Source organism: Epinephelus moara, chromosome 22 (genome assembly GCF_006386435.1).
Source record: "Epinephelus moara isolate mb chromosome 22, YSFRI_EMoa_1.0, whole genome shotgun sequence".
Taxonomy (NCBI): Eukaryota; Metazoa; Chordata; class Actinopteri; order Perciformes; family Serranidae; genus Epinephelus; species Epinephelus moara.
In genome coordinates this window covers 42,602,648-42,661,430 of record NC_065527.1, presented here as the reverse complement: position 1 = coordinate 42,661,430, position 58,783 = coordinate 42,602,648, and the positions used below count along the sequence as shown (strand labels likewise).

The following is a 58,783-nucleotide window of genomic DNA, read 5'->3' as shown; positions in this document are numbered from 1 at the left end:
AATGGCACCACCCCTTACATTAAAAAAAAAAAAAAGTCACTGTGGACACATACTATTAGTGTGTCCACCAGAGTGTTGTATTTCTGTCACGGCCTTTTGTACCTGATGGGAGCTGATAAATACTCGTGACTACTGCAGAGTCATTTGCACTACCTTTTTTTTTTTTTTTTTACCTGAGTAAAAGATCCAAATACGTCTTCCACTACTGAGCATCTGTCTGCTCCTTACAAAACTGAGGTAGCACTATATTCAAATTGCTAATATATAAAAAGTGTTTAACCTCTTAACCCCTAGTCAACCCCAAAAAGTTTATTTTAAATTCTACTTTTTCTAAAAAATATATATACATATTTCAACTCGACTGAATGGTGCAACCAAGTCAAGATTATTTTGTCTCAAGGTCAAGAGTGAATTTCCACCATGGAGTGTCTTGGAGTTTTAATATTTCACCCAGTTTAAACATCATTAAAAAGCTGGAGCAACATAATAAACAGTTTATACTTCATGATCCTGTTGGACGGTGTGGAATTCGATTTTTTTTTTTTTCCAGATCTTAAAGGGAAATAAAAAATGGAAACTAGATGTTAAGGGCTTGAATGCACCTCAAATGTGTTTAATTAAAAGAACATTAGTTGACCTTGTTTTCACTTTGTCTGCATGTGCCATCTCTGTTACATGTGATTGAAATGCCTGTGGAGTCAAACCAAACTCATAAACCTTTATGTACTTCCTGTTCTTCTTTGCAGGTTTTTCCAAATAACTGAACCATAATTTGTTTGTTTGTTTGTCAGAGTCAGAATTTCAGGGTTTCCCGTTGGAAGTTCCGACCTCTTGAAGTCAGATTTTCAACTGGGAAAGTTGGAGGAATCTCACCAACCCCACCTCAAAATCCAAGATGGCCACACGGTGCATCAACAGTAGTGAAAACTGCAGTAATATGCTGCTTATTAGCACTTCCATCTTATTAGTGTCTCATTAAAATAGTCACGCGCACAGTTCTGTCCAACTTGTATCAGTGGACATGTTGCTACAGTGTTTGTATGCACAATATGCAGCATAATGCCTTGTTATCAACTGGTATTACTAACAATGGCCAACCTGGCTAAACCTGGTATTGGTAGCAACATCTTGGTTTTCTGACTTGTACTGAAATGCGGTCACCTCGAGTGTGACATAATTCCCAGCTCTGACCTCTTACTTCCGAGGTAAATGGAACTTAGAATGACTTGTAATTGTAGCTGTCAGATAAATGGATGCCATATTCCTCGGAATGGCGTGGAGTATAAACTGTTATAAACAGGAAATACTCAAGCAGAGCGCAAGTATCTTAAAAATGTGGTGCGGTACTTGAGTAATAATTACTGTCCACCACCAGAACTCAATAGGAAAAGTAAAATAGATTATATGAGTGAATCACACACTTGTTTGAACTCAATTGGGACTGAATTTTCTCTTCCTCCGACACTGTTAAAGTGCCCAGGATGTCAATTTGGAACCGTTTAAAATGACATTTTCCATGTTTTAGGTGCCTGTTTTGGTTGTGACATGACTTGGCCTCGCTTTGTGAGTCAGAGTCGGTCGCTGGGATGCCGGGGAGCCGACGAGGACTCGAGCTAGACAGTGCAGACAGGCCCAATGTGGCTCCTGAAGAGTTCAAGCGCCAAGAAAATAAACAAGCCTTTTGATCACAAAGGGCCCATTCACTCTCTGCCTCACTCTCTTTCTTTCTTTCTCTCCCTCTCTCCCCCTCCCCCTCCACTGATCCTCGGTAGTTTCTCCTCAGCTCTCCTCTCCTGACCTCTGTTTTTTTTCTTATTCTAAAACCTCTCCACGTGTCTCTTCCCTCCATTTTTCCATCTTATCTTCACATCCAAGGCTGTCTTTCTCCCTTTGACTGAAAGACAAGAGCAGCAGAGAGACAGACAGACATCATCTGACCAGCCAGCGGGCAGAAAGACAGACAGAAACACAGACAAGGGCCTCCTTATTCCACTAACATACGGTCATGGTGCAGAGCAGAGGAACACAACATGGAAAATGTCTTCATCACTCCATCTTTAGCACAAAACACCAACAGGCAGAAACTTTCCCCTCCGGCCACTTAAACGTTTTCTGCTGTCACGAACACACGAGCTGACACTACTGTGTGTGTGTGTGTGTGTGTGTGTGTGTGTGTGTGTGTGTTTTCTTATGCATACAGATGGGCTGGTGTGAAAAGGCCTCTCCCATTACAGTCACTGTTGTCGAGGGTGAGTGCTGTGCTTATTGCTCTGGGTGTGGCTCAGTCACCATTTGCCCCTTATAGGCCTATTTTCCATTTAAAAACACGCTAGATTTCCTCGGATAGAAAACACTTACCTATAGAAAAAACAAAGACTTGAGTTTGCTAATGGAACCAAACCATAAAAAAACAACTCTTCAACTCTGCATTGTGAGCCATTTGTTTTAAAATTAAACAACAGGGTTTGAATTTAATGCTTTATTCACCAATAAAGGTAAATTTCAATGTTTTTCCTACACACTAAAAATCAGTGGGCTAAAAGGAACCCAACTCAGGTCACTATAGCACCAATGCAATAAGGCTGCATGATGTAATACGTAACTTGCCCACATTATATGTCTAAAATCAACAAAACCACTGTTATAAATTTTGTGTCATTACAGGATCTCAATCATTTCCAACAATGTTTAAACCCAGATAAATCTCTAACTTTCATCAAGGAGAACGTCCAGGTCATTCGGTCACCGTCAGCATCATATCCCTTTTGCAAATGTGTCAGTGTTGTTGTCTGCAAGAAGCTGTCATAATTTTTAACTATGTATTTTATATTTCAACCAAATGAAGGATTTTAAGTCAGAGAATGTCTAGATCTTAACTTATTAGAGAAACAAGCTGAGTAATGTCAAACAGAGTTAGTGTAAAACAGCTTTATTTTGTGTTTTTACCGGTTTAAATCACTGTTTTGTTTGTTTTGGATCATCGGAGACCTCTGTGGATATTTCAGCTCATGGTAAAAACCTCCTGAACAATGTACACTGAAGGAATCCTTTCTGAGAGAAACTGACTGCAATGACAGAACAACTCCATCTCCTATTATCGTTTAGATTGAGAGATTATTAGCGGCAAAATATTACATATTGTACATTATTCTTACATGGTACCCATTGGTAGAAAACCACTCAAAACAATGGTCAGGACTTGGTGTTATGTTTTTGGATTACTGTTGAGTCCTTAAACCAAATTAGAATATGGTAGTGAAATATTATAACCTACTCTACCTCTTACAAAACTTTTCATATCCACCCTTATTCATTTCATTGGCATGTTTATGTATTTATTTATATTAGTAGTGGCTTAAATGGCTTTCCATAGTAGTGGGGTCTAAGACTTAGTTCAATTAAAGGTCCAGTGTGTATGATTTAGGTGCATCTTTTAGTAGAATTTGAATGTAATATCCATGACTACGTTTTCAATAATTTATAATCAGCTGAAAATAAGAATTGTGTTTTTGTTACCTTCGATTGAGCCCTTTATATCTACGGATATGCTATGGCAGACTCTACGAACGAGAATCTGCTATGGAGGAGATTCTCGTTGGTAGAGTCTGCCATGCTGTACAGTAGCCCAGAACAGACAAATCAAACACTGGCTCTAGATATGGCCATTCATGTTTTTGTGTTTGCCACCATAGTTCTCCTGCATGCCACATGCTACAATAACACACACAGTAGAAAGGTACAGTATGGGAATGCACAACTATATTTCATTATTATATGCCATTACTAAATTAATTTGATGTTTTGAAAGCACATCACTGGCACTGCCAATAAATATTAGGTTACAAAATGCAACATCACTGATTTACCGTGACTTATGGCATAAACCATGCCTACTGCAGGTCTCATATCTGAATAGAGGACACATGTAGCTGCAGACACATTTTGTTTAGAGCCTACATGACACCCACCACTAGTACAAAACCAACCGACCAACATGACGGTATCTGAACCCTGCTTTAACGTGACGTTGTAGTAAAAATAAATGTGAGTCCAAACATAGCAATAATCCACCTTATAATTTATTATACCCGAAGACGTGATTCATCTCATAATTAACAAGATGTTACCCTCAAACCGTACCCTAACCTTAACCGCCACTGATATAACGTCATACTTTATAGCTAGCTAACTGCGATCTTCTGCAAGGACTTCTGCATGCTGGCCAAAGGGGTGCTGAACATGGGCTGACATGAAGGTATGTCAGGCGGGTCACGTAGCTCCAGCTACAGTTATTCCTACTCTAAATAGAGTGCTGCAGGGATGATATACGTATGTTAGTAGGCTGACCTGGAAATTAGTTGCAATATGTAGTTCCTCTGAAAACGGAGACTTTTTGCACATGGGCAATTTGGTTCCAGTCACTACGCATGTGCGAGAAAGTTGACCATCACAACCACAATGGCGGACTCCCGTGCTCTGTTTGTGCTGCTCACCCTGTTGAATTTATCAACGCTTCTCCAGCAAAGTGTAGATTTACTGTAGCAACTTCACCTCGTCGTCCGTCCAGACAAATGTTCGCGCAGTTGCCATTTTGTTTGTTTATACATCACCGCTATATAGAAGGAAGAGCATGTGCACAGGAGCGTGTTGTTTCGTTACAAAGTCACACCGCCAACTCTTGGCCTGGCATGTCCACTACAGCTTTTTTGGTCATTTTTGCGGATCCATGTGCAATGGCGATTGTTATCAAATGAGAAACAATTTCGCTTTCAGTGGATTGTTTTTGTGTAAACATGGCAAGTAAACAAGTAAAAGCTTGAGTTGGCTAATTACTGATGTATCTTATGTCGCAGAACAAAAGTGAAAGTGAAAGTCTCTTAAGCTTGTGTTACCAACAGATACTATCTCAGTCATCTAACCAAAAACCCATTGACTTGGAGACGAGGGATCTGGAAGTGCAAAAATGCTAACTCATTTCCAGGTTTTAGGACTCACTCCTGCAACACTCTATACAAATAAAGAGAGTAAATTAAAGCTTTAGGTATTTATATTACTGTTGGGTTCTTTACCCAAATGTAGAATTGTGTAATCTATCTATTTGACCTCTTTTAAAACGTAGATGTCAGTTTTTGTTATTAATTGTAAATATGTATCCTTTGCAGTTTTGAATGTCATACACACATAAGTTTAACAATAATTTTTCTTAAGTTTTGAGGTTAAACGTGAGCTATTGTGTCTAAAAATATATGTTGGGGTAAATAACCCAGCAGTGGTATAAAAAATTATACTAAAACTGGGTAAAAAACCCCAATTGATATTGGGCTGTTTTGTATCAGTGCTGTATTGACTCCATCCAATGTGCCACAGCAGAAAAACCCAATAAGAGCGTTATCACCAAATCCCCACTGATTACACCTTTTAAAATGTCCTCGTTCATTAATCCTTCATTTCTTGTATTTATTTATCATTTACCAATCAAGCAGTGATTGATTGCTCCTGTTTACTGATTAGGGTCATTACCACCTCAGTAATGAACTGACGGTGACTCTGGTGATCAATTAGTCCCAATCACCCCACCAATTCACACGTATGTCGCCATCAGATCTCCCGCTGAGCTTTTGTCACAGTTGTTTTCACATGCGACTGAGTGTCCGCATCCCCCAACCTGCAGACACTCAGCTCTGCGTCCCTCCTGTTTCATCAACAAACTATCACTTCCCGCCTCAAGCCGGCGAGGACACAGCTCGGGTTTAAAAAGTTGGGAGTGAGAAACTGGCTGGAAAATTAGGAATTAAATGGAAGTTATTTAGCACAATATTTTCAACCAGACATGTCACACTTACTGTAAAACACAAGGCTTTGTTTTTAGGGTGGCATTTTTTCCCACATCTGTGGTTTTGTTGATGTAATTTGAAATTGAATTGTCACACAGGAGTACTTTCAACTTTTTCATTGTCTTTTTAGATTAACATAATGAATACAGAGGACAAATAAACAAATGCAAAATCTAAACGAGTCAGAAAACTTCTAACAAATGCACACATAAGAAGGAAATCTGCAAATCACATTGGTTCGCGAGACACATTTTATCTTTTCGTTTGCTAAAAAGGGTGACCATGTAGCATTATAATTATCCGCAGAGCCAATATTAATGAATACTTATTATGTAAATGTCTATTTCCAGTTTAGCCTTTTTAAAACAGTCCCGAATTTGACGCAGAAAACCAACATTTAGGCAAGAATAAAAGCTAAAACCAGCCACTTAGTGTGTGGATATTAGACAGACCTCCTGTCAAACAAAGTACTGAATCATGTTTGATACAAATTTTTTAAATAACACTAATTCTCTGGAAAATATTGACCCAAAAGAGTCAGAAGTACAATGAGCATGTAAGAGAAGGATGTACATGTGATTCTAATGGAGTCAAAGTGCTCACCAGCAAATAAAAGAGCTGACACTTTTGTCTGCTTCAAAACTACAGTTTTTCAAATGCAGTTTGGTGGGAAGATGTTTTTTGATTTATATAATTCTTGCCTCACAGTGGCATCTCCCCACCTACACAGCTACATGTATCTGCGGTTTCTGGAGACTCAAATATCACTTACAAAATGAGAAATTTGCATTATGTTATTATTCACTAGAATTCAGTTTTTCAAGTTAACTGGTTGGTGTCTTGTCTCTAGTTTTGCAGTGCAGAGCAGATTGTACAGTATGTTCTTAAGTAAGTTTTAATCTTGCAGTATTTCTTCCTCTTATGGTATGTCTGACATAGAAATGTTTGAGAAAACCTGGGGGATGCAAGACTCTTGGTCCATTCTTGGTTTCTGATGTTGTCATGCTGAGCAAACAGGAACATTCACACTCTCTAAAGGTGTTTGTCCTGACATGTCCTCAGGTGGAGCAAAAGGTCAGCAGCGGATCCCAGAGGAGAAAAATGACCACCCCATATACGTCGAGCTGAAACAATTAATCAGTATGTTTTTTTTCAGAGAGGACATGAACCCTGAAACTGAAGCAGCTAAATGAGTTCAGCCATCAATAATTGATTATTTACATGGACTTTTCCTACTGTAATATGTAGACAAGTCCTCTGTGGAAAAAAGCCTAATAATCTATTAGGTGGTTTTCATTTTTTAAGTTAAAATTCAGCTTCTCAAATGTGAATATGTGCTAGTAGCCCTCACCTGATATGACAGTAAACTGAATATCTTTGGGCTTTGGACTGTTGGTCGGTAATGACTACAGGATTAAACTATTCAAACAATAGTTAGACATTTTAGGACATTGGCCCAAAGACTGGAGAAAGAGGGAAACAGCTAGCCTGGCTCTTTCCAGGTGAAAAAAATGGACAAGACATAGCATAAGATGTGATGTAACATGTTACATCATGGGCTACTGCAACATATCCTCATACAGTTTCCTATGATAACGGATTAGTGCCGCACAAATGGAGTGATCATGTTACATACTCAATGTAAGGTTTGTGCTTAATGTTAAGTTATGTAGGTTAGGTTTCAGCAGAATTCTAAACATGGGAACATGGTTGGGCATTGTCACATTATGTGGGCCTACTTAATGTAAAGTTACCTACATAACGTAACGTACGTAATTGTACATTACGTACTTACATAAAGATATGTTGGTTAGGTTTAGGAAAACAAACATGGCTGGGTGTCATTATGTTACATAGGCCTACTTGATGTTAGGTTACAGACTTAATGTAACATACTAAATGTTAAGTTACATAGGTTAGATTTACGAAAGTATACTACATAGGTAAGATTTAGTTAAATAAAGATGGTTGGGCGTTGTCACATTACGTAGGCCTACTTAATGTAAAGTTACAAACTTAACGTAATGTGCTTAATGTAAATTTACATAGGTTAGGTATAAGAAAGTAAAGTAATGTAGCTAAGGGTTACAAAAGTATAGTTACTTAGGTTAGGTTGAGGAAAAGAAACACTGCTGGGATTCACTGAGTTAAATAGGCCTACTTAATGTTAAGTTATGTGCTTAATATAACTTACTAAATGTAAAGTTACGTATAGGTTAAGCTTAGAAAAGTAAAGTTACGTATAGGTACTTAGGTTAGTTTAAGGAAAAGAAACACTGTTGAGATTCATTAAGTTAAATAGGCCTACCTAACGTTAAGTTATGTACTTAATGTAACTTACTAAATGTAAAGTTACGTAGGTTAGGTTTAGGAAAGTTACGTAGGTTAGGTTTAGGAAAACAAACATGGTGTTGATGTAACTTAAAGTGCACTTGCTCGCACAGAGTCCCAAACACCAGTCTCCTGGGTCAAAGTCCTGTGTTTGTTTGACCCATCCACCAACCCAAACTGCCTCCATATGTGGACTTGCACTCTTTTTACTATTTCCTTCTTTACTCCCGTCAACACATTGGTCACGTGATCGCAGCTTTCACGGTTAGATGGGTAATATAGGAATTCTGCTGCATTAGTTTTAGTAGGTATATGTACGCACAGTGTATGAGAACAGCCTGATTGGTGTGCTTATTGGTGTATTTTCTAACATGTTAACAGAGCCAGGTTAGCTGTCTTTGTGCCAAGCTAGGCTAAATAGCTGCAGCAGCTGTGGCCTTGAAACGAACAGACAGGAGTGGCATCAATCTTCACATGTGACTCTTGGCCAGAAGGCAAATAGGCATAAATATATAATAAATCTACAAAATAGAAAAATATAAAATATACCAGTTTTGTGATGAAAGTGTAACAAAGCATAATATGGAGGTGAGCGTGAGGTAAAGAGAGGAGGAAGTGAGGTAGGCGAGAACGTGAGGAGGTAGAGAGCACTAGAAGGAGAGGAAGAGGAGGAGAGGTGTAGGCGAAAAGAAAGTAGGAGATGAAATTACAAAACTGAGGGGGATGGAGGATCCACACAGAGGAGTAGGACAGGAGTAGGAGTGTAACGTATGGGGGCAAGGAGGAGAGGAAGGAGAGGAGGAGGAGGAGGTGAAGGAGAGATGTGACAGCAGAAAGAAGAGATGTTTTCTGTTGTATTGTTATTGTGCCTCTGTGTGTGTGTGTGCGCGTGTGATTGTGACAATGTGACAATCGCATGAAATACTTCACCCACCGGCTGGCCTTCACCTCCCACACACTGCCACTCAAAGTAAATGAGCAGAGCAGAGGAGGGACAGGGAGGGAGGGAGGGATGGATAGATGGATGGATGGATGGATGGAGGGGAGAAAACAGTAGCATGAGTGATTGGGTAAGAAAGATGGAGAGAGAGAGAGAGAGAGAGAGAGAGAGAGAAAAGCTCTACCTACAATCCACACACTTTTATTCTTCTCCACTTCATTTCCTTTCCATCCGCTCTTCAGCTCAGCGCTCCTCGCTCTCCAGTTCACGCTCTTGAGTAATTACTGCTACTTTCTTTCAACTCCCTCTCTCTGCTGCCTCCTCAGAGCTGATGTAAGTGCTGAAGGGCCCTTCATTAGAGAGGAAGAAAGGAGTGTGGGAGAAAATGTGTGTGTGTGTTTTTGTCTGTGTGTGTGTGTGTGTGTGTGTGTGTGTGTGTGTGTGTGTGTGTGCCCACGATGTTAATAAGCGCCTGATAGCCTACAGGCGATGTCCTCTAATGATTATAGTCTATGTAAATTTACAGTCTCAGCCGGCCACCGTCCGTTCCTGCGGGACAACACACCTGTTGATTGGCCTTTCCTTCCTTCCCCGTGTATGAATGACGGATGGCGGCTTCCTGGCTGCCTCGCTGTCGCAGTTTACAGGTAAACACGGTCGCCTCTCATCACCCGCGGCGATAACGGGTCTCCACAGCAACGCCGTGACGCGCCAAACGGGAGCGAGCGGGGCGACAAACTGGAAGCGGCGGCGGCGGCGACGGCGGCAGCTCCGGGCAACAGCCAGCGACCGGTCCTCATCAAAGATCGTCTATTAAGACGAGGAATCCCTCAGAATAAAAAAAATTAATATGATCTTTAATTTAAATATAACCACGAATCAACTGCAACAGATAGGCCTATGTCCCCCTTTTCACATACAGTCTGTTTTATTTAATCACCAAATCAGTATTTACTGAACTGATTGAGTCATTATTGCCAGAATCAATGTTTACCATTTGTTCACACACATTGAAATAGCTGATACAATTAGTTGATTACAGAATTAGTAGTCAATACATTTGTCATTTGTTTCATTATATAAAGCAAAATCTAGTTCCAGCTTTTCAAAATTGAATATTCACTGGGTTTTTAATAATCTTCTTTTACATTTCACTGAGTATCTTTGAACTCTGTGATATTTTATAGCCCATTTGATACATTGATTAGCCTACTCAAGAAAATAATCTGAAGGCTACCTGATGTAGGGAAATGATCATTAGTTGCAGCCCTACTTCAAAATATGTTACATATGATGCAGAGTGAGAGATACCAGGGGCTTCAAAAAAACAGATAAATTTATCATGAACATGGCATGGGACGAAATGAAACTTTCTAACAAAAGAAACATCCCAGTGATGGCAGTGTCAGGTGCTAGTACCGGGCCAGCTCATTTGGCCCGGTCATTTTCGATCACAGCCCAGTGATGGCAATGTTGTAATCAGGCCAGTTTATTTGGCCCAATTCTGGGGTGCCTTTCATCCCAAGTCTCAGCCGAGTTGTGCAACCCGACACAGCCCAACTTATGTCTTCCAGCATGCAGCATTTGGGCGGATGCTAGGGCAGGTCATTTTTGGCTACCTGGAGTTTCTTAATCTTGTATTACATTACATTAGATTGGGGCTGATCTTTGACCCTTTATGATAAGTTGATTGATAGGATAAAATAATCTGCTGACTAATTGATTTAAGAAAATGTTCATTAGTTTCAGCGCTACTTGAAAATATGAAAAAAAAAATAACACAGAGTGAGAGATACCAACCTATAAGACATATGTAAAATGGGCCAAAATGAAACAATATACTCATCACAAATGGAAATGTACAGGTGTGATCACTGGCTATGATATAATGTGTTTTGTTTCATGTGTAATTGAATCCAAATCTAAATCTGATGTTTTAAGTGTGTATTTGGTGTTTTTATCTTGATGCTGTTCATTTCGTGCCTAGATATTGAAAGAACAATATTGCCATCTGTGTTTTTTATGTTGAAAATAACAACTCAGTTTAACTTGCACTGCACAACTGCTTTATCTTAATTGTTTTTTCTGTCTAATTAATCCTACACTGCCTGATTTTCCTCCCAGATCACTGTTGGACTGAAAGGAAATGCAAGCTTCCAGAAACATAGACGATCTTTGGCAACAAGTGGGCGTTCAATTCCTCACCCCCTCCCTCCCTCCGTGGGTCAGCGTGGGCGGCCCCGTGTGGCAGGAGGAGAGCGAAACACGACACCCCGACAGAGGAAGGGGGGGTTGAGAGAACACGAAGTGAGTGAGTGAGTGGAAAAAGAAAAAGTCTGTGCCGGAGAAAGAGAGGGGCAGAGAAAGAACAGAGTTGGCTTTGGGCTTTTTTGTTCCCTTTCAGAAGCGCCGCTGTTTTGACTGTCGGTGAGGATGATGATGTGGAGGAGGAATCGACCATGCGACATCGTTGCAACAATCGGGATGAAAATTTAGACTCGTCGCATTCCGCTGCTCCAGCACCGACCAACGGCAGCAGGGCTCCTCCAAACTTCGACCTGCGCCATTCAGACCTGGGCGACTGGATTTCCCCCCAGAGGCTCGGGGCAACTTTTTACATCAGACGCCGCGTACTTATGAACAGATACCCCGGCACAAAACTTTTTCAGCACACGCCGATGTGTCGAGATAAAACGCAGAAGCTTATGTGACGTTAGCGGAGTTTTTTCCCAACTTAAAACCGAGTACCTAACCGGGTAGGGTCTTTTCTAACAAGCCACTTGTGAGAACAACACCGGAGGAAGGAGTGGAGTGTCACTGCTAACTTCGCTAGCTAACTTGGCTAAAGGCTAGCTAACTGAAGTCTAAAGTTACGAGTCGACGGGGAAAGTGACTGAAGCAGCACACCGAAGCCGGCAACAACGATGAAAACCCCGGCAGACACGGGTAAGTTGACGGCCACGCTTTTATTAAATAGAATAAAATGTCCAGACGCTGCTGTTGTTCACAAAATGAAAACAACAGCGCCTTAGCATCGGCGGCTAGCTGGTTAGCACGCTAACAAACTCCGCTCCAGGGAAAGTGTGACAAAATTATGGCGCTAGGGTGGATCCATCCGAGCCTCTTGTTATTGTTTCAGCCAAACTGAAAAGTGAGTCCATCTTACGACCACGTTGTTTGTCAGATACAGCTGATCGATGCAACTCCACATGCAGTTTTTTAAACTTATTCTCTCGATATTTAACTTGGACGTTGTTGTGTTGTGCGATTTACAGTGAGGGCAGCAGAGCTAGCATAATTTCCCTGGATCAGTGTAAGGAGTCAGGGTCAGGGCTAAAGTGCACTGACCCTGACTGCAATAGCATTGCATTTGTGATTTATTGGTGTCACACTACAGGACGACTCAGTGGAATAAAAGCCAACATTTAATTTCGCTGTTATCCAACACCACATGTAATAACTGCTGAGTGCAAGTTAATGGTGCACCCACAATATTTCGTCTCAAATCTCAAGAGAAAATGGCTTAAAAGAAAGAGAGCTACGAGGGACTTTCTATTATATTGCGGGGAAGGCACTGTAATGATGGCCAGCTAAAATAGTTAATGGTTAATTTGTGAGGAGAGGAGATACTTCTCTGTCTTAAGAGTGTGTAGCTGGGTAAATCTTGTTCAATGTAAAATTCACCGATTTGTCAGATATTTATTTAAAAAAAGTACAAGCATGGTCTGTTTTTACATTTTAATGATTACAAGCTTGAGATCACTTTTCTCTTTATCACTACATCCCAGGCTACAATGAAAGGTAGAAAGTGGCTGCATGATCTGATTGGGGACTTAACTGCTGGTAAGTCTGAGGTTGCAGCTGAGGTTATCTGAGATCCGGGATAACATGCTGCCTGGACGGACGGTGTGAGATTCTAAAATTAAATCAGGAAACATTGTTTGTCCCTTTGTTGACAAAGTTAAGTGTGATCTTTGCATCCTTTGAGGGCACTTTGTAGCCAAGTCAGCTGTTGGACCCTTGACTCATGCAAGAACTGAATCAAAGTAGATTGTTTTTAACAGTGTAGTTAACAGCTGTACGAGGAATTTAAACAGATTTTAATTCAGACCTGCTGCTGCGTCAAATTCTTCTCATTTTTTGAGCCGTTTTTGTTGTCATTTGAATGAATATGATTTTCCACCCATAACTCATGATTTCTCCTCCATTGTGCACTTAAACTCAGTTTAGTCAGAAGTCTTGTACGGTAATCTTGGGCAGGCAGAGATCCAACAACCATAATGGATGTTTTAAGAGGGGAATGCCACACCACAACATCATAATTAGAAACCTTTAGATCTCTGCATTGCTTCAGATAACTTTTTATATCACAAAACAATTGTGAGAAAACTCAGGCAGCCCCTTTCATAGCGGGAAATTTTGTCAGAGGTTCTGTAGCCACATGGATGTTTAAATATCTACTGGGGGGGAAATAAAGTGCTGGAATAAGCTTAATTGACCAAAGTCGGCTGTCTGATTATTTGCTGATGTATTTTTTGTTTTCAGGTTGCGTAGTAATGGTGCTATAGTTCCAAATATATGAGAGTAGAACTGCACATTATAACCCATGAAACAAGCCTTTTCTGATCTTGACCATAGTGCTCCTCATACAGAAAATACATCCCTGATGTGCATCCTGTATGAGGCAAAATCATTTTCTTGGGTCATAAATATTCAAATAAAAGTTCCTATGTGTAGTAAAAAAAAAAGTTTTATTATTTTTGTTTCGTGCAGTCCGACCATAATCTTAACTTAACATTGCACTCTCCCCTAATGACCTGCATTATCCAGAGGATCAGATTTGTAAGGTTATGCTGCACTTCCCATTGAGTTTTAAAAGTAGACTGCCTTGATTTAGCCATGTGCCATGCAGCCAGGGATAGCTCCCTTTGTAAGCCTAACAGGAAATCAAAATATAAATAAAACATAAATAGATATAACCATTATTGTTGTTGTGTCCGGTAAATGAAAGCCACCTAGGTTTGCAAGTTTCAATAGTTCCTATTTTTGTTGTGATTCAGACCAACTTCCCTTAATTTCTGGGGATTTAAAGACAATGAGTCACAACTCGGTGAAACTGTGTAACATTTGCTGTGACATCAGTATCAGTATCATCAGTTTTACTTTTGAGATGGTTTTTTGGAAGTAGGCCCATGCTAATGTCAAAGAATCCCACTGGGTTACTCTGATCTGTACCCACATTACATTATGCACAGAGCTACACAGACCCTTTGTCTGTATTTCCCTTGGTGTTAGAGCCTGTTGACTGCTTTATGTATATATGGGTCAACCTCCACTTCACTCTTCCTATCAGGAAGTCAGCAGTCTGGCCCCACCAGCTCCAATTTTCCACTTGTGTTACTCCTTATATCAACACAGCGCCACATGTGAGACGTCACAGCTGTAGACAGCCAGCGAGCCAGCACGTTTTGGCCCTATGCTTTGTTGCGGTGTGTGTATGTGTGTATAGAGTGAAAGGAGCCATACATGAGCAATTAGCTGGTGTTAAGGCTGGTGAGGGCTGGGCTGCTGTTTATGACCATGAGTGTATTTATGTGTTTGTGAGTGTAAATGTGCGTGCACGTGTACACCCATACATCTGTCAGTGTATGGCTCTACCTGACATTGATGTGGTCACAGCAAAGTGAGTGTTTGACTTTTACCAGCGAGGCCAAATTGCCCTTGAGGAAGACCATTTGGTTGTGGGCAGTTGAGTCAGCCTATTGTAATTACAGGAAGAACAACTAGACGTCTTTATGCAGATTCAAATAGCTCTAAAAACACTGGTCAGACCAAAGCTAATGAACCGCAGGCTCATTTTGTTAAAAGAATGACGCTTTTAGTTTCCTTTGGGAAGGACTCTGTTGTGTTACTGTCTCACCATTATACTGAATTATGCTGTTGGCACCAGCAGCAGAGACAGCACAATTACACGACAAGTTGAGGCCAAGTTGTTTGTCTTGGGGAAAGTTTGAGAAGAGGTGCTGGCGACATAAGTGTGGAGTGATGTGGTTGTGCAGTGAGGACACCCTGTCTCTCAATGATTTAGTGGAGATGCTGTGGTGTCATAAGCTGTTAAGTAGGGTTGGAAATTAACTTTTTTCCATCTGCCACTGTGGCTGGTGAATTTTAAAATTTACCAGCCACTTAATAGATTACCATTTGGGGTTTTTTGGCTGGTAAGTAAAGCAGATCTAGCAGCACCTTGCATATTTTACCCACATTTGGTTGGTGGCTGGTGGTAATTTCCAACCCTGCTGCTAAGTCGGCCGCAATTTGTGTAGTATTTATGCCACTAAATATTAAATTACTCGTGATTTCAAGTTGCGTTGTGCTAAAGTGCCACTGTGCCTTGTAATGTGTGAGGACCCTGACACATCAAGCTAACGGTCAGCTGTGGGTCAATGTCGGGCAGTCGGTGAGCGTCTGTAGCCCTAGTGTTTTTGCGGTGGCTGTTGGCTTTGTCGGCTGTTTTTCAGACGGTTCAGCATGTTGAATCATCAGCGCAGCCAGTCTTGAGAAAATTACTCTGATTGGCAGTTCAGCACACGAGAAGAGAAACGGAAGTGAGGAAAGAAAAGTCAATAGTGTGTTAGATTGAAACACACTTTTTATAGTAAGTATTGTTGGTGTTATTGTTTGTTAGCACACTGTAAATATATATATATATTTTTTAAATATCAGGTTGGGTTGTTAATGTGCTAACTAGCATTTTGAATTTGTCATGTTGGTCTTCCAGTCTCCTTTTTTGATACACTACTGCCACCTGCTGCTATGGAGATTTACTTTCACTCATGCAGGTGTAGAACATACATGCTAGTTGGCCATTAATTGTAGTCTTTGCATTGTGTTCAGGTGCAACTTATTGGCTGAGACTCCGTTGACCTGAGGGGATGCAACAGTCAGCCTCCATCGGCACTTGCACTTTGATGTTTGTTTAATTGTGTCTGGGCCGTTAGTCAAATCGATATTACATAAAAGAACGTTTATTTTGTAATTTGTGGGAAAGCTGTTTTGTTTTCTTAAAGCAAGTTAATATTTTTATCTTAGTAATAACTACAATCTTATCATAGGTCTCAGTTTTTTGTAGCACAATCAAGTCAGTCCATAAATATGAGGGTACAGACCAGGTTCAGGTTTCTCCAGTGGATACTAAATCATGACAGAGTCCATTTAGGAGGAAAATGCCACAACCAAAAAGCCCCTAAATGCCAGAGTTCCTCACAGGATGTACCCTTTCCCTGGTTTTCCTCCCATTATGTGTTTACTGTGAGTGATCAGGTCCAAGCAAAGGTTGACCTGATCAAATTCCTGATTACTACTGAGCCGAGCCTGGGCAAGCAGACCCTGGAAAAAGTACCACAGAGTGACGTCAGCATTTCTCTGGTGTGCCATCAAGTGGCAGCCCAGGTCAATGTTGCTACGATCATCTCTCAATGTTACAACAGGCCTCTTTTCCTGGAAGTGTGTGTACAGTGGCTCTGGTGACCCATACAAAGCTAAGAGAATAGACAACAGGTTGCACGAGCTGGGACATGCTGGCCGAACAAACACTGGGGCCTCACGCACAGGAAAGCCGGGCAGTCAGTCATGGAGGTGAGTGTTGGTAGACATCCATGCTTGCAGTTTTAGTTTTTATTAAGATATAGAACATTAATTGGGGGAAAGTTTTGTAATTATATCAAGTATTAAGTTGCATTGCCTGCTGTCCTCAAAAAGTGTATTTAGTTTGATGCCAGTCATCATTTTTGGATTGAGAGTCTTACTGATGTTGGATATCTAATTAAACCATCACACAGATAAAGGTGAAGGTGAGGGGCATACTAGCTCATGGTTAGGCTGTTTGGTCATCCCAAATTATTTTGACATTAGGGAAATTCATGTTATTCTAGTTTTTGGCTATGCTGTATATAAGAGCAACCTGTCAGGGTTGCCACAGTCACAGAAAACCTGGAAAAGTCATGGAATTTTCTAATCACAGTTCCAGGCCTGGAAAAGTCATGGCATTAGTCAAAATCATTAAATGTTTTGGAAGTGTGAAATGAAACCTTCCAAGTCATGCAACATAAAAGCAAAATTTCTGTGGCTTTCCACCTACTGTAGCACTGGTATGCGTCAATATGTGACAACACTTTGTTTACCACCACAGATGTTTATTTTCTCCCGGCATCCTGTCATGTGTAACAGCTAGCTGAAATTATGTTTGAATGGAGTTGGAATCTGCTATGTTTAAAAATGGCAAGCAAGTAGGGCAAGAAAAAAAAAAAAAAAATATATATATATATATATATATATAGTGGGTCCTTGAAAAGTCATGAAAAAATTATGAAATATATTAGAATATATATATAAGAATGTGTGGGAACCCTGACCTGTTCCAACCAGTTTTGTCGTCATTAAGCACAAACATGAGGCCTGTATATTTTAACATAAATCTCAGCAGACCTACTTGAAGCATTTAGGATTCTAAGTGCCTTGTCTTAAGGGCACAATGGTGGTCATTGTGCAGCAGCTCAGATATTAAAAGTGTAATCCATCCCGTTATACTGTGAAACATTAAGAATCATCGATTTGTAATGTTGCACCACAGTAGTTATTTTTGATCAAGTGTGGTAATTTTCTTTTTTTGTAGACACTTTACATCTACATGCCTCATCTGCTCTGACTGCAATTGGTGATCTACATTTCCCGGGATGACTTTTAACAACACCCATAGAGTGGTTTAAAAATTCAGCTGTAGGGCTGTACAGGCAGGTGGAGAAGAAATTACAGCAGAGACCTTTTTTCTGTTGGAGAAAAAAATGATTGTTGCACCTCCTTACTGTAATTGGAATAGGCGAGATCTTGAGGCTGTGCTGTATGAAAGTTTATTGAGGCCACTGTTGGAGGAGAAATGGTTCCTTTCTGTGATGAATTTATCTCTGCATGGTCCTTAGAATAGTGAGTTTAGAGGAGATTTGCTTTGAGAGACTGAGAACAGAACCTGATATTTATGTTGATATTTTAGATAGGCCTAGCTAAGACTGGGTATTGGTGCCCAACGCCATAAAGTGTCAGCTGCAATGACCCATCACCAAGTAGTATCAAAGCTTCTTCAGTAGGGTTGGGTATCGTTCACATTTGAGCCAATACCAGTACAGATGCCGGGACCTTATATTTGATACTGGTACCGAATAATACCTTTAATCTATACCATACTCTATCTGTAGGCCAATAACATGTATGTAATTTTTAAACAAGCTGCAGTCAACAAGCGATTCTGCTCCTCTGCTCTTTTCTGATCACTCAGACTGTCTCGGTCTGCGTGCTCGTGTGTCTGCGTGTGCCTTCATTGTATGGTTTTGCTTGCACAAGCATTGATTTAATGCCACTTGAGATTGGTACACTACAATAGAAGCTACAAATCATATAGTCTGTGGTGTGGTGAAGCTAAGCTGGCAGTTACATGTGCCGAGATTTCACCAAAACATTAAGTATAGGGGCATTTTACACAACTCAATGCTTCTGTTCACATGATGGGTTTCGAACAAAGAAGGAAAAAAAGTATCAAATGAAGCGCTCTGTTGGTGTCAGTATCACTTCAGGGGTATGTGAATCATTTTTTTAAACAATACTCAGCCCTAGGCCCAGCTGATATTTTATTGGGGCACCACATTGTTTACATTTGGGCAGTTATTGGCAGGAATGATAAAAAAATACCCAATCAAAAAGAAGGGCACACTGCCAGTAGATGCTCTTTGAGTGGTTGAAGCCACATTTTCGTGTGAAGTGGTAATTTCCCATTGTTCGGCAGAGGAAGAAGTTAAGAGTCTTTCTATGTATGTGCACCACTTTTTTAGTTATTTAGTCCAAAATGTCTCTGTCAGCTGCCCTGCTTGCTGTGGTATCTTTAGGTATTTATGATTGAGTGAATCTGCGTTGGCTCTGTGACAGTCGACCCCCAGCAGGGCAGATGAAAGGACAGAGCAGGCCAAGTGGAACCAAAGGCTCGCTTCACTGAGCAGATAAGGAAGGCTTCTACAGCGGGACAGATATCTCTGTAACACCTGACAGGATACGGGGTTTCTGGCTTCAGTAATGTTCAAAAGCACACTTACAAATCCAATTTGCATAGTCCTGTCCTCTGATGCCATTTGATCAATACTTTCAGCTGGAGGTTATAAAAAATCTAGACATATTTTGAATAGTTATGCTGATAAAATGTTGAATAAAGTTCCAGACTAATAGATTTGTGTGTGTGTGTGTGTGTGTGTGTGTGTGTGTGTGTGTGTGTGAGTGAGTGAGCGAGCGAGCTTCTGAGTGAGCCTTTGTTCATCAAAAAATGCAGACAGTTTGTGTAGAGCCCTTGGAGCTCTTTTGAAGGTTTTTGAATCAAACCAAGGCTGAGAGAAAGACAGACAGTGTAGAGGTAGGTTTGTGCTTTGTCTGGCTGTTTTGGCTGCAGTCATCCTAACTGAGAGAGGTGTGCTGTGTTATGGCTATCATCTGTGGTTCGTGGAGAGTAAGGGGGGTGTGCCCCAGTTGGTTTGGCATCGTTTATGGCACTGCAAAAAGGATAAGACGACAGACTAGGTGTGGTCCTGTATGGCTCTGTATAATACTGCCCACATTACCATGGTCACTGCCAATTCTGGAGTAGTTACAACCTGGTTGCTGTCAGAGCAGAATATTCACCAAATGCAGCAAGGCTTTAGGGAGTCTGTTTGAGCGTGGAGTAGTGGTAAGATGTAGTCTGCCAGGTTATGTTCTGGCAATTAGAGAAACCTACAGGAGATGGCAACATCTAGGTTATAATGTGTTTTACAATGAAATAGGAGCATTGACACACATTAAATCCAACGATGGCATTCATTGAGATTCCTGTGGAAAGTCTGCAGTAGAAAACAAATTCCAGTTGATTCAAAAAACAGTTGTAAAACGATGCAAAATAAACTGGATACATTTTTTCGAAAGGGACCACCTCAAGAGCCTCGGGGGGAAGATGCTGCCAGCAGGTTGCAGATTGAAAAAGAGGCACAGTTTGGGAATTATATGGTTGTTTGGACTGAGGTGATCCAACCCAGACTTTTCCTGCCCATACACTTGTTGGCGTTGCACCTGCATTTTTAGCCCACACTGCTTGATTGAAAATTAGAGGCGTCCAGCTTTCAGAAACACCAAGCATTTTGTTAAATTCATATTCTCACAAAGTACTCAGAATTTTCTGAACATCAACAAAAGAAAATGTGAATTAATCTGCTTTTCTATCCACTACTGTTGTGCAAATATTGGGTGAACTTTTTCACTCCCCTCAAGTGTAAAAAACTCTTTTTGCAATATTTGGGGATTTTTTAAAACTGGGTAGCAGGTGGCACCTTGTCCAGAAGCCTTGGCCACCAGTGTATGAATGTGTGTGTGAATGGTGAATGTGGCATGTAGTGTAAAAGCTCTGAGTGGTCCCAAGTCTAAAAGGGTGCTATTCAAAGTACATCAAACCATGTACTTACTAATTTCAATAATCTCCACTCTATTGGATACGTTCCTACCTAAGCTTTCATGGAAAGGCAAGGGTAAGCTAAGCTGAGAGCATCATTGAAACCAAACTGTTGGAATATACGGCCTTTACACCATGCCAGACGCTAATTACAAGTGTTTCAGTGTCTCTTAGTTCTGTATGGTGCTTTGTTGGGTTCAATAGAACGTACTGCCCAAGGCCTCAAAGCCAGTAAAAGGTTGAATTTTATTTGATGGGCCAACACTGATTCAGGTGGCAGCTGATTTCTGCTCATGTAACTTTCTTTTATTGGACATGCACATGCTCAAATGAGTTTCTAAAGGACTGTTTACAAGAAATGCATGTGACAAAAAGACATAAGTGTCAGTGTGGCAGCAGTCTGCAGGCTGTAAGGAAAGATCGTTACTTGTTAAAGCGCCCTTGTATCCAAAGTAATTAAATCCAAAGCCAAGACAGATTTGGACCAACTCTTCACAGTATGAAAGCATATTTCTTACACGTGAAACAGACTTTTCTCCCAGCTGATATTTAGTGATTTTGAAAGCACCACAGAACAAGATTGGTATTTTTAAACAGCACCAGGAGTTACCCTGAACTCACCTCTATGCCCATGATAAGAGGCAGCTGCATGTTGTCTTTTAAAATGCATACAGTATGAACTTAAATCAAATCCCATGTGTTTTTGAGATAAAGTCAACATAAATCGTTCCTTTGGGTTTCAAAGTATCATTAAATTTAATAAAAAAACACCCAACTGTCAGTCAGGGTTCATCCATGTTTAAAGTAAATACACTAATGGCAGGTTTATGCAGAAACTGACTGATGTTATCACCATAACCTATAGATTTAACCCAAAGGGATGCAGTACATTAAAAAAAAAAAAAAAAAGCTTTTTTGTCATTTTTACATTTCCCAGCCTGTGTTATACAGTAACTATAAATGACCTAATCATACTAAATTTGATTTTGCAGTTTTTACCTGCTGTGGTGACATAGTCCAGTTCAGTATACTTAAAGCAGCATTGTGGCCTGTGGATAAAAGACACTGCATTGTAACAGCGTGTTACAGACTTGATCCAATCCATTCATGCCCATTTTTAAGTTTTGTGCAGTTCGAATGCCCCAAATTAAAATAAAAGAAAGATAAATCACATAATGTTTTGACTAAAGTCAAAGAGAGCTAAAGAAGGATTTTTCTGGCAGTTGTTGTCATGTCCAGGACCTTCGGAGTGAAGAAAATCTGTCGGGGTCTGTGGAGAGAAAAGATGAGCAAGAGAAAGAGATAGATTCAGCCAAGCAAGGTCTTTCTTGTCTGTTGTGTTTGCTCCCATCATTGGTCTTTCGGTTGGGAACCCTGTGGGTTTTTTTCTGTCTTTTATAGCGGTCACAACTGGTCCTGGGACTCTGTGGCTATCTGTGTGTGGTGTGTTAATGTTAGATGTGACTGTGTGTGTGAGGGTGTTTCATACCCAAAACATATGAAGTCAGCTAAATGCTAATTGCCTGAAAACTTTCTTTCACGCCCCAAACCACGCAAATGCATACAGGCAGCACACACACACTCTCACCCTCTCTCTTTCTCACACACACCTTCACCTTTGCATGCATCCACATTCAGACGAGCTCAAAAGTTCAGTGAACCTTTTCTACCCATGTAAAATATATATATACACTTACATCTTCTGTCTATCTTCAGCTCAAACACACACACACACACACACACACACACACACACACACACAGCACACAGGCCACTCACATATCTCTCACCTCCGGGCAGATCAAAGCAGGGACAGGTCAATGAGGAGAAGATGTAAGACAAAGGACCCGAGTACACCTCTTCAGTTTGGTCTAGAATGCACCTTTCTTAGCCCAAACATCCCAAATGTGATTTATCTATACCCAGTTGTATCTCCTCGAAGCTCCGTTGTCTTTGCCACAAAGCCTGACTTCCCGTGCTCCCACCTCCTGTGTGAACCTGCTGTTCTCACACAGGTGCGCTTATTGGTACAGAAATTTGCCACCAGTTAATGGTGCGTGAACTGGTACTTGGTATTACCAACGTAATTTGGTTGGTATCCTTAAAAGATCAACACAAAACCCTAATCTCCACCACCCAAAGCCAGATATACAAACATGAAAACAAAATGGTGTCCTGATGATGTACAGCGTATTTTGTGGGTCTTGTAATTTGGCCTCTATTCATATGAATTCACAACACATACATGCTCTTATATCATTGAGAATAACTAATAGCAGCTGTGCAAGGAAACGCAGGGATTGGGCACGTCTTGTTAGCTGCTTCAAAGGTAGGCTATAAATTACACTAGTGATAAGACTGACACCATTTGATCAGCACAGTCAGTCGGCCATTAAATTGCTGTTTCTTCCTGATCTGTCCTTTCTTTATCACTCACAGCAGACAAACTTAGCTAATGTTCTTAATTATTTAAAAACCTCGACCATCTAAATGCTTTATTTATATACTTGAGTGATATGATAAATCAGCTAATTTAATCAAATGATCTCAAAGAGAAAGAATGCTGAATCATTAACCACTGAATAAGAGCATCACTTTACATGCTGAATTTATTAAGCCGAGCTGCCCCTGCTCATTTGTTAACTCCAGAAGAAGTAGATTTGTGACCCATTTGCTGTCCCTGTTGGTCGTTTCAACCCCCCCCCCCCCCGGGCCAGTGGCAGTGATGAATGAGCCGGGTCTCTGTTTTATTGAAACGTGAAAGTCAGTTAGTCCTTCAGACACTCACTCACTCATCTCACCCACTCACAGCATGCACACTTTATTAGGGGGCCCAGACCCCCCACATGCCAGGAAAACGGGTGATGTCTGTCTTGCATTAACACACACACACATACATAGACACACTCTTTTAATTTTCTCACTACAGCTAGCAAGCGTGGCTTGCTCATTTGGGCTGCCATCTCCCTGCGGTGACGCCGTCGTGCCTCTGTCTTTAATGTTTTAACACAGGGAGCGAGCCACTCAGTCTAGAGACTGAAACATCCAGCTTTAATGCAATAGACTGAGGAATTAAGACTGCGGTGGCTCTGCCAATGAGGAAAGGCTGACTAACGCACCCAGACATCACACATGTACAAAGTCCCACACTGGCTGTTTTACATTTTAAGAATTTCAGGGACAGTCATCCAGAGTGAATAACTGACACTGTGATTGTACTATAAGTTACAAGTGGTACAGCAACAACATTATGAGTCAAAGAGAGGCAGCTCAGAACCACAGTGCTGCTCTGGCAGTAATAACAAATATTCATGTTCCAGTTCAGGAGAAAATGTTGAAAAGGTTTCTGTCTATTTAGTTGTTGGTTTGAGTTTCCTCCAGTGTTTAGTCTAATTTTGAGTCTAATAAATGGCAATTCCCACGTTAACACGCTGTTCCTTGAGTATTGATCTATACTTAAAGGGACAGATCACTTCAAAATCAAAATTCATATATTTCCACTTACCTGTAGTGCTATTTATCAATCCAGATTGTTTTGATGTGATTGTTGTGTCTTGGCGATATCGGCCATAGTGATGTCTACCTACTCTACCTTGTCCATGGTTAGATGCACACTTCCTAATATCCTTTGTTAATATTAAGGGGGATGTGTATCAACCATAACATGGCTGATCACAGGTTAATACAGTTACATTGTTAGTATCATTACAAATTCAGTGTTTCCACCATGACTTGCATCAATTAATTGTCAAGTGGGCTGCTGACTCAGTGTATAGTACCGTAGCTATCTTACATTCAGATTATTCCAATGAGGTATACAGATTTGTAAATGTTATAAGGGCAAAAAAAGTTTCTAGTAGAGGACTAAATAGGGATACCCAAGATGCAACACAAATCTTGCAGGAGCGAGTGGTCAAAAAATAAACTGTGGGTCCTGGGATTTGTTTGAATACGATGAATTGAGAAGCGCTACACCTGATGAACATGTTGAAAGTCTGTCCCTTTACCAGCCCCCTCGGTGTGCCTATCATTCAGGGTGTGCATGAGAGTCTGTGAGTTCACAGGCCAGTCACAACCACTTGTGCTTTCGTCATAGGCGTCCACTGTAGCCTACACTGACACTACTGTTGCAGCTGTAAAATGGTGGATAAAAGTTAGAGTAACACAACCCTGGCAAAGTAACTTGTTTCACTATCTGTCCATTAACATTTTTAAAGGTTGAATTACAAGAGCAGCATGATTAAATTGTTTTATCCCCATTCAAGTTAGCATAGGTTAAATCGAAAGTTACCTCTGCTCAGCCAGCGTCAGTCTCTGGTGTGCATGATCTTCCCATTTTATGAAAGGTGTCTCATAAAAGAAGTAACAAGAACCTTTTCTAGAGTTGTTTAGGTTAAAACGTGAGACAAATTGTGATTAAGTGTTGCAAAAAAACAGTAGTAATTATATTACCCTCCCCAACCATAACTAACTGTCGTATGCGTGTGTCCCTCACTGAGATCCCCCTCATACCTCCCTATACAGTATAAATTAAACTGACTTGACTTCTCATATCCAAGAGTGTTTATCAGTCCACAAATATGCACATTCCTGTCTGATAATTGCTCTTGACATACTCTGGTTACTCTGCTGGGTCTGACTGAAGTTTTATGACTTCAGGAGTATTAAGATACACTTACAACTCATTTTAAATGTAAATGCAGCAACAAGTGGTTTGTCTTTACACCCGCTTTGTCACCTCTCTGACCTCTCTGAACAGTATTGTCGCACTGGTTGTCCTGCTACTTATAATCAACAGTGGAGCCTCTTTGTCTGTGTGGAAAGATGCTGAAAGGAAAGCGGCATTCTGGGAAATAAGGAGGGGGAGGCGAGAGGAGGAGATGAAATTTGATTGGCAGGAAGCACGAGAATGAGTCACTCAACCAGCTCCCGGGATTTGGAGAGACGGGCCTATTCTGGGCTGTGGTGACACGTGTGTGTGTATGTGTGTGTGTGTGTGTGTGTGAGATTGTATGTGGTTGTGCGCGTATTCATGTACACACCAGTGTTCACATGGCTCGATCCAACAGCTGAAGTCACCAAATTTTAGTTCTTGGCCTACACACCGCGGCGCGTGCATGTGTTGGAGGAAAATGAAAGTCGTCTGGCAACCAAACCACAACACAGAAGCCAGATTTAAATGCAGATATTTATCTACTCTCTCTGAAGTCCCCTTTACAACACTACCACTCTGCAAATCCTTCCATCTCCATAGTAGCCTGCATCAGTTGCATGGATTACTCTCCATCTCTCCACCATACCTGATTATGTTATTTAGTCTTCATGTAAAAACTTTTGTGGGAAAAGCCTTTGAGATTGATTTGTATCTGTTTCCCTTAGTGAAAAGAGTTTCACTTTTGTTCACAGTTCCTTTTCCCAGATGTATTTCCCTTCCACCTGACACACTTGATGACTCTTCAGGAGGCATGGCACTTCTTGCAGTGATTTTAACAGGTGGTCTTCTTGTTGAGTCCTCTGTTTGATGCTATTAACTAGCAAAACAACTGCCTGACCCCGGAGCTGGCTTATCAGTGCTTGACTTCACTCTGCAGGGTGTCAGTCTGCCTCATTTCCTGCAGGCAGACAGGGTGTCACAAACATGTACAAGTTAGGTGTGTTTTTGTGCATGCACATGGACGGCTGTGTGTGTGTGTTGCTGTGCAACAGATAAACCCAATCACTGCTGCCTCCATGCACCTCTGCATTGAGACAATAGAGTCATAGCTCACTCTCTCTCCTGTCTTTATTTCTGTCAGTCTGTCTCTATTTCCCACTCACTACCATTCTCATACACACACACACACCACACACACACACACACACACACACACACACACACACACACACACACACCGTCAGTGCCTTCCAACCAAATTCTGCCCCGACTAAAGGAAGCAAGAAATCCCCAGCGAGGCTGTCAGGTAGCCAGGAGCTCATTACAGCTGAATGTTTTACAGGGTTGTCATTTTCAGAAAGGGAAGCATGCTCAGACCAGTTTCAGAGCACGTGTACTTGCATGTATGTGTGCTTCTTCCTCAAAGGGAATATGGGCCTGAAGCAGATGAGTCTCTAACCTTGGTTCAAATCCTGCAGATTAGGAGATATATTGTGATTGCTGTGACTGTTTGCTTTTCTGCATTTAATCTGCCTTTCTGTCTTCCCTTTGGGGCCACCAGTACTTCAGTTATATGTCTTGAAGGGATAGTTTGGATCTTTTGAAGTGGAGTTGTATGAGGTACTAATGCATAGTGTAATACCCACAGTACATGTCAGTTGGCACATTCCGAGTTTGGAGAATCATCTGGAATACTGCCATGGAAGATAAGCAATGTACTGCTGTGGAGGGGGGCCACAAAATGTATTTTGGCCACCTTAGAAAAATTAATGTGAGTGTCAGTGATACTATATTCGGAATATTTTCACTGCATTGCCTTGCTTTGAGACAGCATTTTCCAGCGGGGAACTGGAGCCATCATATTGCGCTCTACAAGCTGAAATTACTGTTTTTGTTAGTGGGGTCTGTTGGTTTTGATGAGAGCATAGTGGGGAACTGAGGCTTTAAACAGCTTACCAGCCAGAAATCGCTGTTTTGTGGCAAGTTAAAATTGTGAAATATTATCAGCATACACCTAAACTGGTATTGATTTTTGTTTTATAGGCAGCTAAAATACATTTTGCTGCAGCCCCCTTCACAGCAATACATTGGCTTGGCTTCCGTGGCTGTACTCCTGCCTGCTTCTTCAAATGGTTGGCGTGCCCATTTCCTGTAGATAATACACTGACTATGGATAAGTACCTCATACAACCCCACTGAAAAAAATCCAGATTTTCCCTTTAATATGAAGGGAAGGTGCACGCAAATGATATGGGCAAGTGACCACAAAAACATGCCTTAAACATCCTTTAAATCAGCTGTATAACCACGAGGGCCCTGCTGAATGCAACAGGAGCTTCCTCTCATATCTAAGTATAATAAGTGACTCTTGAACACGCACAGACGTAGAGACACACACACACACAAACACACCAGGCCAGGGCTGGCTTAATCACAGCCTTGGCTGCCTCCGAGGTGCTGCGAAGTTCTCCAGGATGCGACAGGTTTCTGTCTGGCGAGGTTCAGGCGGCCGCCGTGTCACAGATTAGAGTGGCTTAGCTGTCTCAGTCATAGCCGAGATGGTTTATACACTTAAAGGCTTCGCTTTGCAGTCCAAGGCTTTACTGCTATGGCAAACAGTCAAACTCTGTACTTTCTTCTGTGTCTTAACTCTTTTTCTGCAGACTTATGAATACAGCAGTGCAGCTGCCTGCACTCTGAAACTGCACATCCCAAATGGTGAGGTTTTGTTTAGTTTGGATCGCTCACGGTGTATGGGAAGCATCTTTCACAGCACAAGCTATTTGGAAGATGGATTATTGAGATGGAAAGCAACCACAATATCCCCGAGAACCTGTGGGCTGATTTAAGCCAAACAATGCCACTTCATTGATGGCTACTTGAAGCTCCAGTGGTGTTATCAAATCAGACAACAGCCCTAGCGTTACTCATTATTATCTGCACGATTTAAGGCATGAATAACAAATTGTCTCTTGGCAGCTCAGCTCATAAAAAGTGGAGCTTCTAGGCTTTAGTCTCAGCTTCAGACCTCAGCCATTAAAACTTAACACACTCCCATAGAGCAAATTACGCCCAATGTGAAAATGATCATATTTAATCTTGAGCTTTTTTTTTTAACGACTTTATGTACTGTTGGTATTCAGCAGCTTTTCTTTCTGTCTCTCCTTTCTCAGTTCCTCTGTTAAAACACTCTTCACACATGCTTTTCTCTTGTTTCCCTTATTTTCTGTCTCTTTCCTGTGAAGCCTTCTCTTTTCCTTTGACCCAATAGTACTGTCGGTGTGTTTGCTCCTTGGTACACACACATCTCAACCTTCATATCTTTTATATCTCTAGCTTAACGATTCTTTTTAGCAAGACAGTTATTTCTGCCTGCATCTCTCCTACCTAACTCTGACCCTGTCTGCCCTCCTTCCTCTTCCAGTCTGTCTCTGTCAGTCTGTTCATCTGTCTGTTTCTCTGTAAGCTTTATATAATGGAGAGATCATGTGAGAAGCGAGGTGAGGGTTCACGCCATGCACCTGCAGACGGCCATCCTCCTTTTCCTTTTGATCTCTGCTGGATTGTGTTTCTTTTTCTCCTTTTGCCCTTCTCTTCCACCTTTCTTCCTCCTCCTCTTCTCTACCTTTCCACCTGATTTCCTCCTTGTCCCGTCTGTTTCTCTGACTCCTCCCTGGCTTTAAGCCACTGGCTCCACTGGCTCCTGGATAAACTCCATCCTTTAAGGGTAATTATGAGATCAGCTCAATGAGGAGCGGAGGGTTTTTAAATGGTAGTTTGAGGCTCAGGACTCCTCAATGAAGCGGTGTTAGATTGTCTGTTGTGGATGGTTGTTTAACCCAGACAGCTAGATCTGCACGATCAATAGTTAATCATCTTAAACTCAAAATTGACCATCCACTTTATACAGATAAAAGTGTATAAAGTGCAGGATTAAAACATCTAAGAGAGTTTGGAGCCCTTTCGGGTTTTTTCCATTTGTTTTTTTATTTGTGTGTTTTCCCTGACTCTGCACATGCCAGCTACGTCTACGCCCAACGGAGATTCCCCTTTTCCTGCTCTGTACCCATTTATTTCCTGCCTTTCTGTGTTGTCCTGATCTCATCCCTGATAAAACCCATCCAGATTTCAGTAGTCAGCCAGCCCCCGGCCATTTAGCCTGGCCTGTTACCTCTGTGCTATGCTCTCCGTCCCCCTGAATCATTACCCAGCAGAACGACACACACAGACCGACCTTTGCAATGGCTAAATATAGACCTACAAAAGAATAGGAGGAAGGGAGGGAAAAATAAACGGGGGGATAGATGGATAAATGGAACAGCATGCTAAAGAAAGTTGTAGGGGGGAGCACATAGAGAAAGAGGCTGTTTCTGTTTAGTCTCCTGGCCTTCTGGACAATACCTCAACGATGGCTATCGGTTATTAAGAGCACTATTACAACTGGAGTGACGTCAGCCTCCCTAAGAAAAGCAGACCTGCGTGTTAAACCCCCTCACCCACTGGCTGTGGCTGCACAGATCCTGTGTTTCTCTTGGAAAGGAGAACGCAGGTGGCTTGGGACTGCAGGCTAATAGTAAATGAGTTTTCCTACCCTGTTCTTTGCTAAATATAGAATCCAATGAGGCCTGAAATGGTGTGTTTCACCTCCGCCTGACAATCAGAAATTCTTCCTGTCTGGAGTAGAGCTTGCCAGATAGTACAAAGGGCTTCGGGTTTGTCTACTTAGGTTTTCCCTGACTTGTAGTTCTGCATCCAGATTTCTCGTCCTGCTGACCTCTGCCATCGACTAATTTAAAGTAGCTGTAAAACAAGCATTGTAATGTAGCTCATAACTGGCTGCCTATGAGGGCCAACTCAAGAATAACTCTGGACAATGTCTAGCCCTGATTCTCAGGAAATTGTCCGCAGTTCATATGAGAAACTGCTCATGTCACTTTCACACATGTAGCACAAAACAGGAGATAGTTTGTGTCAAAAGTATTCTACCTACTCGAAATACTCTGTTTGGTTTAGGTGAGAGGTGGTGCCTGGGGACAACATCCAGGAGGCAGATTACACTGCAGCCACATTTGAAATTTGGTCATACAGTCTCTTGCCATTCCTTGAATTTCTCTGGTAATTTAGGCTTCAGCCCTTCCCGACAGAAGTTGTAGAGTCTAGTCATCTCTCTAGATAGTTAATTTCAATGGCGTCCTTGTATAGATGACCCTTCTTCGTCATCCTCGGATATGTTTCCTCTTCTGGTTTCGTGCAACACCCAAGATAGATAGGTCATCTTGGCTTGCTGTGAATTATTACAACAATTACCTGCTATATTCACACATGGGCTCAATTAGACATTACACAGACTAAGTGCCAGGGAGCTGGCAGGATACAGTCCATTTAATGTCAAATCAACTGATTTTGACATTTGCGTTCTCACATACAACTCCTCTGGGTTATGTCTAGATAAATTCGGGTTTGTGGTGCGTGTGTGAAAGGGGCTATGCAGTGTAGTCTGTAAAAGCTCTGTAAGACGCTAGAAGTACTGATTAAAGATTGCCTTCATCTCATATTTCTTTTTGAAGCTGCAGATGTAACATGTAAAAACTCATTGGAAATGAGTCCAACCCAAAACTAGAGAACTCCACGCACGCTGAGGATGAGATAAGTCAACAGCCTCTTGCCTTCATACATTATATATACATTCCTGTGTTGCTTAGTCTCACATGCCAAATATCATGCAACCTTTGTGGCTGTTTTGATAAAAGGCCTGCCATGTTTAAGTTAGCAGAAAATCATTCATTAAGGAAGCTTATATATATAGAAGCCAGTAGCTGCAGATCCCCAGAAAATGTAGACATTTTATGTAAACAAAAACAGGCTCGTCTTCATTACAGGAGGAGTTCTTCCTGAAAGGGAATTAGCGCGACTTGTGTGCAAAAAAAATAGCTGTAGGCAGCGAACTGCTTGCAGTGTAAACATATCATAAAATTTAGGATGAGCTGATGTTCCTCTCTCCTTGCCTGAGGGCTGAAAAAGCCAAACATTGTAGGTTTCCTCTAGTCATGATGGTTTGGACGAGACAACAAAGTTTGTCTGTTTGCTCAGTCTTACTACTCTTTACTCTTTTTTTGACCTTGTCCCTCTCCTACTTCATTGTATCTGCTTATTTCTGATCATACTCACGTTAACCACCAGCTGTAGCAGATGTGTCTCAAACTGGACCTTCCATTTTGCATCTGTCACCATCAGCTGTGAGTCTGAATCATGAATGTGGGTAAATAGGCTCCAGAAGCAAAATGTTTTGAATGTACAGTAATTTAGGCTCAAATTGATCTGGATGGTTTTGAAAACTTGACTCTGCAGTGCTTCCAGGACAGGGCAAAGTGTCCTTTCTGATGTAAACACTGTGTGACAGCACTGTAGCTGGAGGTCTCTGCTAGTCAGGCAGCCTTAGACAGATCACACCCTCACACTGCAGCTCTCTGGATGTACGCCCAAACTCTAAACTCTTTTGGCAAGTTTCTGTAATTGAATCATATTTTGTCTTGTCCATCGTGACTCGGCCATTTATTTTTAGAGCTAAAAGCTTTTGTTGCTAGGAAACGGTGTGTCTTAGGAGAGGCTGAGCGAGGGAGGGACAGAATGAAAGAGAAAAGAAAGAAAGAAAGAGATGGCAGTGGTGTTGAGGGGGAGAAAGGCGGAATCTGTGAAAGATGAACGACAAACGAACAAGCTATGAGTCAGCAGGGACATCTGCAACACACGCACGCACATGCGGTGGGCATGGTTGCTATTCCTGTGTTCTTTGTCTGTGTGCTCTGTGCACCCACGCATGAACCCACTTACCTCTCCCCACTAACCTGTGTTGTGTGTCTGTGTGCTTTGTGTGTGTGAGGGAGATATTAGCTCGCCCACTTTGATTTAATCCAATCCTGCTGCGTGTTGGATGCGTCAGCCTGTGGCCGTGCGTGTGCGTATATGGAAGTGTGCACATGTGTATTTTTTTTCTCTTGCAATCACCAGCGCATACCCCATTATACAGCAGTGTGTTGTGTCTGTGTCACAACGCCTAACCTGTCCCCACTGACAAGAGCCTTATTGTCTGGTGTATGAATCATATGCTCGTACCCCATTAGTAATCTGCCTTCAAATGGCTATTATCAACTATCACAGCCAGCTTGTCTGTCTTTTGGCTCACTGTCCGAGCACCATAGGAGATCAGATAACAGCATGTGGTTTATTAGTCACCAGGAGCGGGTCTGTTTTTCAGGGTAATATGTTCTCCTTCTTAATATGACATTTTTAGTGTGTTAGCTGAGGCATTCAGAGAAAAAAAGAAGTATTGTGAATTTAAAGACCACCATATTCGTAGATAAATGTTAAAGGAGTACTTCACCCACAAAATGAGAATGTAAATCACTTTGTATTTCTCTCAATCCTCCATGGAAAACAGCAAACATATTGATTCATTGATTGATTGAGGACCAAAACATCCATTAACAAACTCTCACAACTCATGCAGTATAATTTAAGTCTCATTTATCCGGTCATATGCTCAGTAGTTCCCAAACACATGCATTGTTGCTAGAACTTAATTATTTAATCCTGAACTGAAAGATAAACTTATCTATGCTCACCTCAAAGCCAGACTCCACTACTAGGGTTATATATATAAAATGCTAGTCCAAAAAAATGCAAGTTATTTTCCCAACACTATTTGTTAATCACACACAAAATACATCAGAACCATATAAAATGAAATCACAATTTTAGCTACTTTGTGTTCTCGTGTAAAGAGTTGGTACACTCAGATTAAAATAAGCAAACCTCCAGTTCCACTGTGAAATGCCAGTGGAAAGAAATGGCTGGGGGTAATGGATTGTGTCTTTTTAAATATTTGTATATCTCTAAAATATTCCCATGACTTGAAAGCGATCAGTGACTGAAGGATCAGTATTTGTCATTGGGGAGTCATGAAAATGGAAAGAAAGTGGAGAAAATAAAGGAAGAAACTCTGCCCCACTGGAAATCTTGCAAAATTTGGTGTCTGTTGGACACTAAAACATCACTGCTTGAATCTCAGAAATCTGTCCTAACAGGGGAAGCAGATTACAGTTACTCAACCTGCGTGTTTCTACATCATTTAGCCAGACATTGATCGCAAGGGAACTCCATGCAATGTCGCCCCATGCAATAGCTGGAGTTAGGTTGTTTGCTAAGGTTTAATTCCTGTGACAATCTTGACAGTTTTTCATGGTCTTAAAGTTTGTTATTTCGTTTAAATCTGCCTCTAGTGCATAGTCACTTGAGTTGCACTTGACCTTTTTGTTGCAGTGTGGCGGTACTGTATTGTAAACACTAGGTATTACATTTGCAAGTGCATTTCTGTGGCTTCCTCTCTGTATGTCGTTTTTTGTCTTGCTGTTTAAACTGTCATTGGTTGTGGTTAGGTTTTCCCACTTTAGGTCAGTTATGCATTTCTACTATTACTGCTACTTCTGCCACTACCTCCTCTACCAGTACTACTACTACTGTTACTATGAATTAATGTTTGCAGACTCGTAGCTGTACTTTGCACACCTGATAGTAGACTTTGATTTCACCGCGTCCAACTTGGTTAGTTTTTCCATGACTCACTTCGACTCCATTTACACCTGCTATTAAAATGTCATCTGTATCTGGATAAGAGAAAACACATGTTAAGGCCAGCTGTAAATGCACAGATCACTGTGGTCAGATTTTTATTGAATATATTTATGAGCGATAGGTATCAGCAGAAAGCTGCATGTAAAGACGGTTCATGAGAATTCAGACAGCGTTACCATTTTTCTTTCATTTTTTTGTTGTGAGAAAGCACCACCCATGTAGGTAGGAATGTCATGACTCATTCTGGAGTTTGTCGTCTCAGTTTCACACAAAAAGACTGATCATTTCCACAAGTTGTCGGTGCTTAAACTGATCCACTGTGGAGGAAGACACAAGCTCTTGTACCAAAAATATTGTTGTTTCTGACAGACAAAAAGCTGTTTTAAAAAAGTTGATATCAATTTGATAAAGTGACACCTGCCATTTTTGTTTGGTTTACCTTTATCTAACCTATTCATAAACAAGCACATGCAGGCAATGAGAGCACATATTGTGTGACTGGAAAAGTCATAATTGATTTAATTACCATCTGGGCCCCATATCCATCCAGATACAGTTTACCCTGGGATTTAGTTGCCAGGTGTGTCTTCTTTTTCAACTCTTTTACAACTCCTTCTTTCCTGTCATCTTATCTGTTTTTCATCTGTTCTTCTTTTGTTCTTTTGTACGCTTGTTTTTGTGTGTTAATGTCTGCTTTTATGGTGCTTGCCCCAAAGCGGTCTCCTATCAAAATGTTGACAAGGCAATAAAGTACTGGAAGAAATTAAACAATTCCCAGTTTAATAAGTCATACAAATGGGCCGATACACAGAGACATTAAATGGTGTTTTGAGACCCTTCTCACATACAGTACGATGCAGCAACTTTCATATTATATCAGCAGGATTATGTCATATGCCGTCACTGCAGCTTGGGTCAATAGACCACATTACACTGGTGTTAAAGTCTGTCAACCTTGAGCATATCATTGTTACAAGTTCACTGTCACTGCTATATAGATATGACGGACTTTGTAGAGTGTGGGAAACTGATTGTAACCTTGGTATTTAGGATAGTGTGTTTCTTTACAGTTACATAAACATGCACACACACACACACACACACACTCAAAATTCAGCATTGTTATATTGTGCCCATATGTTTCCCACCCTCAGCTTTCTCAGCCTGATTGCCAAGACACATCTGGTCCTAATGAGGTGTGTGTGTGTGTGTGTGTGTGTGTGTGTGTGTGTGTGTGTGTGTGTGTGTGTGTGTGTGTGTGTGTGTGTGTCACTATGCCTCTGCTATGCAGCCTTTCAGCCTGGCCTTGTGTTGAAGTGGTGTTGAGTCTTTTACTGCCACCCACTGCTTTACAACTCAAAGCCTATACTTTTAACTGTTGGATAATAGTGAGTTGGTGTGTGTTCTGATAGTAGTTATAAAAACCATAGCTTATATTTTGTCTGCACAATATCTCAAGGCCTGTTAATCTGTTAAAACAGTGCTGATTTTCCAGCTTTGATGGCGATAGCAGTCAAGTTTTGATATGACTGCGGTGTCTGGTAACAGATTTGGCGCAAAGTGTTCATCACGAGCTTTCCTGCAGGCACTAGATCCACTTTGCACCAAAATGTGTTAAGGACTTAGACGCACATGTTTCCTCTTCAAACCTGTGATTCCCAACAGTTTCATGTCTTGTATCTTTTCACAAATGTTGCACTCCACTTTTGCTGTTTTTCATTCTCTACCATATTGTGTATTCCTCTTTACTAAAGTCTCCTTCCTCTCTTTAAGCACATTATTCTAGAGACAATAGTCGACCTTCAAGCACAAAAATATGAATACCAGTTGACTGGTTTTCTTGCAAAATGCATCCATACACAAAGTATAAAGTCCTGACTATTATTAGCTGTACATACAAGCATTTCTTTACCTATTGTGTTTTTGACCCTGGCACCATAACAGCTGCAGTCAAGGAGACAATTAACACCTTCAAAAGGATAATGGTCTATCACTTGTCTAGTGCCAGCAACTTGAGACAAACAAAAAGCTAGACGGGGTTAAAGAGCTGGAGGACACCCAGATTTTTGTTGTTGTGTCCATCCTTTCTTTGAGTTCGCCAAAAGCTATAATGCCCCCTCCTCTCTCTCCTCTGTCCCCCAGGGTTTGCCTTCCCGGATTGGGCCTACAAGCCTGAGTCGAGCCCTGGCTCCAGACAGATCCAGCTGTGGCACTTCATCCTGGAACTGCTGAGGAAGGAGGAGTATCACGACGTCATTGCCTGGCAGGGAGACTATGGCGAGTTTGTCATCAAGGACCCAGACGAGGTGGCTCGCTTGTGGGGGGCGAGGAAGTGCAAGCCACAGATGAACTACGACAAGCTCAGCCGAGCACTAAGGTGAGACGAGAAAAAGTGAAAGACGAGAAGTATGAGGTCTCAACACTTACACGTGAATTATGCTTTTCAAATCCATGTGGCTGTAAGGGACCAAGCGAAGTAAATGTTGTCATTTGTCCATGTCATTTGTAAGTCCTTGTTGACTATACGTGCAGACAAACAAGGGAACATATCTTTGTTTGTAGATACCAAATGTAAAGAGAAAAACAAAACAGTCCGCTTCAGAATTTGGACTACATCTGCTCCTTAAGGCAGTTTTTATTTTAACTTTATTTGCCTCTTTATCAGTTTGTTTTGGCAAATGAGGGAAACGTCAGTAAACACAGACATTTACCCCTGAAAGCTGGAGGTCACACCCCTTTAACAAACAACTCCTGCATGTGACACAGGAAGCTGAACATATGTTCAGCTAGAACTTGGCCATTGATCCCAGACTGATTCACATACCTCGTCACTTATTGCTATCCACTCAGCACGTGCCAAAAAGGCAGCAGTGTACCAACATAGGCAAAGAATTAGACTGTTAGCTAATGAACGTGGATGTACACAATAAAGGAAATGTTGCCCTTAGGAAGGAAATGCACTCAATGTATTTGTTTTAACTCAAGGATACACAAGAGCTTAGGCAAATAATACTGAATGGAAACAGAAGTGTTTGTTTACAAGAAAACAAACAAGGCACTTTTGACTCTAAAGTTTCCCTAATATACTATAGAAACCAACTTAATCAAACCTCATTTAACTTACCTCAGGAGCAGAACTGCAGCGCTGAGTCTGATGACATGTGTTAACATATTAACACTAGTGACAAACACCAGAGTTTTTTGGGACTGTACTTCAGTCTGAAAGATATTACCCATCCTCAGAAAGGCAAGTCTGGACTGATTCCAATATATAGCTTCATATTTAGGTCATATGTCCTTTGATAGGTATCGGATAATGGCAAAGAGCCCAGACAGGTCAATCTTAAGTTACAGGAACTGGAATCATGTTCTGAACTCCAGATGAACTGCAGTAAACTCAGGGAAGCATACAAGATTGATTTTTAATATAAATCCAATTTGTTAAGGTCTATTCTGTTTCTGTTCCTGTATGTTAAAAAATGGAGGCTGAAGAATAGGCAGAGGAGGAAAGAAGTGACGAAAGCAGTCATTTATTCATGTTCTTACTTAAATTCTATTGAGTTACAAGACCAACAGAATATAAACTGGGAAAGGACATCATCTGTTCAAGTTTCTTTTCTTCATTTAATAATCATTCACATTGTCATGACACATGAAGTCAGGGGAAAGCAAAAATAAATGTGTGTTCCGAGTTTCTCACTCCACAATGTGTTATTAAACACACAGCCAAATTTGCATGATTAGAAAACTTGCCAGGTGTATATAATTAGGTTTCTGAAGGCACTGGAATAAAGGAGAACTCTCGTTAGCAGCTAACGCCGTAGCTCAGCACACACACCCTGAGCCAAACAACATGTGATACCTCTTCCTAACTGGATGCAAATGGGCAAACACCACATTGTTTCAGATTGCAGATAATAGGCTTCTTGAATATTGTCACCCCTAGAAGGCTTGGATGGTAGACCCGACATTAATCTTTGCCTCTCACAAGTACCAAATACCATCATATACCCTATACCCAGGTGAAAAATTGATGGCGTCCAAGCCTAGCTCCTTGTATATCTGGACAATTTTGTCATGCTCTACCTGCCAGAGTTCACATGCTCGCTGTATCTTAGAAAGAGGTAAAAGCTGCTATGCATCAACAGGCTCCCATTAAGCAGCTAACATAAGCACAAATCACACACCCACAGCAGTGAGCAGTAACCGCTGGCAGGCCGGTTAGCCGATTGGGCTGAAAGGTACTTCTGTGACGGCTATTTTGGTTGTGTTTATATGATTGTATTATTTAACAGAGATGTTCATTACTGTATTTATTAAACTGCAAGAGCTCAGAGAGCTTGTGGAACAAAATGACACTGATGCTATGTGCTCTAACATAGTTTAATGTAGTCTGGGAGGGGTTATCTTAAGGGTGGCTCCAGTCATTGAGCCATGATTTCAGGCCCGCCCGAAAAATCCTGGTTACAAAAATGGTGAAACCCCCTCTGTAGGACTGGAGGGTGGGTGATGTGCATTGGCAACAGTGCTGACAATACTTATATTGTGCTCATACAGCTGTGCTGTAGCTGTGGTTTCTGCACCTCACCATGGCTCTGTGTTCAGCCTCTAAAGAATCAGTATTGTGTCGATGTGCATCAACCAATCAAAGGTCAGCTCAGACCACTGCGTTCCTATTGGCTGTTCTACTGCATATGCACGTTCCTGTGCCGCCAGCAGAAGGGGAGAGCAAGCGGCAATGGCGAACAGTGCACCAGGTAAGCTAGCTATTCCAGCATTGGCTACAACTGCCTACATGGCTAAACTCAAAAAAAGGAAGGTAGAACTCGGTTCCCCGGAGCCCCGGAGGGAGGGGAAGGGTGAGGTGGGGCCGGGCCCGGCCGGAGGGCACAAGGGTCGGCTGTGGGAGCGGAGCTGAGGTCTCTCCACGGAGAGGGAGAGCTGAGCCTCGGGGGTATGTGCGGGGCAGGCTGCTGCGCGGTGAGGGAGAGCCGAGGCTCCCAGAGAGGGAGGAATAGAACCAAGTAGGATAAAATACTTGCGTGCTCGTCTGGTAGGAGGGGCTCAGGGCGGAGACGAACGAAACCTAACTCAGATGAGACTCAAAAATCAACCATTTTCAGGCTTTCTACCTACTGCAGCTTTAAATAGTGTGAGAAAGGGCATTTGGTCTTGGCAGAGGTTTGCACTCTTCAAGTGCCCTTCTAGTTTCTCTTTCTTTTTTTTAATATCTTATTTATCAGAGGTAAATATGTGTTTAATTACAGCTGTAGCAAATGTGTAAGAAAACAAGACTTGTTGTTTTGTCGTGAATGAGCATCTGCGCTTCGTGCTGAAACTCCAGGGTGACAGCAGATTTAGAAACACACACCTTCACCCTCCGTGGAGCACATGTGGGATGCTGCAGAGTTTTATTTAGCTGCCAGTCTGTTCATGTTCACAAACACACACACACACACACACACAAGCACACACACTGCTAGTCATCAATGTCGCCTCCTGTTTTGTAGGTTGGTGTGGGTTATAGTTTGCCATGGTGATGACTAGTTACACTGCCTCATCACCACACACACACTCACACACACACCCACAAACACACACATACACTTAACGCCTTGTTATATGTCAGCCCTCCTCCAGCCCATCTGTGTCTTGTTTGTTGCTTAAACCTTTTTTTGTCTTCCACTTATCCTGCATATTTAAAGACACCCAACCTTTTCTGAACTTGTGCAGGAATATATTTTAGCACATAAAAGAGTTATGTATGGTGCTGATGTAACACATTGATTTTGCAGTGTTATTTATTTGTTTAACTGAAGCTGTATAGGGATTTAATTATTTGTTTTCAATTTCTCAAGTCCAACTTAGCATTTAACCATGTAGTTCCATTAGTTAAAAAAATCTTTTTCATTGATGCTTCATGCTTAATTTGCTAGTCTAATTAATATGCTATGATTTCCAGTAAAAGTTTGGTAACTGGGATAAATATTATTTTAACTGAAGTAACATAACATTAAGGAGCATTTGATGGTTTTATCTTACATTTTTTGTGACAGTTTTCTCTAGATTTTATTTGGTGTCACTAAAGGAAGAATTAGAAATCCTTGGCTCAGTCCAAATTTATTTTAAACATATCAAACTTGTCTCCAACAGGACTCCAAAAATCTGTCAAATGCAACATTTTCATTGGTCGCACTGGTGTGCCTGACATTTATTATAATGATGCACGTATTGTAGAACCAATGTTCACAAGCAGGAGTTCCGCTTGGAAACTTTTCGCTGTATGTCGCTAATAACAGGTGCTGAGGTAAGCACAACAAGCTAAGTAACTTGCGAGTCAGTCACACACTGGCGAGTCCAAATGAAAATGTGGAGCTGGAAGACTAGCCTGCGGGTTCCTGGTCAGCTACACAGAGAGTTGTGTGTCAGACAAGGATGCGTTTTGGCAGCACTCCACTGTTCTATAGTCTGTGAATGGAAACACATCAAACATGTTAACGCACATTTCATGCTATCATCCAGATTAGCCAATCACTTGGATGAGGAAAAAACAAACAGGAGTCCAACTCCTAATCCCCATTGCTTTCAAGCAGCCTTTAGATGCAGAAATGGCAGCCTTGCTGTTCCCCAGAAGTCTTCGTCCATTATGTACGTAATGAAATAGTTTACCAAAGTTGCCAGTGGGCAAAATTCTCTCAGGGCCAAGCAGAAGGATTTTGTGTTATCTTTATGCAGTTGTCTCCCTCCCTCAACCTCCCCACCCACCCACTCACCCACAATGTACCAACCTTGCGCCGAACAGTGACTTCTGTGCACCTTTGCACCTCTAGTTAAGAAATAACCAATGTGTATGGGAACTGAAATAAAGGTAACACTTAAAATGTATCATTACGAAGCCAAAAGTCGCAGTTAAAAATTGTGAGTGCACCTCAATTATGTGCTGGAGCATCTAAATTAAACCAGTTAGGCATACCAGTGCAACCAATGTAAAAGGTGAGTTTGGAGCTCTGCATTAAATCAGAGAAGTAAACCAAAAACTTAGATCTCCAAATTAACCCCAAACGGCTTGTGCCCTTAAGATGAATTGCACCCACAAAGGTTTAGCAGCAAATAAACAGTCAATTTGACACAGGAGCAGTTACTTTCCCTCTGGTCTCAGTGAGTGTTTTACATCAGGACCATCTGGAGCCAAACTTTGTTGTGAACGTCTTTTCTGTGGTTTATAAACCTTTTATATGAATGAACAGCTGTTAATTATTTCTGACGTCTCAAGAAGAAAGTTCTCTGTTAGATGTGAAGTCTTTGATTGATGCTTCTCTGCATCTTTGAAGTGCATGTGTGTGTGCTCATTCATACATTCACAGCACATTTGTGTGTGTGTGTAGAGACATGCATGTGTGTGCATGCGCGTTTGTGACACATCCACGTGTGTGTTCAACACAAAGCGGCCGAGTCTATGCATTCAAATCCCTTTTTAGTTTATTTGAAAGAAGTTCAAATGGTCTTCAAAGAGCAGGAGGCCCGAAGTGAGCCTGGTATGTGAGACAGGCTGTCCCACATTGAGTCAGCACTGTTAGTGTGTGTGTTTCACATGTATGTGCTTGGCCTTATCCAACCCGACTCTTTCAAAGTGCCATCCATCTATCCACGCGTCTGTGAACATTATGTCCTTCCAGCTTTTACTGCACATACAGGCTTGAAATTGTTAACACCCACTCACAAGTGTTGCCGTTTACCTCCTACAGTGTGTGTAGTGTTAGTGTATATGGTTTGATTTGTTTTTTCATGTCTCTTTTTTGTCATGAAGTGTGTTTCGCATGTATGTCTGCTTGCTGTGTAACTGTTAATTTCCACCTGCACAAAGCTTTCAAACAATGAACCTCAGCACAGATATTAGGGCTTGCCATTTCTCTTGAGCTTACACTTTTTTTGTGAGACTTCATACCTCACATCAACTACACTTGAGAAGGAAATAATGTTTGTCTTCCAAGGCCGTTTTCTTAGGTGACAAATTAATTTTTTAAATTAGGATTTAAATTTGAAACACTAAGTTAGATTTAACTTGTTAATGATTAGTGTATGCAGTAATTAGAACTCGTCAAACATCTTTTTTACTGCTCTTAACTCATAGTGTAGAATGTTTACTTAAAGGTCCAGCATATAGGATTTAGGGGGGTATTATTGGCAGAAATGGAATATAATTTAATAAGTATTAATATCATGAGTATATTATCTTTAATGTATAATCACCTGAAAGTAAGAATTGTTTTGTTTTCGTTACTTTTGAATGAGCCATTTATATCTATGTAGGGAGCAGGTCCTCGTCTACAGAGATCGCCATTTTGCGCCACCACGTTTCTACAGTAGCCTAAAACGAACAAACCACTGGCTCTAGATAGGGCCATTTGTGCTTTTGCATCAGCCACCATTGTTAGCCCGTCTGTGATGACAGCATCTAAAACCCAAACGTAAAACTGCTTTTAGTCAGTGTCTCTACCGGTTTAAATCACTTGGTCCGTTTGTTTTGGAGAGGAAGAGACCTCTGCAGATAATTCAGCTCCCGGTAAAATCCTCCTGAACAATGAACACTGAAGCAGTCCTAACTAGAAGTTTCAGCTGGTTGCAATCTGCAGTCCTCACAGCTAGATATCACTAAATCCCTCTAATCTTACCCACTGTTCCTTTAACGTAACTTGCCTTTTCCACCAATGCAAGCCCCAATACATTTGAATAAAGTATTAAATTGACTCTCAAATATCTTCAATAACCACGGTTATTTGTTTTGCGTTATTTTGTCATAACTTTGATATGTTTTCTGTACGCATTATATGTTTTGAGCCTGTGTGCCCACTGTGTATCTGCGTGCTGTTTTGTGTGTTTGTATCTGTGGGTGTGCGTAGTAGTCGTCTCTGTCAGAAGAGGCCCTTCACTCATTGAGTCATTGAGGGGCTGGATGAGCTCCTGGTTCTCTCTCTCTCACACACACACACTCACACACACTCCTGCTCTACTTTGTTGTGCTATAACAAAATCCAGTGACTAATACTCTGATCACAATGAAGCAGAGATACAGCTGGATACACATTCAGCAGTGTGACAAATATTATATAGAAAGTAATATTTGGCTTCGCTGTAAGAATCTTATCTTACTTAAATGTTGACTATTTTTTAGGGCTGTAATGATGCCCAAAATTGAGACATTAAATAATGTAGCTCTGTGGATAGGCAAAAATAGTCAGCATGAAGACTTTTAACTTGGCAAAGTTAAATAGCATTTCCTAGAATTAGTTTTATCCCACTTGGAGAAAAAAGGAGGGTATTTATGTTGGATTATTGTGTCAATATGGAAATTAATCACCTTACAGATATGTAATTCCATCATCTATTTACCATTAAATTTCATTACTGTGTTTTTACCGCTGCATTAGTATTGATGAACCTTGTGTGTTACATATGCAGCCAAAAATTTAACTCTTGGTCGTGTTAGGTGGATGTATTTATAAGGTAAAATGCATTGCAGGGTGAATAAAAGGTATGATTTTGTATTCAACCTTCTCTGCTGCTAGCGAGCAGCTCAATTGTAACTTATTGACAACAAGAGGCATATTAGTGTTCAAGCAAATCCATGTTTTTTTGTACAAATTTAGCCACTGAGCTCTTCTTTGCTTGATGCTGCTGGAAATGATGAATAATGTATTACATTTCCCAGAATGAAGTGGCCAGTCTGAGCTGAATGAGAGGCACTGATTTATAAGTTTTTATGTAAAGAAATATGAATGTGGTTTGGTCCCGAGGCTATCGGTGAGTCACAGGGAGCCATTTTATCTTTTCAGATGAGCTGTCAGCGACTCGCTATTCACTCCTCTACATCGCTCTGTGTACTGACGATGACTAATGCACTCGTACTAATGGAGCCGCCTGGGTAAGACTAAATCAGAGCGGCTGTCTCACTTCCTTAAGTAATCACAGTGAGATTCTGACTCTAACCGTGTGTTCACATTGTGAGCAGCTCGTTTAATGATGTGCTGTACACTGAGTAATGTAGAGTTACCCTGCAGGTAGTGCTTTGTTCACCAACATTATGGTAACTGTATTAATACATTGCTTTATATCTCTCTGATATACTAAAACTAAATAGCAAACATTAGTTAAGTAACATTGAACATAAAGTCTCAGTGAGTGCAATAAGGGTGGGAATGTTTGGCGGTCCTGCGATTTAGTTTGATTTGTTATGTGACGATACGATTCAAAATTGATTATTGATTCAATCAAAAGAGGGAGGCATTGTGTTTTGGCTCTTACTTCCAGAGCTCTACCGATTAATCCACACTGATAGGACATTTTACAAACATACAGCTCCAGAGAAAGCAGGTCCCTTCTGCTGTGACTGTGTCTAAGTATCTTGTTCTTCATTTTAACACATATTTACATGAATGTTTTGGCTTGACTGCATTAGCAGGGCCAGTGCTATAAACATGAAAATTTGTGACAGTGATACACCATTCGTCAGCCAGGTGCCCAACACATTGTCATTCCCAACTGGTCAAATACTGACGCTTGGTCAGTGGCTCCTAACGTTAAACTATGACACTCTAGGTACCCTCCTGCATCGGTTTTGGATGGTCAGGGAATGCGTGTATATTAACGCTTCTTACATGCTTTGTGTCTTTTCAAAATAAATGTTTTCACAGTAAATGAACAATTACTTAGAACGTAAGTAAAACCTTCGGTTTTAAGGCGAACATATTTAGGTATATGGACCAAAGGCATGTGGTTAGGTTTAGTAAAAAAACATCATGGTTTGGATTAAAATAAGTACATATTGTCACGTCACTTACATTACTAGCATAGCATGCTATACATACTAGTACATGAACGAAAAGCAGGGTCCTGGGTGAAGGTCCAGAGTGTGTTTGACCCATCCACCTCCCCGCTCGCCTGCGCAGTGCAGACTTTCTTGCTCTTTATACAATGGCATTTGCTTGTAGTGTCAAGAAAAGGCTGCGGCCTGGTGCGTCTCATTCTGCAGCGAAAGGTTGCCTCTGTGCCTCAGTATCTGACGCCAAGGGCCAGGGACCAAGCATTAGTGTATGACGAGTTCAGAGTAAGACTAGGGTGGGATGCTGCCACTTCCCGTGTCATTTTAAAATTAAAAGTCCTTGTTTAAGATTGAATGCCCTCCAGCATTTCGTACACAGAACTGTTTGCAGAGGTGCAGTAAGAGCCTGTTGTCTGCAGCTCTTCATGAACATCTCACTTTGGCTGATTCTGCACTGGTATGCGTTATGTGACGCAACTTGATCCTATATCAATATAAACAGTCTAAATCTATATCTTGCTTGAAAATATATCGATATATTGTACAAAATCGATATATCGCCCAGCCCTAATTTACGTATTTCTTAGATGTTCAGCTCAGCAGTTACTCAGTTTCTAATGCTTCTAATGCATTTCTTTTATCTTACAGTCATGTCTCTGTACATAAATAAGGAAATGAAAGTGTAATTTACTGATCAATATCACTGGTTAGATGTTTTTTTTCTCTGAAAGCAGAAGTTGTGTGGTCTAGAGTGAGGGGGCAGGGGAGTGAATAACATGATATATAAGCCGCCCTGCTGCAACACTAGTAACAGAGACAACCATCAATATCCAAAATGCTGTGCAGGTGCAGAGCTTTGAAATGAAACAGTCTCTGTGTGGAGTTCTTTTACTTCATCTCACCAGAGTTATGTGAAGTTTTGCGAAGTCCTGTGGTGTGTGCTGGTCAGCTGGACTCAGTTGTTAGTGCTGGAGTTTGGTGCTCTTTTCCACTCATGTTGGGCTGTAGGTGATGGTTTACAAAGCATTTATAATATATTTGTGTGAGCCTAATTTTTGGCATTTGTGAATGGAAGAAATGTAATTCTTTGCATTGTGTTTTTTTTTTTTTTTCCCCCACCTACTTCTAGGGTTCAGAGCTTACTGGTGGCCCCAAGGTTGAATGCAGCCGTCGTCCATGTGTCCAAGATATAGGTTCCTTTAGTCATTGAAATAAACGTTTCATTTTAACAACTGATTACCCCCTAATGGCTTTTATCTTTTCATCTCACATACAGTAACTTCACAGTGGTACGGATACAAGAAAGTGCAGATTGATTAACTGTTGATGACTAGTGACCCTCAAAGCTGTGGCCGACCTAGCCAATAAGATTACTAAATGTCCACACGAGCCAACTGTCACAGTTTGTTCAGGTCTATTGGGGAAAAATGAACCATGGTGATTTGTTGATGATTTTTTTGCACTGTGAAAAATCGCCAGCTGGATTTTGTAACTGTGAGTTACTTCAGTCCATAATTACAGCTGGAAAAATGTGAGTAATAAGTGTATCATCCATGGTTTCACACTTAAAAATATTTGGCTAAAGAGAATGTGGTCACGATCAGAGGTTTACCACATGTTGCTGATGATTTTATATGTAGATAACACAGTGTCCGCCCTTCTCTCTTTAGATACTACTACAACAAGAGGATCCTCCACAAGACCAAAGGGAAGAGGTTCACCTACAAGTTCAACTTCAACAAACTCGTGCTGGTCAACTACCCTTTCATCGACATGAGCTCTGGTATGTACACGCTCATATTATATACCGCACAGACGCCTCACTGAAAAGTGTCTTAAGATGTGTTTTTTTATTATTGAATCACATCTTAACCAGGGCTTTATGGTATTGATATCACTGAAAGCAGAAATTATTAGGCAGTGGAACCATTTTCTTTCCTTTTCCTGCCATGATGACATCTCTTGGTAACTGAAATTTAGGTTATTTTTGATTACAAAAGAATACATTTATACTTGACAGCAAGGGCATGTTCAAGCTGAGTAAGCTCAAGGACAGATAAGAAGTTTCTCGCCATCAGTGTGTCAATTTCTGAACTTTACTTTGTAATTCAGCTGCTGAAAGCTGTGACAAAAAATATAATTTCAAACAGCCAAAAATTCAAGATATTCCCAGGGACTTACTTCCATGGCATTTAAAATTAGACTAGTCGACTAGTCTAAAAATAAGTAAACACACAGTCAGCCCAAATTGAGCACAGTTTAATTCAAAATGATAAGCATATCGGAAAAAATATTGCCTATGTTACAAGAGCCTTGTGAATTCATTTATCACACTTAACGATAACCAAATTGTATTTCAAATGCTGCTGAAATATGTGGCACTCTGCACCCTGCATTATGAACATTGCACAGTATCCTACCACACATGACAACAGTTTACTTACTGTGTATTTAACGTGCTGACCCGTCCCCATTTAAAAACACAAACACTTGCATGGTAACTCTTATGCATGAGTGTGCATGGAAATTGACATCTCCTTTCTCTTCTCTCTCCCACACACACACACACACACACACACCTCACCTCCTGACGTTTTCCCTTGAGGTCAAGTCTTTAGTTAAATACATAGGATATTAGCTTTATACAGTCCATGGCAGCACCAGTCATGTTTACAACAGCAAAGTCACTTTATAAACTCATTAATATCTCACTTGAAATAAATCTAAAATGTCAGTACAATAAATATTACTCTGAGTGAAGAAAGTAACGTTACGTAAGTTTGAGGAGCACACACATCCGTATCAATCATTCATCTTGCTCTCTGTCCCACGTATACTGAGGAGATTCAGTCTGCAGGTCGGCTGCCTCAGGTACATGTTCAGATACATGGCAAAAATACATACATGAAACCAAACCTTTAAAAAGTAACGATAAAACAAACGATAATGTTGGAGCTCATCAATACTACAGTCTTAAATTTTACCCTGGGTTATTGATACCCATCCCTAGTCAGTTAGCACAATAACAACACAGCAAGGTGTTGAAAGAACAAATTATAATAATCATGCGCTAGCGAACAATAATGCAAACAGTTACTAGCAGTGTCTGCCAAAGAGCTCAGTGGCTAAAAACATAATCCTCAAAGTGCTGATTCAACCAATAATAAACAGCCAGCAAGGGCCGACTAGTGCTTACTGTGTGGGACTGATATTTTGCTCTGATTTTGTTTAAAAGTCTGTCAGAGCATGCAGTCGTCTGCAAAGACAGCTGAGAAAAGACCCAGAAACTGTATATAACTGAGACTTTCAGATGTTATTGTCTGGGGAATTTTCCAGTCGGTGTGGTGGACGACTTACCAGTTTACTTGTGAAAGATAAATCTTGTAGGTACAGATTTGGAGCAGTTTCACAGTCAGCCCTGGTCACAATCTAAAAACTAGATTTAATATAGTCAAATCATATATCTGGTATGTTCAATGCTATTTTTGCAACAACGAAAAAATACTTAGAATCAAATACTATCTTTAAAGAAGTATGTATCGTGTACACAAACTGGGGTGCAGTGTGAGTGCATGTATCTGCCTGGTTTTGTGTTTGTGTGTGTCCTCTAAGACATCAGTGTGCCACGTCCTGGTTTATCCTTCCCCTCTCTCCTCTGAAGTCGTCTCTCGTTCTGGTCCTGGCCACCCAGTGTAAACACAGCCCATATGGGAGCGTTGGATACTGGGTGACATAAGTGCAGCACGAAACTTTAATTATAGCCTCCGTGTGATGTGGCCCACACACTGACATGTTGTGATATGATGGTTTCATATGATGGTTGTACAGGCACACATGCCCACGTCAATCTGGATTGATAGGCAAGCGCAGGCTCTCACAAACATACGCATTAGAAAAACACACGGGTTTTTTTTTTCCCATCGTCTCTGACACACATGGCTGTGAGATGTGTGCTGTTTTAAAAGAGAGAGAGAGAAAGAGAGAGAGACACACACACACACACACACACACACTCAGCGGTACTGGAAAAAAACAGAGGAACCCAACCCATGTTTGTGATGGCAGTAAGAGCGACTTTTCCAATATTTAATTCTGGCACGTGCACGGATGCCAAGAATTTATTGCAGTGCCACAGTCTCTCTGGCAGCGGAGAGAGAGAGGAGGGGTTGAAAGAGAAGGGAACTTGTGGCTTTGTGTAACCCAGTGTTTTCTTTCTGTGTGCCTGTGACCCTCTGGGTAAAATAGTTGGAGTTATGGGAGACATGTGACCTCCTTTACTTTTCCCTTTCTCTTCAGCTTAAAGGGCTAGTTCATCAAAAAAAAAAAAAATCCCCCCACCCCAGTAAAAAAAGATTTTCTCATTGAGGGCTAGTCTTCGTGTACACAGGTATATACACGTATATTTGAAAACGTAGCTTTGTCTTCACATTTTAGGCCAGTGAAAACCGACGTTTTGTAAAACCCAACAGAGCATGAAGATTCTGTTTTCAGTGTTTATGTGTAGACAGCAAGATGGATGACACGTCCCTAATTCCCCTCACTGTACAAAAATCAAGCCAATATATTCTGGATGCAGATGTTGCCGTCTTGCGCTGGTGATGTCATCCGGAGCCAAAGTCTGTGCAGGGTGCCGAGGTATTGAGTTCCCACCCATTCACCCACCCGACCCAATCGTGAGCAGCTCCATTAATACCGAGCACACTAATTGACACACACAGCTATCACTCATGAAGTCACACCCCCCAGCAAATGATAATCCACAAAACACACTGTCAGCAGTTTTCATGAGACCCACTTTTTACCAAAAAAGGTGCTCCTGTAAAACCCGCAATGGTGACACTATGTTCTAGGGGTAATGTATATTAACTTTGACTCTGCTGTTGGACAAAAAACATTGTAGTTGTTACTGTTGATTTTCATTACTTGAGCACCATAAATAACATCCAGTACACCTCCACTGCTTAAAGATGAATGCAGAAATCTCAGAAACTGATACGTCACAAACCAAAACTCATCTCATACTGGACACCATTACATAAAAAGGAGAAAATACTGTATGTTCTTTTTGTAACATCCGGAGAGCAGAAGTCCTAACGTAACCCCAGAGCTGTTCACTAAGTACAGTCTCTCATTAGGTGTTCTTTGACCAAACTGTTCTGGTGACTCCCTGAGAGGAACTGCCCACTGGAGCTCCCTCGAGAATTACATACCTTCAAGAGCTTTTCTTTTCTGTTTGCATTTGCTCTGCAAATAGGAATGCTAAAGTGACGTGATGGTGTTCGGTGTAGCAACACAAATTTTGCACTGGCATGTCATAGCGATGTTTTATTTCCATTGTAGCCTTTGTATTTTGTAAAGCCTGGACTTCACTTTTGGTCCGTTTGTCAGTGTTTTCTTACAAGCCATTGTTTGTGTTTTGCGTTGTCTGTTTATGCAGCTAACGTGTTTTTAAAATGGAAGTTGCCAGTTCTGCAATGGTGTTTGACCAGTCAGCATACGTCTTGATTGATCAGGGTACACTCACATCACACATGGTTCTTCTTGTGCTAGAAGAGTGCTCTAAGAACTACAATCATTCCTAGTTCTTGCTGTGAAGACACAACAAAAAGTTCTTAGGACGATAAAAACATTCCTAGAAAATGCTGTTTGAGGGTTTCCGTGTCACTAGCTCTGAAGAAATGAGGCATGTTTAAGGGGGCTTAGTAAATCAGTATGTCCAGAGTTTTTCACTTCAGCTCTCTGTAAGATAATGTGCCTGGTTTCTGTTCCCAGACTCCCCCTCTTGATTGACCTAACTCAACCCTCACCTCTCCTCCTCACAGGTCGAGTCCCCCAGAGTGCCCCTCCAGTGCCATCTGGAGGCAGCCACTTCCGTTTCCCCCCTTCCACTCCATCAGAAGTCCTTTCCTCCAGTGAGGAGCTGCGCAGCCCGGGCATGTTCAGCAGTGTGGCTCGCCGTATGGCCCGTGGCTCTGTGAGCGACTGCAGTGACGGCACCTCCACCAACTCAGAGCTGGAGGAGACCGTGGGGGCCGATGAGCGAGGCGTGGGGCCTGAACGGGCTTACAGGGGCCTGCTTCCTCCCCGCCTGCCTCACGAGTCTCTCTTCAGGGTCTACGGCGGGGCCCCAAACCCAGCAGGGCTCGGCAGACATGGCCCCAGGGTTCACCCAGATCCTCTGTCTCCATTCCCTGTCTCCCCGCTGCCAGGCCCCGGGGGTCTTCTGGCCCCAACTCTGTCCCCGGCCCTGTCCATGACCCCCACCCCCCACCTGCCCTACACCCCTTCCCCCTCCCTGTCCTCCCCCATGTTGGGTTCCCACTTCTCCTTCAACCCGGAGGACATGAAGCACTACCTGCAGGCCCACACCCAGTCCGTCTACAACTACCACCTCAGCCCCCGAGCTTTCCTCCACTACCCCAACATCATAATCCCTCAACCCCACCGCCCGACCCCAGAGAAGCCAGCCACCCATCATCTCCACGGCCCACCCCTACCGCTTCCTCATTCGCTCAGCCAGCAGCCAGGAGGCGGGGAGGAGGGGCAGCAGCACCCGTCACCGTTCAAGTTCAAGCTGCAGCCACCGCCGCTTGGGCGCAAACAGAGAGAATCTGGGAGCTCATTGGCTGCTGCTTCTTCCTCCTCTTCCTCCAGTCAATCCTCCTCATTCACAGGGTCTAGTCAGATAATCAACTCTGCCTTGGCTGCGGGGCCTCCGAAGATCAAGGTGAGAGTGCTAACGCACACACACACACACACACACACACACACACACACACACACACACACACAGGATGTGGTGTTTTTACTCAGTGATGCTTTGTGATTTCAGATGCAACATGAATAACATCTTGTCAGAGTCCAAAATAAAATGTAATTATGTCAAATATTCTTCCTCTCCAGGTTGAGCCCATATCAGACATAGAGTCAGAGGAAGAGGTGGAGGTGACTGACATCAGTGAGGAGGAAGAGCTCAATCAAATTGACGAGGATGACGAAGGTCACATCTTTACCCCAACAGCTAGTCATCATCTTCATATGCTCAACAACCATCACCAAGCTAATGGGAATGGGAGCAACCTCTCTGCCCCTCCGCACATTAACCCTGATGACGACCCCGATGACGACGAAGAGGTCTTTAAGACTCCTGCCACTCCTCCCATCGGCAGCGGCAGCTTGGCCTTCCCTCTGATCAACCTGAAGAGCGAGCCGGGTCAGCCAGCGCCCATCAGCCCCGGGGGCACGCGATGTATCCCGCTCAAACTCCGCTTCAAACGCCGCTGGAGTGAAGACCAGAAGATGGAGGCGGACGGAGAGAGGGACGAGGCAGAGGACAAGAAAGTGAGGGCTGAGGGAGACGAGGAGGTGGAGGGGAAGAGAGAGGAGACAGGCAGGAGAGTAGGGGAGACGGAGAATGGGGGAGGAAGAGGCGGAGCGGGAGGTGTTATTTTGGGGTTGATGCTGCCACCGCCTCCCACCCAGCGCAGAGCGAGCTCGGAGCTGCAGAGGGCTACAGCACAGCTGTCTCTGGAAAATACTGGCTGCTGAGCTTCACATGCACACACAGGGGACATAGACACAAAACACACACCTCTCTGAGTCTTGTCAACAAACTTAATAGTTTTATGTAGAACATAATGCTTGGTGGTTTGTTAGCGATAGTAGTGAACACAGGTTTTGCGTATTTAAAGGGACAGTTCAACACAATCAAAAATGCTTATTTTTCCTCTTACCTGTAGTGCTGCCTGTCAATATAGATTGTTTTGGTGCGAGTTGCAGTGTTGGAGACATCGGCTGTAGAGATGTCTGCCTTTCTCATATAATGGAACTAGATGACACCTGGCTTTTTGTGCTCAAAGCGCCAAAAAAATACATTATAAAAACTCTTGTAGGAACTACGTTCTTTTTACCGAGCTACACCTGACAACCATATCACTCCCCGGAAAGAGGTTGCATCTACTGCTAGCTCACCTAGCTCCTCAGCTGAGCTATCTAACGTTACAGCTCAGCCGAGAACGACGGCATTAATGTTTACATCTCACACTGTCACAAGCACAAACTTCTTGTCCATGAGTAGATGCACCCTTCCTTCTGTGTGGCAATGCGGTTGGTGGGTGTAGTTTGGTCGGAAGAACATAGTTCCTACATGAAATTGCTCACATCAAGGTGTGAGGATTATCTTGTCAACTGGGTCATAATTTCTGGAAAGAGACACTTTGAGCACCACAAGCCGAGCGCTACCTAGTTCCATTATATTGGAGAGAAGGCAGACATCTCTACAGCCGATATCTCCAACACTCAGCAGCTCACATCAAAGGACTGATATTCTGATAAGTAGCACTACAGGTAAGAGACAAAATATGTGTTTATGATGTTGTGGTGAGCTTGTCCTTCAAAGGTGGAGAATGGAGACAGTAGCTAAAAGGTGATTACATGAACACACTTTAAAGTTGTCAGGACGTGTGCATGTATCATATGAAGGAAATTGTTTTTTGTGCATTAATTAAAGGAGCTATTGGACACTTTGTACTGACCTCACAGCCTCACAAGCTCCTTAAATGACTTGACACAAAATATAATTTCACCTGCATATGTTACATTTCCATGCTGACACGGTAGTAAAGAACAAGATGATGGTGTTAGCATAATTTCCTCCCTGTTCCTTCGTTCCCTCCTGTGGTCAGTACTGTCAGCAAGCAGCCACTAGGCATTATGTGAAACCATAAAGCATAGACGTGCCTGTGCAGCCTCTGATGCACTGAGAGGCATGACACCTTTGTGCCCCTGGTACTCCATCAGACATGAACACAGCAGGTAGTATTTTTGCTGGGACTCACAACATTAGGAGGAACTTACTCTGTATATTGACTCGTGACCCATTTTTAACACCAGAGCCCTACAGAGAGGGAGTCTACTCTTAATATCTCTTAGGAATTGCACACTTCAATGCCGCCTTGCCCTCACAGCGCCAGTTAAATCCACCAGGGATCACCTCACATCACACCTGTGCCCCGATTATGTCTTTTAATGGGTCTATTTGTTCGTCTGGTGCAGTGAAACGAATCGCAGTCACCCTAAAGAGTACAAAGGCAGCCTGAATTGTACAGCAGTAGATTTTCTCACCCACATCTGCCTCACTTGAAAGTAGTGAGCCGGCCCTCCTTTTTCTCCCCCCTCTCTCATCTGTACTCAACCATAACGAGATGGACAGATCCTAATGTTACTAAAAACACTTAAAAAAAAAAACCCTGATAGAGATTACAGAAGTGCCTCTCTGTCTGCACCCATCACCAAGCAGTCGTTTACAAGATGGAGGGCAGTGAGGGGAAGGAAGAAATGCTCCGCTGGATCCTACAGACTTAAGAGGGTAATTAGAAAGAGCTCTCCAATCACAGTCTTTTCTCCAGGAAGCAACTCGGACACTATGAGACTGCATCAGGGCCAGACTGAGTGCTCTCCTCATCCTCAGCTCATTCACTACAGTGTATAAAGACATGAAATGAGGAGTGGGATTGTACATCTTGAGGACAAGTTAAACTAAACCGGAGCGGGAGAGGAAGATTGTGACCTCCCAACCTCTGACCTGCTACACAGGACGTTTGTTAGCCAGCACATGGTTTCCACTGTACAGAGAAAAAAAACACCTCAGAGGAAAGAGCCGGATCCTTCTCTCTCTTCACTTGTTGAGGACATGAGGAAGCAGCTCCTAGAAAGGCTGTAATTACAGACACACTTGTTTCTGAATGTGTGTGCGTGGACCCAAAGCTGGCATAAACATCACCGTGCCCTCGAGGACAGAAAGGGCGTCCCGACTTTCTGTGTCCCTCCGTGACTTCGCACAGTCTTTGAGGGGTTTTGGAGGTTTGAGGGCATTTGTAGTGTTTTCTCCCTCTAACAAACAGCTCTCCTCTGCATTCCCCCCGTTTGTTCTTTACAGACTGTATTCTTTCTGTCAAAGGAGGCATGTGCCTCGCAATGATATGGACAGTATTTTAGGGCATTTGCAGTGATCTGAGGATTTTCTGTATTTTGCAGAGAACAGCCGAATCTGTTCACGTGACATTTTGAGAAGCGACAATTGACTTGCTTTGTCTACAGGGGCGAAATTGGGAGAAATGTGATGAATGTCGCGCATCAAGGTAAACTCAGGCAAACCTTCAACTGAGATATCGAGAAACAAACTTATTTTTATGACATTTTATTCATATAGTTTTAAAAGGACAAAAAAGAGCATTGCACCCATGTTAACGAACAAACAATTCCAAATAAGATTGTGCCTTTATTAAGCCAACGAGTTTTTAGAGTTACCCCCAGCAAAATATTTTATCACTCACTCACAGTACCACCATGCCTTCTGTTTTTTTGTAAAAGAGAGATACAGAATAAGTAAATCTACACATATATATTTTATTCAAATATATATTGAATTCAAATATTATATTTCAATATGGTCATTTGATACAAATCAGGAAAATCCTACTATTTTTAATGGTAAAGATATGTATATATTCTAATGGACATATTATTACCAGTATAATTCAGCCTTTGCCTTCTCACCCTTGCCTTCTCTTGACCGTTGAGCTGCAGTGACAAAGGCCCAATGGTGTCAGAGTTTTATATTTATATCGTTAAAATGAAAAAAAAAAAACAAAAAAAAAAAAACAGTTATTGTGTATTCAGGGGACGGAGGGTGTGACGGGACAAGGATCAAAGAGCAAGCAGAAACGTTTAAGCAGATCTGGGTCAATTCATGTTTTTCTTGTTGGTGGGCATGTTTGTTTTAACATCCCCAGAGTAGAGCTACAACTATTAATTGATTAGTAGTCAAAAACTGTCTCATTCCAACTTCTGAAAAGTGAAAATGTTCTGGTTTCCTCACTCCTTTATAACAGTGAACTGAATATCTTTGTGTTGTGGATAAAGCAAGATATTTGAAGACGTCATCTCGGTCCTTGGGAAACATTGATCAACATTTTTCACTATTTTCTGACACTTTATAGACCAAACAATGATTAACCATAAATCTGTTAACCGCCGCCAGTATTTTTGACCAGTTCTGTGTGTCAGTCTATCGGTTAAATGTGCTGCACCTCAGTTTATCGTACTGTGCGTCAACAGGGTCTCTGTTAGGAGATAGCTTGCGTTGTCACTCATTCAGTCATTACTAGCGTCTCGACCTCACAGACATGGTAGCCATCCTCTGGTCTCCCCCCAGGTCACCCTGGTGACAAAATGGCTCATTTTTTAGCTTTAGCATCGTTAGCAGTGTCAGCACAGTTAGTGGTGCTAACAGGGTTAACAGTGCTATAAGGGTTTTGCAGGTCAAAATTAAGCTGCTTACTCAACACGACAACCTGGAGTGAGACCAGAGGGTGGCTACCGTGTTTTTCACATGTCCCACCGCCTGGACAGCGTTACTGGCAGTAATCTTCAGACCCAGTTGGTGCGCAGTGCAGAGCTACCAAGGCTAACGTTAGCTAACCAGTGGAGACAAGAGGCGAACAGAAAATTTTAAAAAGCAAGACATTTACATCTCAGAACATTATAATTAGACCACCAAATAGATAGCACCTTGAATGCAGCACTAAAGCTAACTGAGTCAATGGAGCACCGGATTAAAAAGAAAGCCCTCTTTTATTTCACATCATTTTCTTTTACCCGTAACTTATTTGATGGGTGTCAGGGTATTGACAGCTAAATTTACAGAAACAGACATCCCTACAAACAGCTAATGGAATACTCAAGAAAATACTCCACAGAATAATTGACAGTTGCAGTTCTGCCCAGGAGTAGCAGAGAGGCAGGTTAACCACATCAGGACACAGAAAGGTGAATTAAATTCACCCCACCCGCCTCCATCTAAAACGTCTAGCAGCCACTGTTTGACCCCAATCTGCTTAAAAACCGTGGAGGCGCAGGTTGTAACAGGAGCTGGTGACGGACTCGGGTGTTCAGATTCTGATTGGACGACACAGATATACATGCAGCTCTGCGTCACCTCGCAAAGCCGGCAGGACCGCAGCTGCTGATACAACTGGACTTTGGTTTGAGCGTGGACCGTGGACTCAAGTGGCTTTGTGTGAACTCAGTGTGTCTGTGTGTGTTTGTATGGGCTGGTCTGAACCCTGCCCACACACACACACACACACACACACACACACACACACACACACACACACCGTCCTGGTTACAGTGAGGCTTTACTGTGGCTAGAATAAAGGGAAACATGACATCACATGTGACATCAGACGCCCCCACAGTCTCTCTGGAGTAGACGGCAAACCATAGAAACTACACACACATTTACACACAAACACACACACAGAGGAAATGGCATCACAAAACCTCAGAACGGAGTGGGGAGAGAGGGACTTCCCATAACCTGACTCGCACATTCTGCGTGGTGTGTACGTGTACTTGTGTATGTGGATGTGTGGTTTCTATGGTTATGCCATCCACACAAACACAAACTATTACACACAGCCTAGTGAAGACCAGCCATATGAAGTGTCGGCTCGGGTTATTATTCAGTCCCAGTATTCTTGTCCGGATTGTCCAACCAGCTCCAGTCTAATTTTGAAAAGGTTATTTTTCTTCAGCAGGCACAAAAAACTTTTACATCTATCCTTCCAATGTGTTTAAAATGTTTGAATCAGCATTAAAAAGGGTCAAACCTCTGGTCACTGCTAAAAGTGTCAGCAGAACAATAAAACATTTTAGGGAACTTGAAGGATAGCTGCATCAGTGTAACAGTGTCTGATAAAGAAGAATAAAGAACACTGAGCTGTACCTGAACCGTTGCACCTGTGCTGCCTTTACCTGTCGTGGCTTCAAACTCAAAACACAAGAGAGTAACTGTTTCCCCAGCAGGTGGATATTTGCAACCCTTGGATTTCATTGATGCTGTTCTTATCATTTTCTTCTGTATTTTTTCAGACATATTACTGTTACTCCTGTAATTATTATATTATTAACTATTTTTGATTATTTTGTACCCTCTTGCCCATGGCCTGCTCTTCTCCATGACTTCCTGGTTTTCTGTGAGTTTTCGTTCCTGTTTGCACTCTTTCCCATAAACTTCAACTAGTTGGCTTCAGTGCAGTCTTTTTTTTTTTTTCTTTTTCAGTCATGCTAATTTTGTAACCACGTTACCATGGTCAAGAGGAGGGTCACTTATTCCCCACATGATATTCAGCAGGGGAAGAAACAAATGTTCTCCTTTTTTTTTTTTTTTTGATGTTGTATATATATTTTTCCCATTTTGGAGGATTCTGTAAGAAAAAAGAGCTTTGTACTGTTTAACCATTGTATTATTTGAAATGCGTTCCCCTGTCCTCTCTCTGGTCGTCTCTGTCTCTTCTCTCACAACCACCTCGACGGTGAGCTGTCACTCCAGAGGGGAGACGGAGACCTTTTGTTTTTATCACGGAGGAACCACCTGTACTTCAGTTTCTCTTTTATCTGTTCATCTTCATTTGTAATTAAACAATAATCAGGGTTCATTAAAAAAGGTAAAAATGGACGCCAGTTTCTGTCTTTAATTCTTTGACTCGTTCACTTTCTTCTACTTTCTTCTAATATTATTATAGGTTAAGCTAATTATAACCAATTATAACCCAGCATTTTGATATACATGCATCTGAAATGGGTCATTCTGTGGAATGATTACTTTTACTTTTGATACTTTTAGCATCATGTGACAGACTCGGAAATTGTAATGTCACAGTTTGGCCATTATGTCAAATTGACTGCAAAGCATGGTGGACCTACCAGGGGCCTGCAGGGCTGTTAAGAGGGTGGCACATGTTCTTCGACCCCATGGCTGCAATGTAACTGGAGCTTCAATGTTGGAGGGTCACAGCAGACAATGCTAGAAATAAGGGGATGGTGTCTGCTCAAATGCTCTCTGGGTGCGCTCAGCCTGATAGAACTATTGGGTACATTCAGTTGTGTGGCGGCTGATATATACCACTCAAAAAACATTAAGGGAATACTGAAATCACACATCAGATTTTGGTGTACGAATTATTCAAGTTGAAAATCTTTACTGAAGTATATTGAA

The 58,783-nt window shown here is 41.7% G+C and overlaps 1 protein-coding gene across 1 annotated transcript; it reads left to right on the top strand.

Annotated features, from left to right (window-relative positions):
• Positions 1-11,382: 11,382 nt before the first annotated feature.
• erf (Ets2 repressor factor) lies at positions 11,383-58,243 on the top strand. The gene is made up of 5 exons (XM_050034124.1): positions 11,383-12,051; positions 36,045-36,279; positions 46,392-46,504; positions 50,544-51,448; positions 51,625-58,243. Exons 1-5 carry the CDS (start codon positions 12,030-12,032, stop codon positions 52,267-52,269), a joined length of 1,920 nt encoding a protein of 639 aa, XP_049890081.1. The 5' UTR covers positions 11,383-12,029; the 3' UTR covers positions 52,270-58,243.
• The last annotated feature ends 540 nt before the right edge of the window (positions 58,244-58,783 follow it).

Excerpts from the sequence above, each read along its gene's own strand:
- erf (XM_050034124.1), top strand. The coding sequence starts at position 12,030 with ATGAAAACCCCGGCAGACACGG. Across the intron at positions 46,505-50,543 it reads TTTCATCGACATGAGCTCTG|GTCGAGTCCCCCAGAGTGCC; the intron begins GTATGTACACGC and ends TCCTCCTCACAG. Across the intron at positions 51,449-51,624 it reads CGGGGCCTCCGAAGATCAAG|GTTGAGCCCATATCAGACAT; the intron begins GTGAGAGTGCTA and ends CTTCCTCTCCAG.